The sequence below is a fragment of the Camellia sinensis genome, chromosome 8 (genome assembly GCF_055761805.1).
Source record: "Camellia sinensis isolate YWXY chromosome 8, ASM5576180v1, whole genome shotgun sequence".
NCBI lineage: Eukaryota > Viridiplantae > Streptophyta > Magnoliopsida > Ericales > Theaceae > Camellia > Camellia sinensis.
The window spans coordinates 89,351,767-89,423,855 of NC_138968.1; the positions used below are offsets into that span (position 1 = coordinate 89,351,767).

The 72,089-nt window shown below is 36.9% G+C and overlaps 1 protein-coding gene across 1 annotated transcript; it reads left to right on the plus strand.

Moving 5' to 3' along the window:
• Positions 1–33,804: 33,804 nt before the first annotated feature.
• LOC114258964 (uncharacterized) lies at positions 33,805–39,317 on the plus strand. The gene is made up of 11 exons (XM_082882991.1): positions 33,805–33,903; positions 34,002–34,081; positions 34,199–34,282; positions 35,678–35,749; positions 36,194–36,225; positions 36,336–36,377; positions 37,314–37,403; positions 37,514–37,617; positions 38,071–38,245; positions 38,353–38,471; positions 39,000–39,317. Coding segments are annotated over exons 3-11 (738 nt in total). The 5' UTR covers positions 33,805–33,903; positions 34,002–34,081; positions 34,199–34,280; the 3' UTR covers positions 39,102–39,317.
• The last annotated feature ends 32,772 nt before the right edge of the window (positions 39,318–72,089 follow it).

Genomic DNA, 72,089 nt, shown 5'->3' on the forward strand with positions numbered 1-72,089 from the left:
TTTGCGTGGTCCTGCGAAGACATGTATGGAATCGCTCTCCAGATCGTACAGCATAGGATTGCCCTCAGCCAAAAGACTCGACCCTTTTTGCTTTCAAACCTTGAACTTTGATTTAGAATGTTCAATGATCAATCACAATATAAGACTTGTATGGCCGGATCGGAAGCAACCCTTGAACTAGGGCCAACAAAGTCAGATCAAGAAGATCAGATGTTATTGCAAAGCTAGATTAGAAGTAGCCCTTGAACTAGGGGCAAAAATTTCAAATGTGCTCGAAGATTCAAATATGGGTCATTCCGCAAACCAATGAAGACTGGCAAGAAAGCCAAATCCGAGAAACGAAAAGAAGAAAATTTATTGTTGAAAGAAAATTTATTGTTGAAAGACAATCGAGTTCCTATCCATAACACTAGGGGCAAATTCAGACCCGATTAGATGGACTCCTACATCATTAGCGAACAACAGCCATTCTCCTAGATTCAGATGGTGTTGAGATCTCAAAACTGATCAATATGGATAGAGTTAAAATTTTCTATACTTGAGAGGCTCGTTGGGCTGAAAACCCAGAAGGGCGACCCAAGCAAAAGTTAGAGCAAGAAAAAAAGAAAAAGGAAAAAGAAAAAGAAAAAGAAAAGAATAAAAGAAGAATAAAAGAAAAGAAAAGAATAAAAGAAGAAGAAAAGAAAAGAAAAGAAAGAAAAAGAAGAGCAAGTGAAAAGAAAAGAAAAACAGAGTTCACAAGGTTCAAAACCAAGAAGGGCGGCCTTGGAAAAATTTAGAGCACAAAATGAGAGTGTCAACACTTGAGTGAACCTCAACTTGGAACTACGTATGGCCTGATTCCCATGTTTGGGATACGTAGGCAACTTCATCCTAAAGTTCAGCCCCAATCATTTTTAGCCTGCTTGGCTCATCCATGTTGATTGGTTTATCCTTGTTCAAACTCAGCTATCTTATCCATGTGCAAATTGGCTTGTCTTCATTCAAATTCGGGTGTCCTATTCCGTTAGAAGATTCAGCTACAAGATAATTCAAGTTCAAATCTGAGGTTGTGCATCTCAAGAGTAGATTCTATGTTCGTTGAGCAATGGCTATTTGCAAAAATAGTTTTTTTAGAATTTTTAATGAGGTTGACTAATTCTCTCGAAAATTATTCCATTTTTCCAAAACTGGACCATTTCTTGGACCCAAAAAAGAAAATTTTCAATGCTCACAACCTGACTTGCATGATTTCAAATCATAAAGTCGAACAAGCATGTTCATCTAAATCTCATGTTGATTAAAATTGTTTTAGCAGAAAGCCAAAAACAAAAAATGGTCAAAATAATGAACTAGGGGCACAGTTGAGTCAGGTTTTCTGTCTTTTCTCCCGTTGTCAACATACTTGCCAGAAAAGGCACCATACTTGCCGGAAAGGAGACCGTACTTGCCAGTAAAGGGCACAACTGAAGCTAACAGCAGAAGGCCAAAAGCTCTCACATCCTCCAAGCAGCGAGGTATCAAGCCAAGTACGAAGCACAAACTGGAAATGGAGCTGGATGTTCGACCCCCCTCATCTAGACGGATTTGATCTCGCTTAAATTGGTATTTGACCCGGAATGGGAGTGTAGAAAATGCAATGTGTGAGACCAATCAATTCCATACCTGGCCGGTGGGATGATCAAGCTAAACCAGTGGCGTTATTAACCGATGTTAGTTGCAGATCTGCTACGCACCCAGTTGTAGCGCAACCCCTCTGTGGGAGAAATTCAGGAGTTGTGAGCAGAAGAATGAGAATCTAGTAGAATGCTAGGGGCAAGAGCCCACAACTTCCTGTTTATCTATCAACCACCCAGGGAAGGGATAAAAAATAAGAGAGATTGAAGAATAGAGAGATGTGCATTGAGAGAAAAAGTAAGGAAAAGGCTTGTCAAAGAAAAAGAGATTGAGTGCCAAAGTGATGTGAGAATCACAAATGAGAAATGGTGGGAAACATTACCTGGAGAAGCTGTGGGCTCCTTGTCATACCCCAAACCCGCCCTTAGAAGTTTGGGCATGACCACTTCAGAAACGGACACTTAACCTGTTTTATATATATATATATATATATATATATATGGGGCCTGAACGGAAGCACTAAATATCAAAATTTGACAATAGAAACAAACTCCATCGAGCTACTACTATCATGCCAGGATCACAAACTTTTAACAGACAAATAAAATTTAAAACATATGCCTGAACATCGGTTATATACATACATATATACAGACCCAGCCCTATCATTGGGCATATACAAAAACATGAAAGCTATATATATCAATCTTAGATAGACATTCAAAAAGCAAGCCAACATCTTATCAGTTTAACAAAATCAATGGCTGTGTATAGTGCCTGGACACATGAAGGTTGACAAAAGAAAGCGGCGTCATGGCTAGGACTGACCACCTGATTGGTGACCTACAGAAACAGACATAACAGAGATGAGCTGGGCTCAGTGAATAGTAATACATAAATAAAACGATGCTTAACTTCAAACATAACACATAGCAATGCATATAAAGATGTAAAGTTCACATAGTTAGTCTGATTCTGTGCTAAGTACATAACGGCCTTAGGTTCAATCTTGCAACATAAACATGGTGGCTATAAGCCCTTGAAACATGGTGGCACAAGGCCCTTGAAGCACGTGGCATTAAAGCCCTTGAAACATGTGGCATAAAAGCCCTTGAAGCATATGGCATGAAAGCCCTTGAAACATATAGCATAAAAGCCCTTGAAACATATGGCATAAAGCCCTTGAAACATATGGCATAAAAGCCCTTGAAATATGCATGTATGAACCCAAGAGGTGTCTCACACGGATTCTAGAGGTGACCCACATTGTAGCACTTAGTTCCGTGTAGCACTTTGTTTCATTTCATGACAACTTATATAGATGGCCATAAGCCTCATAACTTTCATGGAATGGCTTTCAGCCTCATAATTTTCACATATGTATGGACTCAAGAAGTGGCTCATACAGATTCTTGACGTAACTCGCACTGCAACACTTAGTTCCGTATAGCACTTTGCTCCATACCAGGAATTAATAGTTTTTCCAGACCAAACCGTACATATCATGTCATATCATAAACGGAATCAAATCATACATATATTTTTTTTATACTTAAATCATAAGCAGAAATCAAAAGTCATATTCGTAACATACTTGAATTTGTAACATACATGAACTTGTACCATGTATAAACTTATAACATACTTGAACTTGTACCATACTTAAACTTAGAACATACGTAACTTGTAACATACCTATACTTGTAACATGCTTGAATCTGTAACCTACTTAAACTTGTAACGTACATAAACTTGTAACTTAATTACTTAAACCACGGTATTATTACCCCCGGGTAAGGGCCGTGTGTTGCGGATGTCATGAATACTTTACATTTATGGTCAACTGTTCATTAAGTCAAAACGTAACATATCAGAACATAGAGCATGCTTAGCAAGGACAGAACAGTTTACATTCTAACATGGGTTACATAATGATGTTAAACCTTTGTTTTCATATCATAGATTCTAAACGACCTCGAGTCCACACGTAACACAACAAAATAATCTTGGACTCATACAGGTATCATTATTCATGGATGAACATAAGCTCCATTTATTCTTAAGAAGTACATAATACACTGATAAATAACAGAGGTTTAATACTTGTTATTGACAGAACAAAAGGGTTCCAAAGTCATACCGATGTACGCAAATCTTTCCATATTCATAAAAATTCATATTGATTTCCACTTGTCATAAACGTTGATAACACTTACAAAGAATAGAGTGTTAGTAACAATAATTATCAACGATAAATAAGATGTACATTTCTGTACTACTACTCACAGTGTTTAGGTGCTTGATCCGCCCCTGTAGCTGACCCTACACAATTCACGTAATTCAAACATAATTCATCATAGTACAACACCATTCAATTCACTATGAGTCAACACAACATAATCCAACAAAGTCAATATCACTTGGTTCATCAACACCATTTGTAATTTAACATAATTCAAAATAAATCCTTGAATTCCATTTCAACATTCCAAAACCGAGTTCACATCATCCATATCATTAATAGATTATTTCCCCAATTTTCCCTTCACATTGCAGCATGAATTACAATGTTCATAACATAGTTCATTCGCAAATTTTAAACATAATTTTCAAATATTTCCAAATTCCAATTAAACTTGAACACATATAATTCAATACCTCAATTTCATTACTCTACTTTCAATTTGGGCCAATTCATTGGTTATCATCATTAATCAACCTAGGGTTTCAAGAAAATATTGAAATTTCAAGAAAAATTCAAACTTATTAACCCATTACTTTTTATTCCAGTTTTCCCAATAATTATACATCTAGGATTCACCATCCATCATTTTAACCCACCAATTTAACTTCCAACATCTCCAATTCTAAACCCCCAATTCTCATAATAAACACTACACTAGATGTTCAAAAAAAAATATGGGTTTTATATTTATATACTCCAAAGTATCACAAATCTATCTATCAATGAAAGCATGAAGGAGAACTAGGACCCTACCTCAAGAAACAAGCAAAGGGACGAAGCTTTAATGAGAATCCTTCGCAAATCCAAGTTCCAATCAGTTAAAAATGTTGATCCTTTCTTGTTCTCCATCCTTGATGCAAGAACCATGGTGGATTGTTGATCAAAGTAGAGGAAATCCAGGTTTGGAGAGCTAGGGTTTCGGACATGGAGGAGGGGAGAAGAAGAGAGGAAAAGAAAATGTAAGAAATGGTCCAAAAATCATGTTTTTGAGCTGCAGTCCCGCACGTGCGCCGCTATTCCCCGCACGTGCGGATCTGCTTCTAGCACAGATGTGAAAACTTCAAACGGGTATAACTCTCTCATCCGGACTCTGTTTTAGGTCATTCTTGTGGTCAAATTGAAGCCCCGGAGATAAGCTTTCCAATGGTTCTAACCTCACATCCAAATTCAAAATGTGAAAAAAGAAAAGGGCAAATGAATGACGGCTGATCGTAGATTAACTATCCGAATTATATTCGTTGGTCCAATCTTACTTTACCATCATACCACCGCCTCAAACAATACCCCAAATTAAGGTAAGAACATTCCAAAAATGAGCCCACGCTCGAACGGAGGGAAAAAAAAAATTTCAACCCAATACAGTAAAGGTCGCCATAACTCAGCAGATAATTCTTTAATTCTGATAGATATAGTTAAATTAAAACACATTAACCCCTAATTAAATAAGGATGACTTTTGGGGTCATTACACTCCCCATTAACCGAGAGGTCTCTTGCCTCTGGAACACATTTCAGTCTTGTGTTTGTTGTTTTTGTTTGTCTTGATTCTTGTTTTGAGTCGTTTCTGAGTGTCAATAGATGTGTTTATGTTGTTTTACCCTTGTTTTCCCTTTATTAAGTCATTTTGACTGTGGTCAGTCGTAGGCTCAATACCCAGTTAAGAACTCATTGTCAATTTCAAAATAAATCGTTTTGTGCTCAGAGTGTTGTGTCATTCTCCACATATGTGCAAAATAGGATTTGTTCTTTCATAAAACTGTAGGGTTCAACCCAGGTCATGTGAGAGCAATAAAACCAGGACCTATCTGAAGCTATCTGTGTTCCAAACTACAAGGCAAAAGAACAGAGGGAAATTCTGGAGCATCTTAGTGTGTTTCAACTGCGGCAAATTCCGAGACTGCATTTCAGGTGCACCTCTCAGGCCTCGCCCTTCTCTAGAGTATAAGTGTACCTTGACCCCAAGTTCAAGCCTGCTTCAGGTCAGAATGGCAATTAAAGCGGCATGCAAATGTTACCCCTCACCAATATGAACAGGGTGTGTCTTTTTTGAGTTAAGCACGTTGCAAAGTCCTTCGAGAGGTAAATCGGAGGCACCAAGGTACATATTTGCCTCCCTTCTATTGCATAGAACGTGCACTTTCATATACACTTCTGTTGCATGCGTGCCACAAATCGTTTGTGATTCATGCATAGAATATGCTTATGTTTCATGCATAGAACATGCTTTCATTCTCGCATAGAATGTGCCATTGCCTTTATATCTTGGTTGTTTGTCTTCCATGGAATATGCACTCTTACTATATCACACTTGTTAAGTGTCTTTCTTTACATACACGATATTGTATGTACAGTTCATTTAGAGGAATTCCAGGTAAAACCATTCCTTTCCCTTATCACCTTGCTTCGGTTTGAAACATTCGGGTACGCCCGGTGTTTATACCACCTTGCTTCGGTTAGAAACATTCGGATATGCCCAGTGTTTATACCACCTTTCCCTAATTAGAAACATTTGGGTATGCCTGGTGTTTATACCACCTTGCCCTAGTTAGAAACATTTGGGTATGCCCGGTGTTTATACCACCTTGCTTTGGTTAGAAACATCGGGCCGTGCTCCGATGTTTATACCTTCCTCCCGGTCAGAAGCATTTGGAACGCCTTCCGATGCTTATACCACCCTGTTTTGGTTAGAAACATTGGGGCGTGCTCCGATGTTTATACCAGCCTCCGGCATTTACACATGCGCTTTCTTGCGCATCGCACTTTCTTGTGCAATTTTACACTCGCGCTTTCTTGTGCATCACACTTTCTTGTGCAGTTGACACTCGCGCTTTCTTGTGCATCGCACTGTCTTGTGCACTTTGTGGTTGTGTGTCACTCGCACTGTCTTGTGCACCTTGTGGTTGTGTGCCACTCACACTGTCTTGTGCACTTTGTGGTTGTGTGCCACTCGCATTATCTTGTGCACTTTGTGGTTGTGTGCCACTCGCACTATCTTGTGCACTTTGTGGCTGTGTGCCATTCACACTGTCTTGTGCATTTCATTTTACATCGCACTTTCTTGCGCACCCTTTCTCCACTCGCGTGTGGCGCGTTTGGATGTATTCACACTGTCTTATGCATTTCATCTTACATCGTGCTTTCTTGTGCACCCTTTCTCCACTCGCGTGTGGCACGTTTGGATGTATTCGCACTGTCTTGTGCATTTCATCTTACATCGCGCTTTCTTGCGCACCCTTTCTCCACTCGCGTGTGGCGCGTTTGGATGTATTCACACTGTCTTATGCATTTCATCTTACATCGCGCTTTCTTGTGCACCCTTTCTCCACTCGTGTGTGGCGCGTTTGGATGTATTCGCACTGTCTTATGCATTTCATCTTACATCGCACTTTCTTGCGCACCCTTTCTCCACTCGCGTGTGGCGCATTTGCATGTATTCACACTGTCTTGTGCATTTCATTTTACATCGCGCTTCCTTGCGCAACCTTTCTCCAATCACACTCGCACTTTTTTCTTGTGCAATTTACACTCGCGCTTTCTTGCACATCACACTGTCTTGTGCACTTTGTGGTTGTGTGCCACTCGCACTGTCTTATGCACTCACCCAGTCTAGGAGACCTTAAATCCTGCATCTTTGCTCGTGCTTTCTTGCGTATCGCATTTCCTTGTACACCTACATAGCACTGTTTTGTGCATTCACTCTGCATCGCACTGTCTTGTGCGCCTGTATAGCACTGTTTTGTGCATTTACTCTGCATCGCACTGTCTTGTGCACCCGTATAGCACTGTTTTGTGCATTCACTTTGCATTGCACTGTCTTGTGCACCTGTATCGCACTGTTTTGTGCACCCCGCATCGCACTATCATGTGCACCTTGTATTATTGCACTATCTTATGCACTTGCATCGCATTGTTTTGTGCATTTAACCCATATCGCATTATCTTGTGCACTTGCATCGCACTGTCTTATGCACTTGTATAGCACTGTTTTGTGCATTCACTCTGCATCGCACTGTTTTGTGCACTTTCTGGTCTAGGAGACCTTAAATCCTCTAAAGGTGCAATTCTTTGGTGTTTGTTGTGCCCGAACAACTTCTAGTGGTCTGGTATTGCCACCTGCCTGTGTTTGCGGTGAGTTCCTCAGAGATCAACTGAGATGGTGGAGACTAGAGTTCGAATGGCTGATGCCTAGAACGTAAAGGTTCGGAATTTCTGAGACTAAAGTCTAGTTTAAATACCCAGGGGTGTATCCTCGGCTTGAAATCTGTATGGCAGCCCCATAGGTTGAGGTAGCGTGTATGCACCTCAATTCTAGATACTGACCTAACCTAGTCTGTTACCATGTTGGAGAATAGGGAAAGTTGCGACCATAGCAGGGAGAAAAGTAGTACCTATGGTTCGGAAACCTAAGATGAAGAAGAGAAAGATCCTCAACAGCATGAGGTGAGTCATCAGCAATTGCCCCTGTAAGGTACTTTCACTTCCTAGCAGTATCATCATATCTATCATCATCTATTACTTCTATTGCATTGCATATAGCATTTATTGCTTGCATCTACTGCATTGTTTTATCATACTGTCCTTTCCATGTTAAGCTTAGTCTAGCATCTGCTCATACATTTCCTTCGTTGAAGCATGGTTCTGTGATAATGTGTACGCACTTATTCCACTAAGAGAATTGTGGTTTGAGGGTTTCAGCACCTTTTCTATGTTAGACGTGGTCTGTTTTGTGTCCATACCTTTTCTAGGTAAAATGTTGTTTGGCCGCGCGCCTTATTCACTTCATCTATTGCATCTGTTGCCTTGTACTTTGTTTTGTTACATTCAGCATTTAGGATCACGATCTTTTCCCTGCAGATCATTCCTCACTTATATCATACCACCCAATTAGTTGTATTCTTTCTGTGAAACACACAGTTCTGCATGTGTGCACGCCTATTCCACTAAGAGAATTGTGGTTTGAGGGTTTTGGCACCTTTTCTATGTTAAACGTAGTTTGATTTTGCATCTCCATCCCTTTATGATATTTGTGTGGTTTTGCACTGCTTGTGGTTTGATGACTCAATTACATTGCATATCATTTGCATTGTTTTGTTGCACTGTATATCATTGCACTATTTTGTTGCATTGTTTATCATTTTGCATTCTGCCCCTGAACAACGTTGGTTTGATTCCTTACAAAGGGATACGTAGGCAGCCTGCGGGTGCAACCATTTGTTTCTGCATCTTCATTTTATTTGTTTGTCCAACTCTTTGGCCTTGTCAAAAATGGGTCATCTCTGGGCTTTAACATTCACTCACGTCATTTCATGACTCTAAGCTCTATCAAAGACAACTGAGCCTTGCTCACTTCGTGTTATGTATATCTATATAGGTAATCAGCTCGAAGGTCAGTGGTAGCCCAGCTCTAATGGCTATTTTTGTCGACCCGCTGTGTCCAATCAGTTCACAAAAGTTTAATTATTTTTGTGGAATTTCTTTCATAATCCATAGCGTTGGTCACAGACACTTTTGTTAAATATCAATAACCATGTATAACTTCCACCGTTGAATGTTTTACTCAGACCCCTAGTTATGGGGTTGGGTTTGTATATGTATATATGTATATCGTTATCACCTACGTATACGTTTCATTATGTGTTGGGTTACGTGATGGAATGTTTTATGATCCTGGCATTTAAACATTGGCTCAATGGATGTCATTTTAAGTTCATTATTGCTTTAGTTCAGGCCCCGTATTATGCTTTTGATTATTGTATTCTAGGACCCATTACCGGGTTGGTCATGCCCAAACTTTTAGGGGCGAGTTTGGGGTGTGACAAGTGGTATCAGAGCACGAGTTGCTATCTCACACAAAAATTCATTGAGCTTTAGGATGTCTAGAAAAGACTTAGACTTCAAGCATGATGTTTTGGTGTATATGAAGTAATCGATAGCAACGTGATTTGTACACGTAATATCTACTGACAAGGATTTTGAAATGATTATTATTCGAGCCTACTGTGTATTTCTTGTGTATATTGTAATTGATTGTTGTGTAGATTATGGTGAGGGCAAGGATGGATGACCCGGAGGATTCTACCTCCGCACTGTTAGACAGGATGGAAGGAATGATTATGGAAATGGCAGAAACTTTACGGCAACAACAACAACAATAGCAGCAACCGCCACTGCCACTGGTACCCCTACCTGTAGTACAAGATCATCATGCTGAGGATCTAACCATCACTCTCACAAAAGAATTCAAGAAGATGAAGCCGCCAATATTTAAAGGGGGAATTGATCAATGAAAGCAAAGGCCTAGGTGTTAGGTGTGGAGAACCTATTTGTGGTGTTCCCATGCACTGAAGCTTAGAAGGTACAATTGGCTACTTTTACTCTAGAAGACGAAGCACGTCGGTGGTGGATGCTTACAAGAATAGAACATCAATGGTTGACTTGGACCCGACTTCTGGAACTCTTTTATGATAAATATTTTCTGCAGTGTATGCGAGATAAGAAGGTGACTGAGTTTGTGACTCTAAGACAAGCGAATAAGACCGTTGCGGAGTATGAAGCCTAATTCGCAGAACTAGCCCGGTTTGCACCTCACATAGTGGATACGGATTACAAGAAGGCAAGGAAATTCGAGGGGGAATTACGGAATGCTATCCTTGATCGAATCAATGTGTTGAAATTACCTACATATGTGGATGTATTAGAGAGGGCTGTCATGGCCGAGGGTAATATCGCTGCTCAAAATCGGATTTCCGAGTGGAGGGGGAAGAGGCAGAATACTCAAACATCAAAGGGACCAACGACTCCACCAAAAAAGAAACTGAATTAGGGAACCTCTAGTGCTTCCACCCCTACTCGAGATTCGGCACCTACTTGTTTAGATTGTGGAAAGAAACATCCTGGGACTTGTTATAGGGTGATCGGGGCATGTTTTAAGTGTGGCAAGACGGGTCATATGGTAAAAGATTATCCTCAAAGAGATCGGCAAAATGGGAATAGAACTACTACAAGTTCGGCAGGTTCAACACTAGGGCCAAACACAAAAATCAGTTGCAAAATCTACCAACAATAAAGACACCGCTAGGCAAGGAAGGGTATTTGCGTTGGTTCCGGGTGATGTGCAAAATGCCGCAACAGTGGTGTTAGGTACATTTACTATTCACGGTCATTCTGCTCATGCGTTGTTTGATTCAGGCTCTACCCACTCCTTTGTGTCAAAAACATTTGTTCAAAATTTAAATAGACCTGTGGAATTGATACCTTATGTGTTGTGTGTGCCTTCACATTTGGGGGATTCTATGGTCTGTACCTCTATTTATTATGCTTGTGAACTCTTAATTGGGGATGTCCGGGTGTATGCCAACTTGCTACCTATTGACATCACTTACTTTGATATCATTTTGGGAATGGACTGGTTAAGTGAGTATCAAACGATTATTGATTGTACGACCAAGCAAATTAGTTTTCACCCTCCGGGACAGTCATAATTTATTTTCAAGGGGCATGGGGTGATTTCTCCACCTTGTTTAATTTTCGCGGTGACAGCATGCAAGTTATTACGGAAAGGGTGTCAAGGGTATTTATGGAGTGCTTTGAATGGGCAATCAATGAATGAGTGTGTTAATATGATCCTGATTGTTCGTGAATTCCTAGATGTTTTTTTGAATGATTTACCAGGAGAGTTAGTGGATCGTGAAATCGAATTCACAATTGAAGTGGTGCCACAAACTCAACCCATTTCTAAAACTCCTTATAAGATGGCACTGGTTGAGATGAAAGAGTTAAAGGTTCAATTACAAGACTTACTTGATAAAGGATTCATTCATCCGAGCATTTCTCCTTGGGGTGCACTAGTCCTTTTCGTGAAAAAGAAAGATGGGACTCTTCGATTATGTGTGGATTATAGGGAGCTTAACAAAGTAACAATCAAGAATAAGTACCCATTACCTAGGATCGATGATTTGTTTGACCAGCTACAAGGGGCACAAGTCTTCTGAAAAATTGATTTACGATCTGGATATCACCAATCAATGCTGATGATGTTGAGAAAACTGCCTTCCGAACCTGGTACGATGATTATGAATTCTTGGTTATGCCCTTTGGAGTTACCAACGCACCGACAACATTCATGGATTTAATGAATCGTGTCTTCAAGCCCTACCTAGATGAGTTTGTAGTGGTGCTTATCGACGACATCCTCATTTATTCAAAGAATGCAGAGGCTCACGAGAACCATCTTCGTTTAATTCTTCGGACGCTCCAAGACAAGAAATTGTATGCTAAGTTAAAGAAACGTGAGTTTTGCTTACATGAAGTAGGATTCTTAGGTCATGTGATAACAAAGGAGGGTGTTTCTGTTGACCCACACAAGATTGAAGCAATCATGAATTGGCCAATCCCTACGAATGTGACCGAGGTGCGTAATTTATTGGGATTAGCTGGGTACTACCGGAGGTTTGTTAAAGATTTCTCCAAAATTGCCGTGCCATTGACTCAATTGACCCAGAAGGGTGTTTTGTTTGAATGGTCAGAATAGCAGGAATTTGCCTTTCAAGAATTGAAAACGAAGTTAACTACAACACCGGTTCTTACTTTACCATCTGGCACTGAAGGATTCGTGATCTACAGTGATGCTTCTTATAAGGGACTAGGCTGTGTACTTATGCAAAATGGGAGGGTGATCGCTTATGCATCTCGACAACTTAAACCCCATGAAAAGAACTACCCCATACATGACCTTGAACTAGCAGCGGTGGTCTTTGCCTTGAAGATATGGCGACATTATTTGTATGGCACTACTTGTGAAGTCTACACTGATCATAAGAGCCTCAAGTACCTTTTTATCAAGAAAGAGTTGAATATGCGCCAGCGACGATGGTTGGAACTTATTAAGGACTATGATTTGCAGATTCATTACCATACCGGTAAAGCTAATACGGTTGCAGACGCCCTTAGTCGGAAAGGTATGGGAAATTTGGCAAATTTGGCCACGAGGTAGAAGGAATTATTACTTGAATTGGAAAGGATGAATATAGACATTGTGGCACATGAACAGGGTGCTATGGTAGCAGCAATAGTAGCCCAACGAACATTAATTGAGGAAATCAAGCAACGACAGATGGAAGATGAATTTTAAAAAGGATCTGCGAAGAGATAGGAACAAAACCAAGACCCTGATTTGATCTTGCAAATACAGTGCTCAGATTTCAAGGTAGATTATGTATTTCCAATGTACCAGGAATTAAAAGAAACTTGATGGAGGAAGCACATGTCTCGAGATTTTCAATACATCCCGGGAGTACCAAGATGTATCGAGATTTAAAGCAAAATTTTTGGTGGTCAAAAATGAAGGAAGAAATTGCAGAGTTTGTTTCGAGATGTTTGCAATGCCAGCAAGTAAAAGCAGAACACCAGAGACCGGCAGGGTTACTTCAACCCCTTCCAATCCCAGAGTGGAAGTGGGAACATTTGACTATGGGTTTTGTTGCAGGTTTACCACGAACTCCTCGGGGCATGAATTCTATATGGGTCATTGTAGACCAATTAACTAAATCCGCTCATTTCCTACCTATGAAAACTTAGTACAATGCGGATAAACTTGTTGTGCTTTACGTGAATGAAATTGTAAGACTCCATGGTGTTCTAGTCTCCATTGTGTCAGATAGGGATCCGAAATTTGTGTCGAGATTTTGGCAAAGTTTACAGAATGCTATGGGAATAGAGTCAAAGCTTAGCAAAGCTTTTCACCCTCAGATAGATGGACAATTTGAGAGAACAATACAAACCTTAGAAGATAATACGAATGTGCGTTTTAGACTTTCAGGGAAGTTGGGAGACTCATGTACCGTTAGCGAAATTCGCGTACAATAATAGTTACCATTCGAGCATTGGAATGGCACCTTATGAACCCTTATATGGAAGACTATGTCGTTCTCTTGTATGTTGGACCGAAGTTGGAGATAGATCACTATTAGGGCCTAAAATTGTATAGCTGAAGACCGAAAAGATTAAAACTATTTGAGAAAGATTGAAAACCGCTCAGAGTAAACAAAAGAGTTATACGGATCATCGACAAAGAGATTTGGAATTTGATATAGGTAACCATGTTTTTGTGAAAGTCACTTCGATGAAGGGGCATCCAAGATTTGGTAAAAAGGGTAAGTTAACACCTTGATATGTAGGTCCGTTCCAAATTCTTGAGAAAGTGGGTCTGGTAGCTTATCGAGTTGCACTTCCACCAAGTATGGGCCAAGTGCATAATGTATTTCATGTATCTGTGTTGCGAGGTTACCTCCTAGATCCGTCTCATGTCATAGATTACCACCGAATCACTTTGGATGATAAATTAACCTATGAAGAAAATCTAATTCGAATCTTAGACCGGCAAGTGAAGCAACTAATGGTAAAAGTTGAATGGCAAGAACATGATGGAACAGACGCTACTTGGGAAAAAGAAGAGGAAATGCAACACCAATATCCCGAATTATTCCTATCGTAAGGAAAAACAAGTTTGAGGGACCAAACTCATTTAAGGGGGGAGAGTGTAATAACCCGACCTTCCTATATGCTTTTTGATATACTTTTTGTCTTTTATTATGTGCACTTATATGGTTAATGTGAAATTCCATGTGAAATTAAGTTTAATTGAGTGAATTATATGACTATGGGTTTAGATCTGTCCATTATGATAAAAAAAAACCTATTTCAATCGCGACGTTTGGATTAGTAATTGAAATCCTTAGAGGCTCGATAACCTGAAATTGGCTTTATAATTGTGATGAGCATGATTTTTAGATCATAATATGAATTTTCATAAAAATTTGATTCGGAACGATTAAATTGATTAATTTATGACTAATCCTTAGATAAACCTTTTAAACTCTTTTGTTGGTCACTTGTTATATCACAAAAGAAAAATATCTCCTAAGAGAAGGGGAGAGTTAGAGAGGGAGAGCAAGAGGGAGAAAGCATCAACAAGAAAGAAGATTGGAAAAATTGAGAAGCATTGTAGAGATTTGAGCTCAAGGTAGGTACAATTCACCTAGAATAACCTCTCTAATTCATTTAAGCAAGAACTTCCCTATATATGTGCAAGTTAGGGTTTATAATTAAGACCAAGTGTGTGATAATTAATTTATTTGAAGAATACTTCTTGTATTTGGTTGATTTGGAGTTATGTTAAGCTATAAGGAGGGGAATTACAATTTATTCCTTAGTTTTACATGTTTGAATTCACCTATACATCTAGATGATGGTGATATATATATATTGTTCATACATTAATCTAACCACAAGAAAGAGTTAAGGTCTAATCAAGCTTGTAATTCATGTTTCTAGTGTTATTGTAAGTTGTAATTCACATTATGGTGATGTTATGTTATAATATTAAGATGATTTTTCCATTTCTCCCTTTATGATGTGTTAACCTTGTTGGATTTTGGCTTTGATTCGGACTGCTCAAAACAGGGGCTGCAACCACACATGCGAGGGTCATGACCACATGTGCAGGAAGCACCACCGCACGTGCGGAAAACAAGGGAATTCGAGGTTGAGGTACTGGAATAAATGCACGTGCGGGGCGCACGTGCGGCCTACTTTCCTGCATGTGTGGCGAGGGACTTCCGTACGTGCGGCCCAAGAGGAAAAATCCCGTGTGTTTTTTTTTTCTCTGTTTGACCCTCTGGGATTGCTAAAATGCATATTTGAAGCTTTTAAAAGGCTTGTAATTTAATGAAGGTTGAACGAATCAGATATTGATTAAAAAGGAAAAGACAAAGGAAGAGGGAGTAATTTATCAGTTGCATGTGTATGTAGGTCACATACAGGAAGGAACTATTGCTCTGCCACAGCACTGTGAGTAATAGTAGTGTGGTGATATGTTTTATTTACTGCTAATCGTTATCATTAGCATTTAGTTATTTGTAAGTAAGCTATGTCTTCATATGATGAATAATTGAAAAACTTATGTGTGATATTGAGCAATGATATCCTTATGGACCTGAGGTCGTTTTGCTTTATTATTGATGGGCCCGAGGCCGTTCAGTTATAAGCCACTGAATGTTGGTAGATCTAAGATTGAGGGAGGTGATGACATGCCGATGTCTCACCGACCCTAATATGACTTGAATTGATCATAACTCAGGGCCTAAGGCCGAGGGAGGTGGTGTACATGTTGATGTTCTACCTACCCTCTAATGTTCAAACAGTTGTTGATATGTGGGCCTGAGGCCGTTCTGTATCACATTGGGCCTGAGGCCGTTCTGTATTACATTGGGCCTGACACTGTTCTGTATGATATTGGGCCTGAGGCCGTTCTGTAAAAATATTGGGCCCAAGGCCGTTTTGAAAATGATTACAGAACCAATTCAAACATGCGAACTTATACTTATATGCGATGTGATTTGTGTTTATTCATTTGAGATACTTGCATACTATTATTCACTAAGCCCCGCTCATTTCGTGTTATGTATGTCTATGTAGGTAATCAGCTCGAAGGTCAGTTGTAGCCCAGGTCTAATGGCTATTTTTGTCGACCCACTATGTCCAATCAGTTCACTGAAGTTTAATTATTTTTGTGGAATTTCTTTCATAATCCATAGCGTTGGTCACAGGCACTTTTGTTAAATATCAATAACCATGTATAACTTCCACCCTTGAATGTTTTACTCAGACCCCTAGTTATGGGGTTGGGTTTGTATATGTATATATGTATATAGTTATCACCTACGTATACGTTTCATTATGTGTTGGGTTACGTGATGGAAGTTTTATGATCCTGGGATTTAAACACTGGCTCAATGGATGTCATTTTAAGTTCATTATTGCTTCCGTTCAGGCCCCGTATTATGCTTTTGATTATTGTATTCTAGGACCCATTATCGGGTTGGTCATGCCTAAACTCTTAGGGGCGAGTTTGGGGTGTGACATGTAATATGTAATTAGTTAGCTAAAGTAACTAGTTAATTTTGTGTTGTTGTGTTGTAACTATTTAATTAGTTAGAATAGTTACATAACTCTGGGTTGTAATAATTAGTTAAGTAGCTTAGCTAATTCATTCATTTGGACCCTCTTGCACGAGGGCAACAATGTAACAATGCGTCTATCTCTTCCAACCTTGCGTCTTTCTCCCTTTTATTTACCCACTTATGATGGATAGTTTAGAGTATCATATTTTGTTTAGCATTTTCCACGTATAAAGCATTTATTTGTCTTGCATGCATGAGGCTCGGTTCATCATGCTAACAAGCACTGCAGTTTAAATGCTTTTTTGAAAACGTGTTGAAAACTGTATGCTGTCAAGTTGATTCACACGCCATATTTATAGCTGAGCCTATTAATTGCATCTTATATGTGTCGCATTAGTCATGCTACATTAGTTAGGAGCATGCATGTTTTCTAATTATTTTGCTTTGTTTGGCTTACTTTGGAGTACTAGGTGAGCACTTATTGCTTTAGCATATCGCATGCGTGTGATTGTTGACTTGTCAAACAAAATACCATGAGGCTAAGTGCTTAAGTGATATAACTGTTTGAATGTTTGTGGATGAAGGCTAATTGCTTGAATTGGGATGATTTGAGCAATGTACATATGAGATCACTCTTTCAAGTAGTACATATTCGAAACAATTTTCAAACACACATGAAATCAAAATGTTCCAATTTTTGCAAATTAGTCTATACTTGTGTGCGTCACATAGTAATATAGCTTATAATCGGAACAAGAGCATATAATGTAAATAAGAATCACATCATGATTAGTAGAGGTCGATCTTTGATTGGGCGAGTGGGGTGCTCAATTCATGACCTTCCCCTCTCGTACCTAAGGTCCCGAGCTGAGACGCTTTGGTGATGATGGATAAGTGGCCTTTGGCACGAGTGTCAGTTTTCCTAAATTTTCCAAAAATATTTAGGTGGCGACTCTTTAATTTGGCAAAGCAGTCAATTTTTGGCATTTTGATTCAAAATCGATAATCCAAAAGATTTGTCGGATTTGGACTTATTTATGTTCATCTATTTCACATTGCACTTGTGAAATCAGATTCAGAACCATGGGAGTCCGAACTGTAGGGCTATCATATCTGAAAGGAGCATGAAAAGTCAAGCTACACATGGTCTCCTCAACAATGGAGTCTTCTTTATCACCTTTAATTCTAGCAAACTTGAGCATCTTGATCTAGAATCTTAATTCATTTGTTACAGTCAAGCTTGACTGTACAAACATCATAATCTGGAAGAATTAACTCCAGAACATTCTTCACGCTACTGATCTGTTGAAATTTCTTGATGGATCATATCCATGCCCTTGCCCTATGATACGAAATTCATCAGGTGTTCAAGTTCCGAATCCAGATTCGATCCTTTGGAGGACAATCGATGCTAATCTTCTGAGATGCCTTACAGCTACTCTATTTCTTTCAATCTTCACTTCAGTTCTTCATCTCAAATAAGTTCAGAGGTCTAGTCTTCACTGGATAAGTGTTTTATATCACTATCCAGGTCTCATATTCATCAATTGAAGAACAAACTAAGTTCTATTTCGAAGAAATCTGAATCAATGGAGTCTTATCTCAGTCGAATCAAGGAATTGGTTGATCAATTACTATATCATCTTCCACAATTGCTAAGACATTGTGCTTATCGTCTAAAATAGTCTTTCTACTGAGGTATGATGCTCTCAAGACTGCTATTAGGGCTCGATCTAAGACCATTTCTATGGAAGATCTTTCTTCTTTATTATGTTCAGAAGCCATTCATGTTGAAAGCAAGCTCAACAATCCCCAGACTCAACAGTTGCCTATGCTGCTATAAAGGATTCATTCTCATCATTTTCAAAAGGCTTCAATGCTTATCAATCTGGTAGAGGTTACTCTCGCAATGACTCTAGAAGTTATTACAAAGGAAATAGATTCTCTCGAGGTAGGTTTTGTTATACTTTTCTTGGCAGATTTCAGCCTCACAAAGCTAATTTTAGCATTATCTACCAAATTTGTGGTAAGCCTAATCACTCTGCATTAGAATGTTGGCATAGACTTGATACAAGTTTTCAACCTGTTCATCAGCCCTCTCAGTATGTATTTTCTTCAGTTGTGTCTTACTCGTCCAAGGCCTATGTTTCCTCCATTCCTGATGCTACCTCCTCTCAGTATTCAACCCTTGTGTAATAACCCTAATGTGCATATCATAATTATATTTATTTATATATTAATTATTAATTGTGATATGTGTCTTGTGATTTATTTGTGTATATCTGTCTGATTTGAAAACTACCTGTTGTGATTTCTACTTTGAATCTAAAAATGATGGCCTTAATGGTTTTAAAAACCAAAATTGAGTACATGGATAGACTAATTGGAATTTTTAGAACCATCTGATAAGTTTTGTTAAAAAATGATTCAGTTTAATAAAACTGCATGTGGTTAAATTGAGTCTTAATTAGAACTATTTTGGGGTTAATTGAGTTGTGTGCTAACCTTGATTAATTCAGGCTACTTGTGTTTAATTAAGATGATGCATGATTTATGCCTAATCTAATCCTATTTATGATTCAACATCTAATTAGTGTAGTATGAGTTGCGTATTTTGTGATGTTGAGTGTAGGGGATTACAACTCTTGTGGGTGTGTTGGATTAATGCATGTGTGTGCATGTGTTGTGTATTCAAGATGTGAGAGTGTGTTGTGCATATTCTGCTGAGATGTGAGGGAATGCAGGCAACGTTCCTTTGTTTCTTTGAGTTGAGAGTCATGCTAGAGAGAGAGAGAGAGAGAGAGAGAGAGCACATTCTAGAGAGAAAACTCAAGATTTGTGAGAGATTGAAGAAGCTAGGGAGGATCATCTCATATTTTTAGAAATCAAAGCTTTAGGTAAGAATCCTAAGTCTAATTTCTATAGTAAATCCTCCATGCATCATGATTTCATCAAGTTATTGAGCTACTTTCATGAAATTTGTAAGGAAATGGGTCTTTAAGCAAGATGATGAGTTGCATGTGCATCCATGGAGATTAATCTTTGGTTGCAATGTTTTGAGTTTGAGTTTTGAAGTCCTTGTATGTATGCGAGTTTAAATATTGCATAATGTTTCAGAAATTCATGAGTTTGTTGGTCACCATTTGCATGTTTTGAAAAACCATGAAAAGAGTTAAAAAATCTTGCATGCATGGATTTTGGTTCAAATCTTCGACAAATTGATGACGTTTTGAATGAATGATGTTTTAAGGTTCTTGTATTTGAGTTTTCTAAAGCTAATCCATGTATTTGAACAAGTCATGCAAGACCCTAAGTTTTGAAAAGTTGTTTGGAAGCCATTTTTGCAGATTTCAGGGCCTAGAATTTCACAGATGGCTCAAGTGACCAAATTGTGGCTCGAGCAACTGACTACATGTTTCAATACCACTCGAGCAACCAAGTGTTAGTTGGAGCGTACTTTATTGGGTCCTAGTACTTTTGCAGTCCTCATAGTTGGCTTGAGCGACCAAATGGTGCCTCAAGTGAACTAATTATATGTTTTGCACTTTGCTTAAGCGAACATTAGAAGGCTCGAGTGTACATTTGATCCATCTAGTAATTTTGCAGACTTCACAGTTGGCTTGAGCAACCAAATGCTGGCTCGAGCGAACTGCCTTTTTCAGCATGTTTTGGACATTTGCATTTTGTTCATATTTCTGTCCCCATGTCTTTTTTAGCATTCCTAGGCATGGATTATGACTTATTAAGGATTAATAAGCTAAGAAACAACATAAGTAAATGACTAGAAAAGAAAAGAAAGATTCATTCGGTTTGAATGTCGAGTTTCAATATGTGTATGGTTATGCGTAATGTGAAGGTTAGAACGTTGAAGGAGACCATCAAATTAATCAAGGCGAGTAATGTCTCTGCAACTATTTTGAAATGAATTTTTCTACGTGATGAATTATGAAACACTTTGTATAAGCTATGAAATATTACAACACTTTCGAATAAGTACTTTGAGACGTTACGTGTTGCCTTGAAACTTCGAATAGAGTAAAATGAGATAAGCTTTATGAAAATGTGATTTGCTAAGAATGAATGATTTCCCTTTTGAATAACGATATGAAAATGTGCTTTGATCATTCGGTAACTATTATTTTGTCTATGCTTTGTAAGTAACGTTCTTTATAAGTTATTGAACCGTTGTAAATTTTCTATATAATGTCAATCTTTGATGATTGTTTCGCATGACTTCGATAGTAATCATTTTGTACGGAATCTACACGCAATTAACGTTCTACATGAGGTCAATAAGTATAAGTCATTAAAGTGATGTTCTGCATTCTGAATCATCAAGTGAGATGTTCTGCATTCCGTATAAGTCATCCAAGTGATGTTCTGTATTCTGTAAAGTCATAAAAGTGATGTTCCACATTCTGTATAAAGCATCGTTGTGATGTTACGTATTCTGTATGATTCATCCAAGTGATGTTCCACTTTTTGTATAAGGCATCAATATGATGTTCCGCATTCTATATAAGTCATCAAATAAGATGTTCTGTATAAACCGTCAAAGCGTGATGTTCTGTATAAGACATCAATAAGGGCGTTTCGAATGAAGTCATTCTATATGAATGTTCTGCATGGCATTTCGAAGTAAAATAAGGCCTTTGGGCACTTTGCAATGTGATAAATTATGAATGTTTGGTAATTGTGTTTGTTGGTACATGTTTTCGAAACAAGCTTCAATTATGAGAAGAACCTTTTGAATTATTTTGATAAGTTATGGAACTCATTCATTTAACCCCTTAAATTGAGATTACTCATTGGGCTCCTAGCTCACTCCATTTATGTATATGTTTGTAAGTGAGCATCAGGAAGTTTTTGTTAGAGCCTGCTGTGGAGTCAGCCTTTTGTGAAGCCACTCGAGATATGACTCCGCGTTGAGGCCATAGTCTTTGTTTTGGCCAAGCTCAAGAAGCTTTGGTTTTGTACAATTTGCTGTGTTATAAATTTTGATCATGGGTTTTGTATCTATAAGATGATTGTTTGTAATTTTCTGGTATGTTGTAAGATATAACATGTATGTTTTATTCATGGTATGTATGCATAACTCAATGGACATATTTGTAAATTCTACTTCCGCTTGTGGTCCCGTATATTATATTATAAATTCTATTAATTCTGTCTTTGAGGTGCAGTAATCTGGGATTATTGGCCAATTATGTCCTAAACCTATATGGGCTGGCTTGGGTCGTGACACCTTGGATCTTGGATTCTGTTGCAATTGATCACATTATACATGATCTCCATCACTTGAACTTCTATCAGCCTTATACTGGCACTGATTAAGTCATGGGTAATGGTTCCTCTCTTCCTATTCAGCATATTGGTAAAGGTATCTTACCTACACTGCATCATTCTTTTCAATTGTCTCATGTCTTACATGTGCCATCTATCACTATTACAAAATCATAAATAGATCACACTTTTTTTTTATGTGATGTATATTATTTAATCACACCTTTTAAGTTTTGTCAAAGTGTTATTTAATCACACTTTTTAATCATAAATAGATCACACTTTTTTTGTGTGATGTTGTAAACCCGACTTTCTTTACGCGCCCCTCTTTCGGAGAGGGCGCGAATTGGTCTTACTACAGTTCGGACTCCTGTCACGATTCTAAATCTAATCTCACAAAGTGCAATGTAAGACTGATAAACACCAAAAAGTCCAAATCTAGCGATTGGTTTAGGAAAATAAATTTTGAATGAAAAAGAGCCAAACATGGACTGCTTTGCCAGATACAGAGTTGCCACCTAAATATTTTATTTTGGGAAATTTAGGGAACCCTGACTTGTGTCGAAGGCCACCTGTCCGTCATCACCAAAGTTGCCTCGGCTCGGGAACTTCGGTATGAGAGGGGAAGGTCCTGAAATGAGCACCCCCGCTCGCCCAATCAAAGAATCGGACTCTACTAAGTATGATATGTTGTTTTAAAAACCTCACGTGCTCTTATTTCGGTTATTAGCTAACATTACTATGTGACGTGCACAAGCAAGTGTAGACTAAAATTGCAAGAAGTGGAACAAAACAACTCATGTTTTTTTTTTCAAAACGGTTTGAAAGTGCTACTCGCAAGTAGGCTAAAGCGCAGATTTGCCACCCTCAAGGTGGGCCTGAAAACATGATTTTGCCACTTTGCAAAGTGGGTTTAAAACTCACATTTGATGAATTGTTCCAATTCAGGCATTCAGGTAGTTAAGCACTTAAGCAAATAGCCTCATGGCAAGCATGCTATCATGGAAACACTCACACTCATGCAAGGATGCTAAAGCGTAAACACTTACAGTGTACTCCGAGCCAAAACAGAAAACTAGTTAGAAATCATGCATGATCCTAACTATGTTAACAATGCCTAATGCAACACATGCAATAATGCAACTAAATAGGCTCGGCTATCTAAGATGGCATGTGAATGCAACAATTGATACACGTATTCAAATAAGTGTTGAAATACAATGTAGTTTGTATGATGCACCGAGACCGGTGCATGCAAGACAAATGAATGATGCAAACATGCAAGCATAAGGTATGCTAATTGAAAAATGCCCTAAAGTAACCATCAAAAGCTGATAAGTAAAAGGGAGAAAAAAGTGGGGTTGGAAGACATGCACACACACGTGCACCCTTATTATAACATTGTGCCCTCTCGAAGGAGGGGCCGAATAAATAAGCTAAGCTAATCTAAGCTAAGCTAACTAACTAATCTAATTAATCTAATTAGACTAATTATTACAAAACAAACGAATAACTAGTAAACTACTTACTAGTTATTATAACACTTTAACTAATCAACAAATCAATTAAACTACAAATCAAATGCTAGCTGCCAAGTAAAGCACTAAACTACGCTGCCTCAGCTTTGTTTGACGAAGATGCATGCATGCATTCGGTTTCTTGCCCCGAAACGCCTATCGGTTTGCTCTTGAGAGGCTCTGTTTACAGGGTGTCTCGAAGACTTTTCTGTTCCACCTTACCAAATCACTACTGGGGAGTGCACCAATGGCCTGTCAGCCATAAGGGGCTGCTGCCGGCCATCTACCGGCCAAGGATGTGCATTGCCGGCCAAAGATGAAGCAGTGCCAGCCATTAGTGAGGCACTGCCGGCCACTGGTGTGCTGTAACTCCATTCTGCAACAGAGCTCAAACAGAGAAAAGGAGAGGGTCTCCCAAGGATATGTTTGTACTGCACCCTCTCCTTATCATCCCAAAACATTAAAGGAAGGGGGCTATTGGATCAAAAACCATAAACTAAGCATTTTTGATGCATGATGGCCAAGGATCCAACTTGCACAAATTCAATAAATGCACAAAACAAAGACACAAGTTCATTACCTTATCATGAGAGATCAAAGGCAATGAAGACCAAGAAACGTGACACGTCTCATCACTATTAATATGAAACGTCTCACATTTCTCGTGTTTGGATTAACGTCCGATCCAAACACATGCAATGCAACACATGCTTATCTTACACAAGTTTTACTTTGCTCAATTCTTGTTTACACATTTTACATTACCTAGCCATTCATTAACCGGTTAAGTCCAAGTGATTGTCCTCTAATGAGAGAGGGATTAATCAAAGGATGGTTTAAGACATGAGAGAATCCATGCCTTTGGCTAGTAGAAACCCTCAAAAGAGAGTTAAAGCCATTGAGCAGGAACTCTACCTCAAGCTTAAACACAAGCATAAGGTTAACCAACCCTCAAAGCAAATTAAAGTGAAGAACAAAGAGAGGTTGCAGAATTTCAATACTGAAATGGCATGACAAATAATGCTACAACATACAAGCAACACATGCACAACATGTTAGGGGCCAAAGCATTAGAGCTAGTGAAGGACACAACACTAGAGACATGCAATACAATGCTTAAATGACCAAACCAGCTCAAAACAGAGCTACATCATGCCAAAACAGTGGCCTAATCATGCTGAAACTTAGGCACAAAAGGCAAGAAAAAGCATGCTCATTCATTGGCTCACAAGCAAGGCAAAGGCACAACTCTCAAACACAATGAAAGAGTGACATAAGTGAGAGTGTGACAGAGGTATATGCAATGAAATTACATGAATATATCATGCAAACATAACAAGCAAAGCATGCTAAGGGCCTCAAAACACAAGGCTAGTGAAGCTAACTACACTATAGCTATACAAAGCAAGTCTCAAAGGACCAAGACCACTCAAAACAAAGTTAAAGCATGACAAAATATGAGCAAAAGTATGCTGAGATGGAGCTAACACAAGCTACAATGATAGGCTAAGTCATTGAGCAAGTTAAGCTAGTAAGCATAATTACACTACAAGCGCAAAAAGCAAGCAACAAGTGACCTAACCAGCCAAAAACAGAGTTAAAGCAGGTCAAAATAGGGCCTAAAACATGATTGAACTAAGCTACAAAAAGGTAGAAATACATGCTCACAAGTTAGGCCATCTACACTTGCAAAGAAGACACAAGGAGGGGAGGCCACCCCCTCCTATTTTGGACCTCAAAACATGGTTTTCATCACTGAAATTCCCCTAGAATTTAGTGGTTAAAAGGCCAAAAAAGTTGGTTTGAAAGGTGATGAAAGATGGCACAAAAAGCTACGCAAGCTAAGGAACAAAAGGGAGAGACAACCCCCTAACACAAAATAGGCTCAAACTACCATTTTTAGGACTGAAAAATAGAGTTCTTACAGTTGAAAACCACCCCAAAAACAGCACAAAAGGATGGCAAAAACAAGTATGAAAACAAGCTTGAAGGGTGAGTCTTATACCTCTTGAAGGGAAGACAACACTTAAGCAACAAAACCAAGCAAAACCACCTTAAGGAGCTCCAAGGAGGCTCCAAGAGAACTTCAAGCAACCTCAACCCAAAGTTGAACCACTCTTGTTAAGGGTTGATAGGTTGAAGGTGGATGTATCCAAGCCTTTAAGTACAAATGCTCAAGAGAGAGAGAAATCTAGAGTGAGAGGATTTAGAGAGAGAGGCTCCCAAACCTTTGCTAAATTGTTATAACCTCTAAAATAATAGGGAAGCCTCTCCATATATAACAAAATGCAGCTTCAAGTCGAAAATATCCCAAAAGGGATAGCTGGAACAGTTGGAAGTAAAATATCTGCAGAAAACTGCCTTTCTGCATCAATGGCCGGCACTGGATCACTGATGGCTGGCACTACATCATTGTTGGCCGGCATGGGACACTCTTGGATGGCAGGTGGCCAGAATAGGCCATTGATGGCCGGCACATGGCCAAAAAATCCCATTTATGGCTAGCATTCTCCACCTCTAGTTGGCTAGGAAAATCTGCTTTTTGGACCCGATTTCAACCGAACATATCTCCTTCATATGGACTCCTTTGTAGGTCATTCTTGAGCCTAAATTGAATCTCTTGAAGTCTTGTTTTCAATGGTGGAAGCCTCACATCAAAATTCCATGTGTGAAAAAAAGTTATGCTCATTGGAGTGAGGACTGCTTAGTTTCAATCCTACCCGGATTCATGCCAAACTTCTTTTCAACTAGTTTTCTTCTTTCCTCTCCCATTTTCTTCAACTCCAAATCCCTAAATAAGGTTTTTTGAAGATTTTTTCAAAGATTTCACCTCTCTTTCATTCATTTCCACTTTGTCCTTGCTCGGTTTACCGAAAAGCGCAACATATAACAAAATGTGAGCGTCGGAACATCGTAGGAAGCTTCTTTCAAAAATGTTTTGAAAGAGAGGGTTTTAAAGTCTCAAAATTATTTTGGTCAAAATGGTTTTGGTCCAAAAGGGGTGTGAAGTTGGGATTTGAAGCTCCTCTTGCTAAAGAAATCGAACCTTTGCACTGCACAACTTTCATCACCAAGTAAACAATCGGTGGCACCTAAGTCTTAAGGGCGGTAAAAAATGGGATGTCTACAGATGTCTTCTAATCTCATTTTTGTTCAAAAGTTGGCTAAAGATATTAATTGTTCTGTTACTTGATGGCACTTCCTTCTTTATTTAAGACACTCACACCAAGGCTATTCTACATAGAGGTGTTCATGTTCATGGTCTTTATCAATTTTTGCATCATCCACTATTTACTTCACATGCTTGTCATCACTCTACCACTTCTATATATGCATCACTTTGCCACAACAGACTTGGCCATCCATCCTTTCATAAATTTCAAGTTCTTAAGAAGCATTTGCCTATTTTAATAAATAAATATTTCATTTCTTGTAATCATTTCTCTATTGCAAAATGTCATCATTTACCATTTAAACTTTCTTATTCTATTGTAAATGCCCATTTGAATTTAATCCACGATGTTTGGGGTGCCTTTTTCCTATTCTAATTCTTCTTATAGGTTTTATGTGTTGTTTGTGGATGATTTTAGTTGTTTTACTAGGCTTTGTCCTCTTGCTTATAAAGGTGAAGTTTGAGCTAAGTTTAAAGAATTCAAAACGTTTGTTGAAAGACAATTTAGTTTTCCTTTCAAAATTTTACGATCTGATGGTGGTGGTGAATTTGTTAATACTTCCATGCAACACTTTATGCACACTACTAGTATTCATTATTAATTTTCATGTCCCTATACTTCCTTTCAAAACGGAGTTGCTGAACGAAAACACTTGCTTATTGTTGAAAATGCTATTTCACTATTACACCATTCTTCTCTTCCTTTATCTTTTTTGTTTGAAGCTACTGCCACTACCACTTATCTTATCAATCGTTTGCCTAGTGTCTCTTTGTCCAACTCTTCCCCTTATGAGGTTCTTTATCATCATCCACCTAATTATACTCTTCTCAAAGTCTTTAGGTGTCTTTGCTTTCCTTGGCTTAAACCTCATGTTCCTCACAAGTTAGCTCCCGAATCTACCTTTTGTGTCTTCCCTGTGTATCACCCCTCAACCAAGGGTTACAGCTGTTTGAATCTTTTTACTGGCAAGGTTATTCTCTCCAAACATATTGGGTGTGTTCGATACGTATTTTGAGATTAATTTTCAAAAATAAAAATAAAAAATTTGGGAGAGAATTTAGAAATTTTTTTGGTTTGTATTGTTGTATATTTTGAAAATAGTTTGGGAGTTTGGGATGATTTGATATTTAGTTGTAATTGAGTATATGTCTGTGAGAGAAAAAGTAATTAAGAATGAGAGAGGAGAGAGAAAAAGTGATTGATTGATGTGTAATACAGAGATAAGTAATTTTGGAATTTTTTTGAGAAAATTTGTTCTAAAAACATGTTTCAAAACACAAACCAAACACACCCATTAAGTTCCATGAGACTTAATTCCTTTTTTCCTCTTGTTCTTTGCAGTCGCAGCCTGCTTCTCTTTCTCAACTTCAATATTTGTTTTTCCTCTTCTTCTCCTTAGTCTTCTTCATCCGTCTATCCTTTCTCTTCTGCTTCTATTATGTCCCTTACTTTGCAGTCTCCTACTATGGCTTAACTTTTCGTGCTCCTTTCGGAAGACAATGAGCCCTACAGTTCGGAATCCTGTGGTTCTCAATCGGATCTCACAATTGCAATGTGAAATAGATAAACACCAAAGAGTCCAAATTCGACAAATCTTTTGGAAAATCGATTTTGAATCAAAATGACAAAAATTGACTGCTTTGCCAGATACAGAGTCGCCAGCTAAATAGTTTTGGGAAATTTTGGAAACCCATGACTCATGCCAAAGGCCACATGTCCGTCGTCACCAAGATTGTCTCGGCTCGGGAACTTAGGTAGGAGAGGAGAAGGTAATGAATTGAGCACCTCTACCCGCCCGATCAAAGATCAGCCTCTACTAAGCATGATGTGATTCTTATTTACATTATATGCTCTTGTTCTAATTTATTAGGCTAACTTACTATGTGATGTGCACACAAGTATAGACTAATTTGCAAAAATTGGAACAATTTGATTCATGATTTTTTTTTTAAAAGAGTTTTTAATATGTACCACTTGAAAAAGTGATCGCATATATACATTACTCAAATTATTCCAATTCAAGCAACTAGCATTCATCCACAGGCATTTGAATAGTCTATCACTTAAGCACATAGCCTCATGGTGAACATGCTAGATATGGCAACAATCACACTTATGCATATGCTAAAGAACAAAAATGCTCACGTCGTACTCTAAGGCAAGCCAAAAGAAACAATAGAGTTAGAAAACATGCATGCTCCTAAGTAATGCAACATGACTAATAGAATACATACGATATGCAATTACTAGGCTCGGCTACTAATATGACATATGAATCAATTTGATAGCATGTAGTCTAAATATGCATTCAAAGAATGTTTAACTACAATGCAAGTTAGAATGATGCATCGAGCTCAATGCATACAAGACAATGGATGCAAGGCATCAGAGATGCTAAACTAAGCATGATGCCCTAAACTAACCATCATAACCAAGTAAATAAAAGGGAGAAAGACGTGGGGTTGGAGGACATACACATTTTTACAATTGTGCCCTCGCGCAGGAGGGTCCGAATAAACTAACTAGCTATTACAAAATAAATTGACTAATTATTACAAACCGAATAAACTAACTATGCTAGCTAGTTATTACAAAACCAATTAATTAATTAACTATTGTATGGAACTAACTAATTAATTACAACATGAAAGAAGTAACTAAGCTAACTAATCAACCCCAGGAAGTGAGGGATGTTCATGCATGCGTGGATTTCCACTCAAAAAGCCCACTATCCTGCTGCCAGAATGCCCTTGTTGCATAGTAGAACATCTTTTCACCTCAGCCTCTGCCCTATTCTATTTCAAAAGGTTGCTGCTCAATTTAACAAAAGTGGTCGGCAGACCAGAAGTAATGGCCGGCTGGCCACAAATGGTAGCCTACCATCCAGAAAAAGTGGCCTGCTGGCCACTTAAATCTGGTTCCTCCTACTGCAACAAAGGACAAATAGTGCACAAACAGGGTATTCTCAAGGTATGTTTGTGCACCTTATCATCAAAAAGCTCAAAGGAGTGGCAAGCTCAATTCACAAACCATCAATCGATGCAATTTCATTGCATGATGGCTTATGAACGAAGGTGTACAATTTCAATAAATGCAATCTAAAAGACTCTCAAACCTCCTCCCTACCATAGATTGATCAAGGGAAGTGGGTGACATTGGAAGCTTGAACCATTTGATCACTAGCAAGTATGAAATGCTTCAAGTTTCCGTGTGTTCAATTAACGTCCGATTAAACACCAAATTGCTTACTATCTTGCATCATTTTTAGTCCCAATTTTATTACTTCATTTTAATTACCAACCATTCTTTAACCAATTGAGTCCAAAAGAGGGCTTTAAGTCCTCTAATGGAAAGGAGCACCAAACTAAGTGTTGTTTTAGTCATCAGAGAAGTGTCATGTCGTTGGTAATAAACCCCCAAAGGGATTAAACCATTAAGCACAATGCCGTAATCTCAAGCTTTAAACAAACAACTAGTTTGAAACAACTTTCAAAGCAAATAAAAAGCCAAAAAAGGAGGAAGATCGCAGAGGTGATTAGAGATGCAAACATGTATGGAAAGCAAGAAATAAACACTATCAACTCAAATAGGTTGGTGGCTAAGACCTAAACCACCAAGCCTATGAGGACAATTACACTACAAGCATGCAATAAAAGGCTCAAATGCAATGAACAACTAAAAAAAGTCCTAAAATAGTTCTAAAGCATGCTGGAATTAAGCTAACAATAGCTAGAATAATAAGCTAAAAAATGGAGCAAGTTAAGCTAGTAAGCAACCCCAAGGAGGGGAGGCTAACCCTCCATTTTTGGGACTTCAAAAGATTGTTTTAGCTACTTAAAAAACTCTGAGATTCAGTATTAAAAAGCTCAAAAAAAAAAAAATTGACAAAAATATGGGAAACACAAGAGCAAAGGCTTGAGAAATAAGGTACAAAGAAGAGTGATCCACCCCTCCATCCCTAATGGCCTTAAACCACAAGTTTCAACCCAAAAATACGGAGCATAGATAGCTTAAAAAGAGTCCAAAAACAGTAGGCAAAATAGAAAATAAAGTAAGGAAATTAGCCAAGACTTATACCTCTTGAAGAGGAGAACCCTTTCCAAATGACAAACCAACACTTACACACCCTCAAGAGCTCAAAGTAAGCTCAAAAGTACCTCAGTTCCAATACCACAAGGTTTGGTTTAGAGTGTATAGGCAAAGGCTTAAGAATTTGCAAGAGAGAGAGGGAATTGTAGAGAGAGAGATTTAATTTTGCTCCAAAATTTCCAATCCTCAAAAATGGAAGGAGGTGTCCTCTATATATAGAAAAACATGAAACTCTCTTAGAAATATCCATACATACACATGTAGGCAAGTGCATGCATCTGTGGAAACAGCTGGCATAGCTGGCCAAAATACTTGGAAAAACACACAAGTGGCCGGCATGCCACATACATGGCTGGCAGCCCACAGGGTTTTTAGGCTTGAAAAACTGTGGTTTTGGTCCAAAACAAGGAAAAAAGGTGTGCAGGGTTTGAAGGCTCAAAGCTGTGGCATTTTACTGAGGACTTCGAGCACTTGACAAGCATATACAAATTCATCATTGGGTGCGCAAGCGGTGAAGCCCAAGTCGTAAGGGCGGTCAAAAATAGGGTGTCTACACCTGCCATTTAGTTTGGGTCTTTTCCATAGTCTAGTTCATTGTCTTCTCAGTCCAGATCACAGTCTATTCCATCTACTTCTACATCAGTACATCCTCCATCTACACTACTTCAGCATCTTTCTGCCTCACGGCACTCTACCTCTGATTCCCTGCAACCTACCTCTATGCCACTGCCACCTATCTCTACCAAACAGTAGCATATCTCTACAACACAGCAGTACATCTCTGCTGCACTATTTATCTTTGAGCCACTGTAGCACCCTTCTGCACCAATTCAGTACTTATCTCTTACTATGCAACCTATATCTGAGCTAGATCTAGTCCTTATTAATTCTATATCAGTTGTGTTGCCTTTGCCACCTCCGACTACCAACAAACATCCTATGCAAACTAGGTCTAAGTCTAGATTTGTTTGCCTGGCAACTTCACTTGCATGTGATGACAATTCTGAGCCTCTCTCTTATAAGTTAGTTTTGCAATCTCTAGTTTGGTTTCAAGCCATGCTTAATTAATACAATGCTCTTCAACAACAAGGGACTTGGTTGGTCTCTCTTCCTCCATCCAAGCAGGCTATAGATGCAAATGGGTTTTCAAACTTAAAAAGCTTCTAATGGGTCCATAACTAGGCATAAGGTTAGGTTGGTTGCCAAAGGCTTTCTTCAATAGCATGGCATTGACTTCCTAGACTTTTAGTCCTACAGCCAAACAACCCACCATTTGCATCTTCTTATGTCTAACCTTACATCATCTATGGCTCATCAAACAACTTGACATTTCTAATGCCTTTCTTCATGGCAAATAGAAAGAAGAGGTTTATATGGAGCAACACCTAGGTTTATTGATCCTTCTGACCTCCACCCTAGTTTGCAAATTACACAAAGCTCTCTATGGTTTGAAACAAGGTCCAAGAGCTTGGTATTCTACCACTACAAGAATTTACACAATTACCGACCACTTTTGCCGACCAAAAATTTTTTGGTCGCAAAAAAATGACATTTGGCGACCAAATATTAATTAGTCGCGAATGATCGTTATTTTTGGCGACCAAATATTATTGGTCGCAGAAGGTTATATTTTGGCGACCAAAAAATGAGTTGGTCGCAGAAAGTGGTATACTTTTGCCGACCAACTACAAATTTGGTCGCGGAAGGTCATATATTTTTTGGCGACCAAAAATTTGGTCGCCAAAAACTTATTTTCAGCAACCAAAAAAAATTAGTCGCCAAATTAGTACTTTTAGCGACTAATATTTTAGTCGTCGTTGATTGAGATTTGGCGACTAAAAAAGTTTGTCGGCGAAAGTACCTTTTCTGCGACTAATATGGTCTTTTGGTCGCCAAAAGTTTGGGGGGGAAATTTGAAACATGGAGGGGGGAAATGAATACCAATTCGTAAGAAATGAGATTATCCATTCCCGCCACTGCCATACGGGAATGGCTCTTTCGTTCCTCTTAGTCTCAGGTCGGCCATCGGCCTCTCTCATCAGTTGCCTCGCCGCCCCTCCAGCTCCGCCGCCACCAAACCCTAACACAACCGCCTTAACCTCCTTAACCTGCGCCCTCCAGTGCCCTCACTTCCAATCGTACGCACCACCACTGCACCTCTCTATTTCTCTACACTTGTCGACTCTCTCGGCATCTCATTACAATGACGACTATCGCTTTGTTTTTGCAGGTGTTCTGGTTGCACTCAAGAGTACAATCTCCACCGTCCGATCATCCTCGACGAGGCCACCGACTTCTTCAACAAACATGACGTATCTGACTTCACCTTCGATACTTGTAGACTCGTATGTCCTCCTACTTTTTTACTTTCTCAATTGGGTTTTTTTCGTAATTAGGGTTTTGATAACATTTTCGCCCTTTACAGTGGGGATGGAGGTGCCGCGCAAAACTCGCAGTTCAGGGCTCATCCACCGACCCTCTCATTGGGCTCTATCAAGAGGGTACTCATAATGTAGTTGATATTCCTGATTGTAAAGGTCCGATACTCGAGTTTTTATGTGATTGTGTACTGAAATTTTTTTGGTTTGTCTTTGAATTATATTCTAAGGTTCGTGTTCTTGGTTGTACAGCTCACAATCCAAACATTAGTGCTGCTGTTGAACTCCTAAAGCAAGGCTTGTTCTATGTCCTAAATCTTTCATTTTAATCTAGAATCGATTTTAAAAATGCCACAGGTACATCATAATGGATGTATTTCTGTCTAAAATTTCTATTGATTGTTTTCGATTTAATTTTATTTTTTTAGGTATTGTTGAGTTAAATGTAGAACCATATGATGAAGACCAGGGGACAGGTGAATTGCGTTATGTTTAGGTGAATAATTGCGTAATGCCAATACAATTTTCCTAGAATTTTATTATGGATAAAGTTGAGTGGTTGTGATTTGCAATTTTTGCTTTTGTAATGGAAGATGATTTTGTATACAGATGGCTGTGACCACATACAACACATCCCTTCCTTATGCTGAAAGATATAGAAATGGTCACTACCTGAGTACCTAAATTTAGAATGTGAAATTTTGTATTTGAACTGGTCTATCCAGGGCCTTTTAGATTATTAAGTCTATTGTTTAATTTCAGGAAAAGTACAGGTTGCCTTGGTTTGGAATATTAGAAAAGAGAACTCCCCTTCCTCGAAAAAGTTAAATGCTTTGGCCAATGTGTGCCCATTCTCTCTCTCTCTCTCTCTCTCTCTCTCTCTCTTTCATTTTTATATTTTCTTTGGACATGATAGTTTATTTTAATTCATTGACTGATGTTCAAACTGTTGTTTGTAGTTCTTATGCAGATATGGTGGGCCAAACAGGAAAGTCCATTTAATTCATTCTGTTTGGGTAAACTTCCAGACTTCAATTAACAATGTGAGTGTAAAGTGTGTGGGTTTTTGTGTCTGTGCACATGTGTTTACTTGTTGACGTGGGCATCCATACACTAAGTATGTTTAGTATGAAATGCTTCATTTGTTTGTTAAAGTGGATATAATTAGCTTGTAATTTTTTAGAATATTGGTCTCATTGCTAAGATGGTGTTATTTTGATGATCGTTTGTGTTGTCCTGAGACTATGGAGGTGGTTGAGAAAGCAACTGAACCTCTTTTATGAAATGCTCTTACCAAGAACACAAAAGATTCATAATTCTACTTTCATAGAAACAAAAGAAAAACTCAGTTCAAAGCTTTCTTTCTCTGTTTGGGTAAAAAGCCTCATTTCCAACCAAGTAACATAACCACTACCATCTTTAGGAACACTCAAGGCACCCAAAAAAGGGACACAACTCAAATATTTCAATCCATCCAACAGTATATAAGAAGATGATCCACAGACAGACCCACCCTCTTTGCACTTGCAACACCAATTAGGAATAGTTTTTCTGCTTTTGACCAGATTATCTACTACAAGAATTTTCACCTGGGATATCTCCCTGCAAAAAAGACCAACTGAGAAGGGCCCTTCAAATTTTCAAATCCCTTTCCAAGGAAAGTGAAGTGTGTCACCCTCCAACTTGTAATAAGACTTCACTTCTAATTTCCTCAATTTGGAGTACCAACCAATGTCATCTTCCTTCGAGCCTTGTACTAAGCTCCTGATACAACAGTTTCAAAAGAACTTGTATCCCCTGAACCTTCCTATCATGTAATGATCTTTGTAACCTACATTGCATGCCATCACCTCTCCCTCTTAGAAGTTTTTTCTTATATGCATAAATAAATATACATATCACGAAGGGAATAAATAATGATCTGAGCTGCTGCTCTCTAGTGTGCCCTGCATCAGTTGATGTTGTCTGTGTGCCCTATCTGCTATGCTGCTTGTTGCTATGTTCAAATACAGTCTTGACGCTGTTATGCTGCTATTGTTTGTGTGTATGGCCTATCTGCTGCTATCTTGAGGCTTAAATCATGAGGCATTACTAGCTCACAAAAACTTGCTTAAACTACTTTTACAACAACTTTATCTAAATGTCAGGAAATTATGGTCTTCATACAAAAGAGAGAAGGGAAAAATTGAACAAGAACAATTTCTTTATCATTTTTATTATGTTTCCATGTTGACATTATTTTTTGTGATCATGACTAACATGAATGAAAGCATCCACAAGCTGGGCTATTTATCCACCAATGAGAAGTAAACTCAGCTACTAATGTTAATCTGAGTAATTGCAAAGAACATAGTATTAAATCCTCAAGGTTTATTTGAGAAGAAACACCAAATGAAAAGGCCACTTAGACACTTATTAGATATTGTGTTCTCTTTCAGGTTAAGCGAGATTCAATGGGCTGCTTTCATTCTATTATGTGCAGGGTGCACCACAGCACAACTTAATTCTTCGTAAGAGTGATCCTGGCCATTTTTTAATTGTGTTTTTGATGGGTTTTCAAATTTGCTTTGTTTAGAGTTTGTTAAAACACATTGTTTTACTAGTCTATTTGGAGCATTGGCCTTGAAAATTTCTTTAAAACTGTTGTTGGATTGGTTCAGTTGGACTGGCATGAACGATGAGTATCCATGATATGCAGGCCCTGGCTCGTAACCAAGTGATGAATGAAAATCTTTGAATTACTGATGTTCTGCTTATACCTAAACGTATTTCTTAATGACTTTGAATTATATATCAGTTTCTTTATTCATGTTGCCATGGTTGAGAACAAAGGGACATTGTTCCTTTCTTTGTAGTTTTGGATATCATCTATAATTTATTTTGGATATCATCTATAATTTATTTATTTTTCTTTATTATTGGCTATTTCTTACAAAGTGAGATTGTTTGTGCAGTTCTGATAGAGTCCTTCAAACTCCTTATCAAGGTTGGGTGATGGCCATTGTGAATTGTTGATGTTTTTAAGCTTAATCTCCTCAATTAAAGGGAAAAGCCTGATTCTTATTATCACTTGATACTTCCTTTTAACAATTGCAGGTTATGGCACTTCTAAGTGGTTTTGCAGGAGTTTACACAGAGGTAAATTCTTTAAGCATCTATCTGCCTCTTTTGTTGTCTGGAACTGCAGTGCTTGTTCAAGGCATGATTAGTGCTCAAATGAATTGCACAGCCAATATGTGCCAAAAAAAGAATTGCTCAGCCAATAGGATATGATCAGAAATTTGGTTGATTTTGGTTGGCAAATAGTTAAGTTAGTAACTCCCTAAAGAGGATCTTGATTGATGCTATGCTGAAAAGAAAGTATTTGGAATTCTCAATTGAGTACTTTAATAGTCATTATAGTTACTAGGTTTGCTTCTCTATCTCTATTCATACCCTTTTAAATCTATAACTAGTAAGATTTTATTGTTTCGAGTGGATGCAATGAACACTTAAAATTTGTGATTTTCAATGTCTACCTTTTTTTTTTTTTTCTTTTTTGGTTGTATTAGATGGCCCTTCTATTCTGTAATTTAGGTGATCAGCATTAACCTTCTTGTTTAATAATAGCTTTTTTCACATGTTTTCTAACTTTTTGATGGTGCACACACCACATCTCTGACTTTGTAATTTTATAAAGACTCTTATTTTCATTAAACCATTTACACCCTATCTCATTTATCCTTTCTGAACAGAGCCTTCTGGACACTGTTTCGAATTGGCTATCTGACTGTACATTTCTAGGGCCACATGTTTTCTTAAGTCCTAAGTCAAGATTAACTTGTATCAATTTCACTATCCTCGCTATCACTACCCTCTGTCCTAGTAACAACTGAAGTTAATCACATTGATTTGTCTTGCTGCAACTACTCATTGTCTTTGTGCACCTGCTGCCAGATGAATTTACTTAATTTCATTGATGTTAAAAATTGCATGTATGCTATACTATTTCTCAAGTTACGATATGATCTTATCTTGTGAATTGATAAGTTTTAACTTAATTTCTTTTTGTCAATGCTCTTATTGACAACCCAGCTTTTGATTCTCAAACCAAAGAGACTTTGACAATTCGCCAACGCAGTTTTGGGTCAAAATGTGAACTTTCACAGGAGTTCCTGAAGAAAGGTTTGTTTTATTATTTTATTATTATTATTATTATAAATTTTAAAAAAGAAAAGCTGTTTACTCCTTTTGTGAGCGTAATTTTGATGCTTTTGTGGTCAATTCTCCTGCAGTGTCCAAGTCTGGAATAGTGAAAAGTCTCTTGTCATGGGCAGATTTTAAGATTTATGTCCAAATGCAGGCAGCAAAGAGAAGCCAAACACCTCTTCCTTCTCAGGTAAACAGGGGTAGCTATTGGGCTGAAACTTTTGCCTTCTAAGATTTAAATAGGGTATTTGGGGAATCACTGTCTTTCATTCTTTCTTGTAAACTTTGTACAAATCAATAGGCCTTGGAATCTAATCCATAACTTGCTAATGCATGAATCCCTTTTTTTCCCCTGTCTGGTGGTGGGAGGGTGGGGGTATAGGATTTTGGATATTGGACTCCTTGAAAATATTTATTAATGATAGTTTGATAACCGCAAACATGTCGCATTCTTTCTTATCCTCCACCTCCCCAAACAACTCTCCAATTCTCTCTCTCTTTCTCTCTCAGATGAATTATGTTGGAAGCTTATTGGAGGTTTGTTTACATTATTTTTTCTTTGTACTTGCCATAGTGGATGAACCATGCATAGGGATTACTATTTATTCCTTTTTTTCCCCCCCCTCTCTTTATATATCTGAAGGTGAATGATGACCGGATTATTCTTGACAAGACTCTTACTGATCAAGTGTCTATATGGAAAAGCCGCAGAGGCCTGACTGATAAGGTGGTCTTGGACCATGATTGCTCTGGAGAAACATGTACTTACTATCAAATTGGAGATGTATTTGTTTGTGAGAAGACTAGGCAGGTTCATGGTATGAAACACTAGTTGTGGTTATTGAATGTGGCAACCTTGTTTGTTTGTTTAATAAGTACAATTACATAGATTTTTATTAATGGTTTATGTTTTTTGTTCATGCAGTTTGTGATGATACATATAGAGAAGCTGTTTTCGACCCTACAAATGAGCTTTTGGTTTGTACAATATCTGGACATTGTTTTGATAGATTGCTGTCACCAGCTGAAATGGAACCAGACACTGTAAGAGAGATCTCCTCTAGCTTATACTTTTGGCTTTTTGTCATAAAACACACTTAGACCTGTTAAAAATATGAAAATGAAAAAAGAAGAGCTAGACCTTCACTGTGCATGTCTATGGCTATCATGTGATGCTGTTGGCTCGTATACTTCACAATACATATATGAACTTATGATTGTTGGACCATCATCTCTTCATAGTGTAATCCTTTTCATTTGGTTAATCATATATGCATGTGTTTCAAACTGCAATCAGGGTGAGAAATGTAATTGGCTAAAATCTTGTTATCTCTTTAAAATAATGGTTCCTTCTTTTACTCCTACGAAACTAGGAGCAACAGACTTTTAATTCAATAAAAGTCATCACCATCTGCTAAAGAACTAAATAAACTAAACTTCCTAGCGAAAGTTAGCACACGGAAGCTTCTCTTTTATGATTCAATGTTTTATTTTATAACTGTCCAGGAAATAAATATAACTGCTCAGTGCTTAGTGTTCACAAATAGTATATAATTTTTGATCATCATGCAGGTGGATTCTGTAGTTTACCTTGTTGACACGTACGACAAAGAGAGATTTGCAGAGGCCAAAAAGGAGCTGGATGCCCTACATAAAAAACAACAACAATACTGAACAATACTCAACCTTGTTAACACCAGATGTTCTTTTTTTTTTGAAATTGATGCTAATTATATTTAATTTTTGTTGGAATGAATTGTTTTTTATTTTTTGGGGTTTAGAATAGGGTTTTGTGAATTGTTCCTTGTTTTTGGAATCAATGTTGCTGCTGCAGAGTTATGTGTTGAAACTTGGATATAGAAAATTTTATAATAAGACCTGTTTTGATAATGAATTCGTCCTATTTTGATTATGAATTCGCTAAATATTACAGGTGTATTATTTTACTGCTTTGGCGACCAATTTATTAGTCGCGACAAATAAATTATTTTTTTTTCGCGAAAAATGACAATTGCTGACCAAGAGTTTTGGTCGCAAAAAATACATCTATTGCCGACCAAAAATTATGTTGGTCGTGGAAACTCACTTTTGCCGACCAACAGTTTTGGTCGCGAAAAGTAACAATTGGCGACCAATCTAATTTTGGTCGCACAATGTCACAGTTGGCGACCAAAATTTTTGGTCTCGAACTGTCACAATTGGCGACCAAACTTTTTGGTCATGACATGTGTCAATTGGCGACTAAGAAATTTGGTCGGCAAAAGGCGACTTTTCGCGACCAAAGTGTTTTAGCGACAAAATGAATTAGTCGCGGTAATTAAATATTTAGCGATCAAAAAATTAGTCGGCAAATCCAACTTTTGCCGACCAATGAAAATTTTGGTCGCGAATTACTTTTGCCGACCCTCAATTGGTGACCAAACTAGCGACCAAAAAAATTGGTCGCGAATAACTTTTGCCAACCAAAAATAGACTTTTAGCGACCAATTTTTTTGTTGCTAAAAGTGTTAATTGTTGTAGTGTACCTTCAGTTATTTTCTCCTTTCTTAAGGCTTTATCCAAAGTCTTTGTGATTCTTCTCTCTTTGTACATAAAACCTCTTCCTCCATTACTTATGTTCTCATTTATGTTGATTATATTCTCCTTACAGGTTCTGATTCTTGTTATCTTCACCAACTTCTATCTCATATGCACCAAGTTTTTCTATGAAAGAGCTTGGTGATATTTCCTACTTTCTTGGTATCTTAGTCCAATTAACGTTGAATGGTTTCTTTCTGTCTCAGCACAAGTATGTTGCAGACTTGCTTGCCAAATCAGGGATGATTGATTGTAAACCTCATGCTACCCCAGTATCTGTTAAACCTCCCTTGTCTCCTGCTTATTCTCTTCCTTGTCCTCAACCATTTCTCTATATAAGTATTGTTGGTACCCTTCAATACCTTACTATCACCAGGTCTGAGCTCTCTCTTGCAGTCAACAAAGCTTGTCAACACATGCACTCTCCAATTATGGACCATTTTGCAGCTGTCAAAAGCATCTTGCGATATGTTAAGGGCACCTTCACATACGGTCTTCATTTTACCTCTAGTACATTTCAACTTTGAGCTTACACTGACTCTGACTGGCTGGGAATTCTACTGATCGAAGATCAACTTTTGGTTATTGTGTTTATTTGGGATCTAACCTCATCTTTTGGTCCTCCAAGAAGCAATCTACTGTTAGTCGCTCATCCATAGAGGCTAAAGATCGATCTCTTGCTCACACTGCAATTGAGGTTACTTGGTTACAAATGCCACTCACTAATTTTTCAGCTCCTCAATCGTCTCCTACAGTTAGTTGGTGTGACAATCAATTTACTCTCTTTCTCTGGCTACTAATCATGTCTTTCACAGTCACTCAAAGCACATTGAGGTGGATTTCCATTTTGTTCGAGAGAAGGTTGCTGCCAATAGAGTTAAAAAACATTCCCACATCTGACTAGTTGGCTGATTTGTTCACCAAGCCCCTCTCTACTCACAGTTTTTTATTTCTTGCTTCCAAGCTAATGGTCTATCCTCCACCTCTTAGCTTGAGAGGGAATGATAAGAAAGATATTCTACAAGTTGCAAAGAAGAGAATTAGTGTAGCATATAACAACATACTCCAGAGATGTACTACAGTAATTCCCTTGTAACAAGATTATATTAGTTAGTTAGATGAGTGGTTAGGTTGTTAGGTTGTTAGTAAATAGTTAGTGAGACTTGTAATACAACTTATATATATATATATATAGTAGTTTACACAGGGCCATTCAAGGCACGGGCTATTAGTACTATATGTTTAAGTTTGTATTTTGATAATTGTTTTAAAATTTAAACATTATTTTTATGAAATTGAATAGAATAAATCATTACATATATGATAGAATTATGTGGTATGATATGTATCATTTTTTGATTTGTTATACACCTGATGATGTCGACTCCAATTCTATTACCATGCAATTTCGGGTAAATTTATGAATCTTTAACATTTCTTATAAATTAATCAAAAAAAAAACAAAAAATAAATAAAATTATGGTGTGTAACTTTTCTCAACAGATAAATATAAAACAAATACTAAGATAATTCTCCCATCTAAAAAAAACTACTAAGATAAGTCACTGAACTAATAAAGAAGCAGAACAAAATACACACACACACACACACATATATGACTTATGACTAATTTTGTTAATACATAAATCAAACTCGCATAATAAATGAACAATTTTATTCATAAGTAAATCATGAAATAAATTAATAATTTTTAATGATATGAAAAATATTTTTTCAGTTAACCATTTTGTTAATAAATAAATTATTAAGTCCATTAACAATTTTTCATGATATGAAAAATATTTTTCAATAAACAATTTGATAATTTATTATTGCATAGGAGAATAGTTGTTTTTTTTTTCTTCCTTGGGTATGGTATTAAATTAAAATTTATAACAAACGATAGTTGTAATTTATAATATTACAGGATCGATTCATAGTTTAAACAAATTTTATGAGCGTATTTGTAATTTGTTAATGAATAAAAGATTTAAGTTCATAATTGACTAAGAATATTTGCATAATTACGAAAAATTCTATTTCATAATTGACTAAGAATGTTTGCATAATTGAGCGAAAATGTTTACATAATTACGAAAAAAAACCTTTACTCAACATATAGGTCACCATTGGTAAATTATTCAAAATGAAAGGGCAAAATAGGCACAAAAAAAAAATGCACGGACTATTAGTACAATATGTTTAAGTTTTGTATTTTGATATTTTTTTTAAAACTTAAATATTATTTTTGTGAAATTGAATAGAATAAATCATTACAAATATGATAGAATTATGTGATATGATATGCATCATTTTTTGATATATTATACACCTGATGATGTCGACTCCAATTCTATTACTATATCATTTTGGGTGAATTTACGAATCTTTAACATTTCTTATGAATTTATCAAAAAAAACCAAATTATGGTGTGTAACTTTTCTTAACAAATAAATATAAAACAAATATTAAGATAATTCTCTCATCTAAAAAAAAAAAAAAAAACTGCTAAGTTAAGTCACTAAAAGAAGCAGAACAAAATACACACACACACGCGCGCGCGCGCACACACACACACACACACACACACATATATATATATATATATAAATGAGTAATTTTATTAATACATAAATCATACTCACATAATAAATAATCAATTTTATTCATAAGTAAATCATTAAGTAAATTAACTATTTTTAATGATATGAAAAATATTTTTCAGTTAACCATTTTGTTAATAAATAAACCATTAAGTCCATTAATAATTTTTCATGATATGAGAAATATTTTTCAATAAACAATCTTGATGATTTATTATTGCATAAGAGAATAGTTTTTTTTTTTTCTCCGCTTGGGTATGGTGTTAAATTAAAATTTATAACAAACGATAGTTGTAATTTCTAGTATTATAGGACTGATTCATAGTTTAAACAAATTTTATGGGTGTATTTGTAATTTGTTAATGAATAAAAGATTTATGTTTTATAATTGACCAAAAATATTTGCGTAATTACAAAAAATCTATTTCATAATTGACTAAGAATGTTTGCATAATTACAAAAAAATCTATTGCATAATTGACCAAAAATGTTTATATAATTACGAAAAAACCTTTACTCAATATATAGGTTACTATTAGTAAATTATCCAAAATAAAATGACAAAATAGGTAAAAAATGACAAGCCATAACAAGAAAGAGTTTCTTATATACATAGATATATATATATCAGTTGACTATGTATATAATATTCATTGAATAGATTCATTCCCTCATTTTCATCAAAAAGGTGCATAGCTGATTATGATTACAATCAAGAATATTCCATGTTGAGAGCAAATCTGTTGGCTACACATTTTGTGCTAACCAGTGACAATTCGACGCGTGGCAAAGTAAGGGTAATATGGGGAGACCAGGCAGGTCTTCGATCCTGATCATACACGTGGCAGTTAATATTGGTTGTTATAAGATCTGAGTAGTAGCGGTGACGTGGCTTCAACGGTTGCTCACATTCAAATTCGAATATAGGGGGGAAGCCTAACTGCAAGTGAAGGCGTAGTGGAACTACTTATAAGGTAGCATGATCAGCGATTACGGAGGAGTAGTTTGACGGTTTGAAGTACAATTCGATGGTTATCTTCGGAGAGTATAAATAGCAGGAAAGACTTCAGAGAAGAGGAGGAAGAAAGATCTAAAGAATTACTTTACATATTTCAGTGTTATTTCCTGTCCTTTATATTTCTGTACTTTAAGTTCCTGCGCTGCACTTCATTTGTAGGAGTAGTTTTCGAGTATATTGCCGCTGTAATTCTCTACGGAACTAAGATCATTGTAAGTTTTTCATACTAATGAAATGCTTCAGTTTATTTAACTGTTCTTATGCTCAAGTTCTCTGAAGTCAAATTACCAGTAAGCCATCAGTAAAAGTCCTCTTTATTGAGGCCAAAAGAACCATAACACAATCGTCTGAATAATTGTTTGGCAATTACAATTCTGTAAGGACTGATTGATCCTTGCTGGCACGCTCATAATTACAAAATTAACCTTCGAAAGCCAAAAAGCCAACATATATTTTTGGCACGCCCAGTGGGACACTTTAAAAAATGGCTAGACGTAGGAGACAAGGAGAGAACGAACGATTGGAAGAAGGCGCGGAAGGAGAAGTGGAGACATCCAATCCAGAGGATAATGTGATAACACATCCTGTGGGGACTCCTATTTTATTAGAACCCATGGTCGAACAGACCAATACTTCAGAGCAAATACCATTTGTTCGTAATAGTGGACGAGACCAAGGAATTGGACCATCTAGTGTCCCATCTACCCAGCCAGTCAATCCGTGGGGCAGCTTAGTAGATGCTATGGGACAGCAATTAATAAACACAATGGAAAGGTAGGCAGTATCCTTTTTGGATCGAATGAATAACCACCAACCAACAAATGTAAGACACATGGAGGAAGTAAATGTCCCTTAGCAAAGATTGGCTAGACAACCTATGCAAGCTAATGGACATTCCAATGGTCAAACCAGTAATCAGACTCATGAAAGATTACCACCTCAGTCTTGGTACGAACCCATTTCGAGGCCTGCGGCAGGCCAGAATGCCTCAACATTTAACAGTGAAGCCATGCAAATTGGTGGATCTGGCCCAGTACAGGAAAATGGCATAAGAATGGTTCCAAATCCAACATTCGAAGCCCTACCTGGCACTAGGGGGTACAATAATCCCTTATTCGAATTTATACACGGGGGGTTGGAAGGTTTCCCTACAAGTGGAAGGGATACAATACCTGTTCCAGCACCTTTCGTGGGTCCTTTCGTAGGACAGGCTCAAAGAGGTTACTTACACCCCCAACAGCAGCCTGTACCACAGGGACAGCCAGTCCCGAATGTACCACCTTATGGACCAAAGGGACCACAAGCACAAGTCTGTCCGCCAAATCCTGTGTTTGTTCCTCCAATAGTGGTTCAGCAGGCACAAAATATGGTCCCTAGGGACCAAATTACTGAGATAGTTAGGGAGTTGTGTGGGCCAATGGCTCGGGGGGTCCAAACTCCTGTGTATAGAAAACCATACCCAGAATGGGTCGATAGGGTACATGAATATCCAAGAGGTATCAGGGTGCCAGATTTTGTCCTCTTTCATGGGAACGGAAACCAATCAACAGTAGAGCATATTGCTAGGTTTGCCGCTCAATGTGGTGAATTTACCAATCATGACTATATGAAATTGAGACTATTCCTGAATTCTTTAACTGGGGGAGCGTTTGTATGGTACATTAATCTTCCACCTGGCTCCATCCAGACTTGGCAGCAAATGGAAGAGGCATTTCATGCCCAATTCTTCCAATCTGAGCCAGAAGTTTCCATGGCAGACTTGGCAAGATTGAGTCAAAGGCCTGAAGAGAAGGCTACTCAGTTTATTTCTAGATTTAAGAGGGCTCGAAATAAATGTAGAGTAATCTTGCCAGAAACGGAATTCGTAAGATTGGCTCAAAATGGCCTAGAGTTCAGGCTTCGAAAGAAGTTTGATTCAACAGAGTTTAGAGATTTAGTGGAACTGACTTATAAAGTATCTAGATATGAAGCATTACTAGAAGAGGAACAGGATCGAAATAATGCATCATATAGGACATACTACAAAGATCCTAATTATGAGATTGATGCAGCAGAGATTGTGGGAAAAGAGCCTATGATTTGTGAAGCATTAATTCATAAAGATACGACAATTGACCAGCAGTTTAAAAAGAAAGATCTCCATAGGAAATATTCTTTCGATTTAACTAAGGCAGATGACATTTTTGATCATTTGCTTGCGGCCAACTTCCTTAAGTTACCAAAAGGTGTTAAAATTCCACCTCTTGATGAACTTAAAGGAAAAATATATTGTAAATGGCATAATTCTTGGTCTCACTCGACTAAAAACTGTGTTGTTTTCGAGACAGGATCCAAGAACAAATTCGGAAAGGGAGTTTGAAGTTCCCAGCCAAAGCTGAAAAAGCCATGGGGATCGATAGCAATCCATTTCCAGAAATTGGAGAGGTGGCAGCCAATGTCATTATGTCAGACTTTCAGAACCTGTCTTTGAAAGAATTGGAGGAAGTCAATGTACAGATGCATGTGTCCAACCAGACAGCAACCAAAAAAGACCTTAGAAGTCCACCAGCTATGGGACGAGATTTCTCACATCAGAGGGAAGACTCTGATGAAGAAGCACTGGATGATGACTCCCTAGAGGCAGCCGTAATGCAACGAATGTGTCCCAGGTGCAGACTGAGTTATAAGTGGTTGAAAGGCCTTACAGTCAATGGGAAGCAGCATTACAGGGATGTGCAGAGGCATCCCAAACCAACCAATGCTTATAATAAAAGGTCGTATCCGGCTAATATTAGGCGACAACCATTAGTGGTTGAGCCTGCAGTTGATAGAATGCATGCTAAAGGCAAGAGGCCCTTATATGGGTCCAGATCACCTAACTATTACAGGTTGGAGAGTAGTCATTCTGAAAGAAGGCTGGAGAAGAGTTCAGGTTTTGGGATCAAAGCCAGGAATTGGCCCCTTGGGCCAGCTTCACGAAGGACAGAAAATGATCACCATCATCGAGAACCTGAATCGGGCTCAAAGCTTGGAGACAGGGCCAAACAATTGTCTTCACAGCCAGCCTCGAAGGTGACCTCGAAAGAAGAAAGAGACAGTTCAACGTCTGGGTCAGTAAGTTCGTGGGTACCAGGAGTCCCAGATTGGTTTGTGATGCAAAACAAACCTAGGGAAATGCCTACCCAAAGGAATTTTGGAAATCAAAGTAGGATAGTTAAGCCTCCTTTGGTGGCCCCCAACAACTGGGTATTGCTAAAACACCCAAGAACGAGGGAACCAGATATGGTCCCCGTTATTTCCAGATCACAAAGGAGGAAAATTCAGCGTAGGTACACCCAATACTAGAGAGACTTGAAAGAAAGTGGAGAGAGTTCTTCGATGATCCAGACTGGAGAAAAGAAGAATCGAAAGTCAGACCATAATTCAAAGCCAGTTACACAAAACGAGGTGAATCACAGCAGAGAACAGTTGGCCAAGGTTCATTCTGAACTAAAGGTCAGAGAGAAGGAAAGTCTAGCAGGGTTGGAGAAAGCTCTGATGGAGAGTGGTAGCAAAACGGAAGAAGATATTGGCGTAAGCGAGAAGAAAGAAATGGTGGAAGAAGAAATGTTCGAAGCTTTCATGGCCGAGCAAACATTTCTGGCTGGAAAACCAGCTAAGGAAAATCATTCGAAGGGACCCGTTAGCAATGAAATACCAGAATGCATCATGCAGGATGTTTCTGAGGTAATTGACCAAGGTGACCAAGAGGGGAAACAGGTACAGCCAGCCATCCAGTTTGGCTCGTTTCCCCCGGTATCAGTGAACATGGTACACATACTACCACAGGAATTCCAAGCTGGAGATGAGAATCAAGAGGGGCAGGAAGCTGATCCAATTCCGATCTCTAGTGAAGATTCACAAGCGAGTATGGTACAAGATAATTTTGAAATGGTTACCCCAATGGAAGCTGAATATGAGAGCGAGGAAGTGGTAAGCATTAACCTCTCGTATCCATTCGAATATCCCTCGAATTCCATGACGCAGCATGTTAAGCCTTTGTACATTAAGGCCTTCTTCGATGAGGTTCAGTTAAACCGAGTCTTGGTGGATAATGGAGCGGCGGTGAACTTATTACCGAAATCCTCCTTGAAGAAATTAGGGAAGAGGAATCCCAGGTTGATCACAACCAGTACAACCATCGCTGGTTTTGCTGGAGACAAGTAGATGGCCCAGGGAATTCTACCCATCAACCTGAGTGTGGGAACCAAGGACTGCATGACGGCGTTTTTCGTCATTGATAGCAATGCGAAGTACAATGCTTTACTTGGTAGAGATTGGATCCACACTAATAAATGTGTGCCTTCCTCTTTGCATCAGAAAATGATAATAGCTCTAGGCAATGGGAAGACGGAGGAAATTAATGCAAATCCTCAACCTTTCATAGCCTGTGCAGATTTCGCAGAAGCCAAGTTGTATATTGATGGCGTGGCACTGCTCAGTATACTGATGGAATTCGATGGCTCAGCCGAAGTAACGGCTGATAAGGAAGTAGCACACCTGAAGCATTTAGTCCAGGAGAGTGCTGGTGAAGAGCTAGTGGTTAAAGATGACAATGATGCCTGGTTATAGGCAGCAAGATGAAGCACCAGAAGCCAGGTCTTTGGCTTTAATCAAGTTTTCAATATTGGATATAAAGCTAATAGTCCAGAAAGTTTGAGAGCAGGAGAAAGAAGTCATGACGATTGGCTGCAAGCGGGAGCAGCAACAAGCCAGAGTTTTGACCCTTGATAAATACTGTGCATTGGATATAGAAACAAAAGTCCAAGAAATACAGGAAGAAGAAACCTTATGGACAGATTTTGTCTATGAGGAGGAGAATAAAGAGGAGGAATCAAAGAACCTAGAAGCAGAACACAGCAAGGAGATTTCTGCGAAGTCAGAGAAGATCAAAGAAGGAGTTCCAGTAAGTACTCAGATACAAGACCCCTTAGAAGAAATAAATTTAGGGGAAGATTCTGTACAACAACCCATTTATATAAGTGCTTGGTTGAGTTCTCTTGATAGGGACCAGTTATTGGTTATTCTGAGAAGATATAAAGATTGTTTTGCATGGTCATACAATGAACTACCAGGATTGGATAGGTCATTAGTGGAACATAGGCTTCCCATGAAGCATAACTTCAAGCCATACAAACAAAAACCAAAAAGAATGGGTTCAGAGGTGATCCAGAAAGTCAAGGAAGAAATTCTTAGACTACTCAAGGCAGGCTTTATCAGAACAGCCAGGTATGTTGAGTGGCTATCTAATATTGTACCTGTAGTCAAGAAAAATGGCAAAATGAGAGTATGCATTGATTTTAGAAACCTAAATCTGGCAACTCTAAAAGATGAATATCCTATGCCTATAGTAGATCTGTTGGTGGATAGCTCAGCAGGACATCACATTTTATCAATGATGGATGGACACTCAGGCTATAACCAAATCTGCATTGCGGAGGAAGATGTTCATAAGACAGCATTTAGATGCCCTGGGAATATTGGGACCTTCGAATGGGTTAAAATGCCGTTTGGCCTAAAGAATGCCGGGGCCACATATCAGAGGGCTATGAACACTATCTTTCATGACCTTATTGGTGGGTATTTAGAATGTTATATTGACGACATTGTGGTTAAATCCCAATCCATGGAGGAACATTTGTTTCACCTAGAGGCAGCCTTTGAAAGAATGAGAAGGTTCAAATTGAAGCTTAATCCTCTTAAGTGTGCTTTTGGCGTATCATCTGGAAACTTCTTGGGCTATGTAGTACACAAGAAAGGAATACAGATTGACCAGAATAAAGCCAAAGCCATCATTGAAGCCAGACCTCCATCAAGTAAGAAAAAATTACAAAAGTTCCTTGGTCAGGCTAATTTTCTTCGAAGATTCATTTCTAACACTGCAGGGAAAACTAAAATTTTTTCTTCTTTATTAAGGCTGAAAGATGAAGAGGAATTTGTGTGGACAACGGAGCATCAAAGTGCTTTCGATGGAATCAAAGCCTACTTGGCCAATCCTCTAGTACTGATGCCACCAAATGGCGTTAAGCCTTTGAAGTTGTACATAGCCGCAGCAGAAGATTCATTGGGAGCTTTCTTGGCCCAAGACAATGAGGAAGGCAAGGAGTAAGCTGTTTATTACCTTAGTAGGTTTTTAAATTCTTGCGAATGTAAATATTCAGCTGTAGAAAAGCTTTGAATTGCATTGTATTTTGCTGTAATGAAATTAAGATATTACCTTTTGCCTACAACTGTCTTGGTAATTGCAACCACAGATTTGGTTAAATACATGTTATCTAGACCTATGTTGAGGGGAAGAATTGGCAAATGGGTATTAGCCTTGTCAGAATTTCACTTAGAATATGTGCCCCAAAGGGCAGTGAAAGGACAAGTTTTAGCCAATTTTTTGGCAGACCATCCATCTCAAACAGAGAGTCAAGAAATAATGGAACTCAGTATGGCTAGTGTCGAGCCATGGCAAATGTGGTTCGATGGATCGAAAGCCAATGGCCTAATTGGAATTGGTATAGTAATCAAGTCACCACAAGGAATAGAAACCACACATGGTTTCAGAATAGATGAAACTGCTTGTTCTAATTATCAAGCTGAATATGAAACTTTGATAGTGGGATTGGAAATTCTTATTGGATTACAAGTACATGCAGTTGACATATTTGGAGATTCCCAATTGGTCGTTAACCAAGTAAAAGGGATTTTCAAGTGTCAAAGTATAAGCATGCTGCCATATTATGTCGTCGCATTACATTTGCCCTCTCAATTTGAAATAGTAAATGTAACTTATGTTCCGAGATTCTTGAATAATAGAGCTAACGATGTGGCGCAGAAAGCTTTGAATTTCAAGAGTAAAGATGGTACTCATTGGGATGTAAGCCAAACGACATACCAAAAACCTATACCACCTTTAACTAAGAGGAACATGGTCCTAGAAAATCAATTATAATGATCTGCAGGAACAGGATTGGAGACATCCAATAATACAATACTTGGTTGGCCCATCCTCGAAAGCTAGCAGAAGAGTTAAATTGCAATCTGTGCAATACAACATATACAACAATGATCTCTACAAAAGAGGGGGAGATGGTCTATTGTTAGAATGTTTAGGGCCAAAAGAAGCATTAATAGCTATGGCTGAAGTTCACGAAGGTATCTGTGGTGCACATCAGCCTGGTGTAAAAATGAGGTGGCTGCTTCGAAGACATTCCTATTATTGGCCGACTATCCTTAAAGATTGCATAGAATATGCAAAGGGCTGTCAGGCATGTCAAAAGCATGGTACAATAAGGCATGTGCCCATAACTGATCTACATGCAGTAGTAAAGCCTTGGCCGTTCAGAGGATGGGCCATGGATATGATGGGGAAAATACACCCTCCCTCTTCGAAGCATCATTGTTTTATTTTGGTAGCTACTGATTATTTCACCAAATGGGTCGAAGCCAAACCATATAAAGTTGTAGATCAGACGGAGGTTATTGGGTTCATTAAAGATTTGATCCATAGATTTGGCATCCCACAAACAATAACGGTCGATAATGGGACTGTTTTTTATGGGAAAATGGTAAAGTCTTCTGTGGCTGAGTTCGGGATTAGCCTTGTGAATTCCACTCCATATTACGCACAAGCCAATGGTCAAGCTGAGTCATCTAACAAGTCCTTAAAAAAGGGAATACAAAAGGTTGTGGAAGATAATCCGAGAGATTGGCACAACTTATTGTTAGATGTATTGTGGGCTTATAGAACTTCCCCAAGGTCAAGCACAGGAGTCACTCCTTATGCCTTAGTTTATGGGCATGATGCAGTGTTACCAGTGGAGATCAATGTTAAATCCTTAAGGGTAAGATGCCAAGACCAGTTGGATCCTGAGCAGTACTATCAGAGTATGTGCTTGGAGTTAGAAGATATAGATGAAGCTAGAATTTTGGCATTAAATAGCATTCTCTTTCAGAAGAAGAAAGCAGCCAAAAATTAAAACAAGAAAGTCAAACACATTGGCTTCGATGAAGGTGATTTGGTGTGGAAGACAATACTCCCAATAGGGATTAGAAGCCATAGATTTGGCAAATGGTCACCTAACTGGGAAGAACTATATCAAATTCATAGAGTTTTGCCTTTTTGGGGCATACCATTTGAAAGATTTGAGTGGTTATGTGCATCCCAAAAAGATTAATGGCAGATATTTAAAACCTTATTTTCCAACTATTTGGGAAACACAGGGAATAAAATAAACACTGAGTACAAGAACATAAAATAGTAAACAAGGAAATGCTTTATAAAGAGTCAAGTACATTGTGCCACAAGTTGGCCCAAAAATCATTACAATGTTTTAGCTGTTTTTGTACAACAGATTTCCTATTGGTAAACGACAAAAACAATTGAATAGCTGCAGCCATATCTTTCTTTTGATCAGCCAGTCCTTGATTGGTGATTTGCAGTTTGAGGTCAGTTCGGAGTAAGGCTTGATTCACTGCAGAAAACTCCTCTTCGAGTTGAGCTTTCCTCTCCAGCAGTTGAGTTCGGAAGTGAGAGGCAGAGGAGTGTTGTTCCTTAAGCGTCGATACTTCAGTATGCACTTGAGAAACAAAACTTTGATCTCTAACCAATTTCTCATCTGCGGCCTTGGCAGCATGACAGATGCTGATGTAAAAATCGATGGTAGCTGCTACCTGGGATAGGTGGTTAGAGACATCCATACCAGACTGCTCAGCAAGTTTGCAGCATTGAAGAAACCCGTTTTTAATTATAGGTCTTTGTAGAGCCTCGAAGGGAATCCTCGAAAAAGAAATTAGCAGGTCCAGACAGGTGTCCAAGTCTGTCAAAGGCACAGAAGGTTGGCTGCTGGAGGAAGGAGAGCTCCCAAAAATTTCCAGCAAAGAATCAGCTGAAACTAATGGCTCAGCCTCCTCATCGAATGTCGGAGAAGTAGAAGTGATGTCAAAAAGACTAGCTAATCTTGCTTCAAAAATATCAATCTCATCAGTAGACATGAGGGGCGCAGAGAGAGTTGCCATGGGAGACACAGAAGATTGCATAGCGATAGGAGAAATGGGTGGAGCATCTTTAATGGTCTCCATGGTCCTAGTCACCAATGAATCAAGAGAAGGAGGGCTGGAGCTAGGTAAAGGTGGTAAGTCACGAATTGGAGAGCTGTCAGCACCCATCAAAGACAAGGTAGCACTTGGAATCTCCTTGGAAGGAGAAAGAGGAGCAAGACTCGGTAAAGAAGTAAATTGAGGAAAGTCAAGAGTCAAGTAAGAAAGATAGGGAGTCAAACCAAGAGGAAAAGGTGCAGGAATGCTTGGCCTCAAGAAAAGTGTAGAAAATGTAGACCCTAAAAATGGAAGTATAGTCTGAGTAGTCCTTACATCCTGCATCCGATCTACCTCGAGTGAAACTGAGAGAGGTCTCATCGGAAAGATGAACTCAGAAGTTGCCGCTGCAAGAAGAAGAAATGTAAGGCAATGTTAAACCTCGATACCAAAGGCTAACAGAGGAAAAATCGCAGAAGCATAAAATTACCTGCTCCAGAAGTATCGGTGATAATGGGGGAACTACGAAGGGTGTAATCTCTGGCAATTTCCCTTTGTAGTATGTCAGCAGCAGCAGATTCATCTCTCAAAAATTGTTGCTGCCGTCCCTTCTCAGCTCTCTCGAAGGCAATCATGGCTTTAGGATGTTCTTGCTCTATTGTCTTGACGGCTGCTTCATGGATGGTATCTTCGACTGAGACAGGAGCGGAAGCAGACATTTTTTTTCTCTTCCCTATGGCTTTGGCAATTGTCTCAGAATCAGAGTCTTCGACCATATCGGAAGGAGAGACAGTCACCTTTCTTTTCCATTTCCTCTGTATTGGCAGGTTCTGCTCTTTCTCAATTTCTTTCTCAACTTTTCCCTCAAGTTCTTCAAGCTGCGATCTAGATTCCAAAGAGATGAATTCATCTTCTGACTCTCTGGCAGTTACTTCATCCCTAACCGAGTCGGATGAAAAGATGATCGCCTTCTTCTTTTTTTTCAAAAATAACTCTTCCTCTTCATCTGATTCTTCCTTTTCTTCCCCTTGAATATTGGATGTTCCCTTCTTGAGTTCAAAGAGCCTCCTTTTCTTTTGTGATTGACCACCTCCACAAAAGAAGAATTAAAGATAAGGCAAAATGCATTATGAAAGACAAAAGGAGAAGAGACAAGGGTATACCTTTCTTCGAGGCAGCCCGAGTGACTCTGGGAGAAATTGGAGCAACATGTGCTATATCTGAAACAGTGGAAGAAGTGACAACCCCAGTTTCTTTGGGCTTCGTCACATCTAACACCGTTAGTAGGCTTAAAGGTGAAATGGCCAAATAAATCTCCATGTTAGTCACCCACCAGTTTTGGTACCTCTTCAACACGGTACCTTGAGGAATGAAAGGGGTGTACTCAAAGTTGGCTAAGTCATCTACAAATTTCAAAGTTGCCTCTTCTAGCCTGGATTTCCGGACTTTCAGATCCCTTCTGGTAAGGCTGAGATTTGTGTTGCTACAGAAAGGTATTGGGACCCCTTGTGTGAGGCCAAATTGTCTAGCAAACTGAGCTGGACAGTAAGGTTCAGCAATGCATTTGTACGCCTTCGGGTTCAAAGTCCCGATAAATAACTCTCTAGGAATCAGAATGGAAGCCCATATATCCTTATGAATAAGAGAAGTACAGGACTGGTCACTTAGAAAATTCCTCAACCAAGATGGACCAATGGAAGGTTCGAAGGGACGAAAGCGGTAAGTAGGAAGGGAGGTTGGAAGCTGGTGAAAGAAAGAGAAGTAAAAAGCAAAGGTAGAAGGGTAAAGTGAAGCATTGGCCATCCTTATGCCATGAGTAAGAGGGTTTGGCTCGGAAAATTTAAGGCATTTGGATTGTAATTCAGTAAAATATGCGAAAAGCCAAAACTGAAGGATCCAGAATGGCCCCCCTTGATTAGCATCTAAGGGTTTCTCACAAAAAAGGGAGCAGACTCTGTATACGTGCCCTAGAACATGTGGGGCTAAGGCCACCTTTTTCTGTAAAACAAAGGCTTTGGCAAGAGGGGCAAATTCAGGCATAATTCTCTGAGAGGAAGTGCAAAAAAGGAATTTACAAAGCCAATACAATAAGAAAGAAAAGAATTCCCTATCAGTCACAGGGCCCTCTCTTTTATTCTCAGCCCTAGCGAAATCACTATAAGATGAGTTAAGGGAGGGGAGAGAGAAAGGGACTGCTAAATCAGGATAATCTGGTCCAAAAGGGGTGCCAATGGGAGATAGTCCCAGTAAATGGCAAATATCAAGAACAGTAGGGGCCATCATCCCACATCTAAATTGGAAAAAGTTAAAGACAGGATTCCAAAAACATAGGGCAGCAGGAACAAGGAAATGGTCCTCTGAAATAGTTACCCTAGATAGTCTGAGAGCATCGAGAAGACAGAGTTCTTGAAGGTCCAGGGTCCTAGCAGGAATAACACGATCATACCATTCTTGCCACTCTGGTCTCACCGTGGGCCAGCATCGGTGGGGGCGATTTATCCTCCAGTTCCTCCAGTCAAGACCACCTTCATAGAGAAGACATTGGTTTTCCAGTCGGGGATACAGGGCTGGGAGCTCAGTGAGGACCTCTTTGAATATGGGCCCAAGCACATAGTCTGACTGCACATGGCGACGAGGGACAAAGATGCGTCCATCAATAGCGCTTTTCTCCCCAGCTTTGTACTTTTCACATTCTGCATCAATAATCCTCTTCAGGGCCACAGATGGGCTCGTACGCTCTACGACTGATACTGAAGGAGAAGCCATTGACGGTATGCTTTTCTTGACAATGAAATCGGGAAAGGAAGTAGAGAGAAGCCGACGATCGGTAATAAGAGGGGTTTGTGTGATTAGAAGAGCAAGTGATTTCAGAACACGAAACAAAAGGGTTTTTAAAGCCCTCGTATTTGAAAATATATTACATGAGCTGTTAAGTATTAAAAGTACGAATACAAAAGCTTCCTTCAATATTGATGCTTTTGGAGGGAAAAACAAAGCCCAGTTGTTAAGGCTAGCTTCGAAGTAAGATATTTTGCTTCGAAGCCAAGTCAAACGGCTTCGAAACAGAGAAGCCAGCTTCGAAGTGGGTTGCCATACCCAAAATATAAAAATACTCGAGTGTTTATTTCACTTAAAAGAGTTTAAAGACCTGTTTTTAGGTTTTTTAACAAAGGTAATGTCCTTCGAAGCAAAACTTGAGATTCTTTAAGGATGGGATTTGGTGTTCGAAACATCAAAAGCAATAATGACAATGACTAGATGTTGACTATGGTCAAAACAGGCTTTAAGTGTAAGATTGCTAGATTCGAAGCACTGTTTCCAATTGAAAATCAGCCAAAACTTTATTCCACAAATTGGAAAGATTTACAATTGGCTCATTTAGTGTTTCATTTAAAACAATTAAGTCCAGATTCAAAGGATGAAATTGTTCGAAGTTCGAAGCTTTGAGTTGACTTTTAAAACACAAGTTAAAATACAAGTGAAGACAGGGTCAAACAAAGACAAATGAAGAAGAATTTTGTTTATATTAAGATCAAAGCGATTACATCAGCTGACCCTATCTCGGTATGAACTCGAGCTCATAAAAATAAGGAATGGAATAAATAACAAGATCATGGAATAAATAACAAGATCATGAAATTTAGTCCAACAATGATCAATGAACTTTTGTTCTTTCCTTATTTTATCTTCTAAATTTTCTAGCATTGGCTGCATAAGTTGATGTGCTCTCACATCATAGTAGAGCTCTTCAGCCTTTATTTCAAAAGCCACCTCTCTTAATCCTTGTTCCAATTCATCAATGTCTAAGTCATCCCAATACGCAGAATCTTTATTCTTGAAATCATTGAATTCTTCAATAAAGTTCTCTGCTTCGTACTGAGCATGAATTCGAAGGGACGAAAGTTGGTCTAAAGATTGTGTAGTAGCCACAGAATTTCGATGCCAGTAAAGGAGCAATGGAAGTTGGTCCAGAAACATATGAAGTTCTGCCTGAGCAAGGGGATTAAGGACATGGCCCCTAGTCAGAATATCACAAGCGCATCGAAGGTTCTTGAGAGGGACTTTGTCCTCGAGTACATTAAAAGGCAAGTGAGAGAAGGCTGCAAGCAGAAGTTGAGCCTGTTTCCGCTCAACTGGGGTAGGAGGAGGTAGAGGTTTATAAGGTGGAAAGACATTCTCCATGGATAGGGCAATCTTCAGTTTCTCTGTCCAGGAAAGAATTGGTGGGGGAGAAGGTATGCATACTTCAATTTCGGGAGACGAAGAAGAAGGTGTGGACGCTTCTGTTTTCGGGGATGATACGGGAACAGAAGGAACAAAGGCATTAATATAATCAAGCCAGTCAGAAGAACAGATCTTCGCCTTCTGGGCTAAGAATGATGGGTTATACCCTTGTGCTTCTTCTGGGCGAGGGGCAGCGTGCACTATCTTTGTAGGCATGGAAGATGTATACCATGCTACATGAAGATTCTCCTCCAGACTACGCCGATGGTCAATGGGCACATAGGGATAAACAATTGAACTTCGAGTATAGGAAGGAAACTCTAAAGGGTCAGTGAACTCAACAAAATGGTGGTTGATTCGCTTCTTCAAATCATAAGTCTCAGGTACTGACCAGCTTGTCCAGTCAGAACCCCCGAAAGAGGAAGAAGTTGCAGCTTTATCCCATACAGAAATTTGCGAAGAAGAGTTGCTCAAATCCATATTTGCAATTTTCCGAATCAAAGGTTTGAGAGCAGATTGTTCGAACTGTAAAGGTAGGTCAGAGGGGAAAATTCTTATGTCTATGTTTGTAGCCTTCTGAATCGAAGGATTAAGAGCAATGTGATCGTAATCCAAAGGTCGGTAATTTGCAAAGGCGTCCATGACCTGAATATAGAAAGGTGGGTAAAGGTGGCCAATAAATGCATGCTTTCGATGAGAAATAGCATCGACGTATGACTCTTCGTATGCTTCATCACTGGAGGAAAGAATTAATTTGGCCATGAAATGTATCAGTCTGTTCGAATAATAAAACAGTGAAAGTACTTAAAAGGATTAAGACGAGAGTATTAATACAGATGGTGAGTGACAGTTGCATTTCTGGGAAGATGCAAAACCCATGCACGTTCTAAGATGTGGGAAAAGGGACCCTGATCCACTAATATCACCAAGTCTTGGGTATATTAGTGCGGGGGGTAATGTTGGCTACACATTTTGTGCTAACCAGTGACAATTCGACGCGTGGCAAAGTAAGGGTAATATGGGGAGACCAGGCAGGTCTTCGATCCTGATCATACACGTGGCAGTTAATATTGGTTGTTATAAGATCTGAGTAGTAGCGGTGACGTGGCTTCAACGGTTGCTCACATTCAAATCAAATTCGAATATAGGGGGGAAGCCTAACTGCAAGTGAAGGCGTAGTGGAACTACTTATAAGGTAGCATGATCAGCGATTACGGAGGAGTAGTTCGACGGTTTGAAGTACAATTCGATGGTTATCTTCGGAGAGTATAAATAGCAGGAAGGACTTCAGAGAAGAGGAGGAAGAAAGATCTAAAGAATTACTTTACATATTCCAGTGTTATTTCCTGTCCTTTATATTTCTGTACTTTAAGTTCCTGCGCTGCACTTCATTTGTAGGAGTAGTTTTCGAGTATATTGCCGCTGTAATTCTCTACGGAACTAAGATCATTGTAAGTTTTTCATACTAATGAAATGCTTCAGTTTATTTAACTGTTCTTATGCTCAAGTTCTCTGAAGTCAAATTACCAGTAAGCCACCAGTAAAAATCCTCTTTATTAAGGCCAAAAGAACCATAACACAATCGTCTGAATAATTGTTTGGCAATTACAATTCTGTAAGGATTGATTGATCCTTGCTGGCACGCTCATAATTACAAAAGTAACCTTCGAAAGCCAAAAAGCCAACATATATTTTTGGCACGCCCAGTGGGACACTTTAAAAAATGGCTAGACGTAGGAGACAAGGACAAAACAGAGCAAGAAACAGAGTAGTCCTAACTTAGATCATTGTTGCCATGCCATAAACACTAGCAACCAGAAAACACCCAGAATAGTGCAGGCCTTCACACTTTCCAGCAGATTAAACACCAGAACGACCAGAACCAGTGCACATACATGAACCAAAAACATCACTACTACCATGAACTAGTGCACATACATCAAACCCTCATAATTGGCAATAGATCAGATTACCTCGTGTGAATAAAGGCAGTGCCTCACACCTCAATAGATCAGATTCCCATGCTATGAACATTATCAACCAAAAAATACCTCATGAACGAAGGCAATGCCTTACACCAGAAACATTCAAGAGAAGGTCATTAATGGAGAACGAAAAATCTTTAGTAGAGCACTTTAACCAAATAGCAAGCCTAATGATAATGAGATCCTGTAACACCTGAATGTTTAGTTGAGAGGCTTGAAAGCGACACTCATTTCTGATTTTCCAGATGGACTAGAGAGTGACCAATGGTATGGCACGCCAGATTCTCCTCTCCTTTTTCTTGCAGATGTACCCTACCGACCACTGCAGCAGATCCTCAACTGAACCAGGGACCACCCAAAGGATTCCCCACCATTGTAACAGCCCAGCCCAAGTCCTCCACACCAAAGGGCAGTGAATCAAAACATGATTGATTGTTTCCTGCTGTGATTTACAGATGAGACATGAGAAAGAAGCCGACCTATCCAATACACCGATCCGTTGCAAGAATACAGATGCTTTAACCTTGTGTTTCCATGCGAGCCAACCAAAAAATTGCACTTTGGGTGGCAAATAGTTGAACCAAATCAAACCACTAGAACTAACAGAGTTACCAAAGGCAAGGTTAGAATGTTTATAGAGAGTGGAAACAAGGGATTGACCAGGTTTTGGTGCTACCCAATCTACGTTGTCTTCTACACCCAAATTCAAAAAAAGAGGTGTTGCTAAGATGACAAGAAGTCCGTGAAGCTCTTCCTTTTCCCATTCAAAGAGGGATCTCCTAAAGGTAAGCAACTAATTTGCAGCTGAGTTTGTCACGAAATCCTTAAGCAGTCCCTCCTTGTTGTTGGATAGCTAGAAGAGTTTGGGAAAGCCATCTTTGAGGCAAAGAGCCCCACACCAGTGATCATACCAAAACTTGATTCTATAACCATTCCCAACTTTTAAATGAAGGTTACTAACATAGAAAATGAAGAGAGATTCTTGCTTGTTAGCTGCTGCCACAATGCCACCTCAGATTCTTGAATAATTGTTGCTTGAGCTGCGATTTGAAAGCCATGCCCTTCCTTGAAACTTGTATTTACTACATAAGACCCTCTTCCATATTGAAACATGATCAGAAGCAAACCTCCACTACCACTTGAGTAGTAAGCACACATTCACATCCCTTATTCTTTTGATGCCCAATCCTCCTTGCTTTATACTCTTTGTTACCTCTGACCATTTTACAAGATGAATTCTCCTCTTTAGATCTGGGGCCTCCCCATAAAAATGAAGCTTGAATTTTGTCTATCTCCTTAACTACTCCTTCAAGTAACTTAAACAGAGATAAATAAAGTACTGGCAGACATGATAGCACTACTTTCACCAAAGTCAACCTCCCAGCAAAGGAGAGAAACCTCCTTTTCCAACCAACAAGCCTCATTTTGAATCTATCAACAACTGGTTTCCACATTCTCTTTCTTTTGGGATTAGCGCCTAGAGGCAATCCAAGATATTTGAGTGGTAAACTTTGAGTCTTGCAATTTAGCAGATATGCAAACTCCTCAAGAACAATGACAAAAATACCAACCCCACACATATCGTCAAACAAGTGAGAGGGGTGGCCGAAATTGCTTATTAGAGCTGAGAGATGGTTTTCAATGATTAGAGATGGTATAGACAACCAATGCAGGTGGTTGATGTTGAATGTGAGGAGATGACCGAATGTGGTTTTTGGTAAGATATGATGGTTGAAGGTTGTTGGTCACTATCAGTGGAAGGTGGTTAGTGGCAGACCAATGGTTATTACTGAAGGAGGTCACTAGCGATGTTGGATGTGGGGGTTACCAATGGTGGTGATAAGTGGTAGGTGGTGGCCCAAAAAAGTTGGAGAAAGAAGAAATAAATTTTTTTTTTTTTTCTAAACATGTGAAACTATCTTTTTATGATTACAAGAAAATAAAAAAATTGTAAATTTTTTGAAAATAAAAATAAAAAACCAAACATTTTTTTATTACAATTTTCAATTTTGTTTTTTTTTTTGTTTGTAAATCTTTTTCCTCGAACCATTCTTTGAGTTGCAATTAGGGCTATGCAAAAGATCGCATAATTTACACCAATGTGTTCGCTAACCACGGATTGGTTTGATTCACGATTTAAAATTTATAATCTACCTTTAAAACCGTCTCATCCCGCTATAGATAATACTAGTATATGCCCGTGTCTAAAGGCACGGAATAAATATTGTTGGGATTAAAATATAATTGTAATTTATATGTATAATGTTAATATTTATGAAGTCTTTAATATTTTTTGATACAAATATTAAAAAAATATAAAGAAATATTATTTTGAGTATATTAAAATTGAGGTCAAATGAGTTTTATAATTAGAATTTGGTTGTATATTTTAAAAATAATTTTTATAAATTTGAAATTCAAAACTTATTTAGTTTTAGAGTTTTCGAAAAGAAGTTTTTAAATTTTAAATTTGTATTTTATTATTTTTTAGTAAATTTTTAAATATTTTAATAAGCATTTTTTATTTTGCAGATCTATTCAATCTGAATACACTTAAGAATTATAAAATTTAGAGTAATGCTATAAAATTTACACTTCAAATTTTAAAAATAATATTTACAATTTTAAAATAAAATTGTGTAAGTGGTTGTTTAAGGTGTGCTATATAAGTACACTTTTTAATTTTTTCTCTAAAAAAGTAGAGAAAAAAATATGTATGTTTAGGATAATTTTTTAATTTTTTACGAAAAGATGTGTAATAAAATATTGTAATAAAAGAAAAATGGCCATTCTGCCCTTTTGACTTTTTGACTTGATTTTTGAATTGTTGAATTCAAAGAGTAAAATAATAATTTTGTTGTCTAGGCTTTTCCAACAAACTTCTTCCAATTAGTATAATTTTTTTGACTTTTTAAATAATTTTTTAACTTTTATAATTTATGCTAAACCAATATTGAATAATACATTTTACCTGCAACCGTGATTGAGGCCTCGAAATTCTGCCTCGAAATTGCCTCGAATGCAATTTTTTTTTTTTTTTTTTTTGTTTTTTCTGGGCTAAATCATTACAGAAAAAAATAAATAAAAATAATAATAATAATAATAAGCAAAGCATCAACCCAGCAAAAAAAAAAAAAAAAAAAAAAAAAAAAAACAAATTCGAGGCAAATTTGAGCCAAAAAATTTGAGGCCTCAATCATTTTTGTCAACCAAAACACATTTTGCACCTAAGAGCCACGCACACATAAAATTATAAATAAATAAATAAATAAACCTAAAACTCTGCAACCTACCAGCCCACCCACCGTCCTTTCTCCACCCACCTCGCTTTTTCAAATTTTAAATTTCAAAACTCTCTCTCTCCTCAAAAGACACTTTGCTATCCCAAGAAAAGGAGTGCAGAATTTATTTCTTTAATTTTTAATTCAATTTAGATTTCTTCATCATTTATAATTATATAAGTGAGAATGATTATCTTAAATCTATCTAAAATATTATGTAGTTTAATCTCAATTAATTAAATTATATTCCATTCTTAAATTCAATTGTTATTAAATTCAATCGATTAAATTATTAAATTTCATTCCTTTTAAACTCAATTGATTAAATTCTATTCTTAATTACCTAATATTGTTATTATGAGAGAGTTATTTATTGTTATTATGAGAGAGTTACCACCCAACAAAATATATATTTGTAATGAAAACATATTATATGATTTTAATATTTATAATTTTAGAGTGATATTACAATATACTTTGAGTGGTTTTGAGAAATTGATTAAATATTAACTTTTAACTTTATTTGATTTTATTGAAAAAACATATAAAAAAAATAAAAAGATAATATCACTCAAAATAAATTTAAAAACTGATTTTTAAATTTTAACCAAATACCAACAGCCTCTGAAGAAGCAAATTCACGTAGAGTTGCCTCTTACTTTTTCCCTTATCTCATCAATATTCTCTTTCCTTTTCCTTTTCCTTTTTTATTTGTTTTTCTTGGGAAGAGATTTCCCCTCCCATGCCTCTCTGTCCGTCTCTCAAATTTAATCATTGTTGTTCAAGTTTGAGGTTAGAATAGGAAGGGATTTTGCAAAACTTTCTCTTCAAAACAAAACTCACAAAAAGAAAGGTACCAATATGGTATAAATAATATTGAGATTAAAATATAATCTTAATTTCTATATATCATATTGAAAAGAAAGTGAAGTGTGTATTTTTTTAATAAAAACACTAAAAAAATATTATTTTTCTTAAAGAATTTTTAATAATTTTATTTATATAACTCTCCTTAGCCTTGATATAAATTAAGAAATAAACATACAAAATTTATAATGTTTGCCAAAAAACAAAAAAAAAAATAAAATTGAAGGTGATAATTACTCCAGATAAAAAATAAAAGAAATACTCTAAATAATATTATTTTAATTTGAAGGTGATAATTACTAATTTTTCCTTCTTTTTTTTTTTTTGGATCTATCTTTGAAAGTCTCCGATTCTATTGCATGCTTGCATTGCTCTCTCCGATTCTTTTACACTCATAGAGTCATAAAGCCCTGTCAAGAAACTAAGAGATATAACAAATCATGTTTCCACATCTCTCTCTCTCTCTCAGATCAATGTATACCAAAGTCTACTCTGTTTTTTTTTTTTTTTTTTTTTTTATAGCTTTTTCACTACCAAAGAAGACTAACCTTGGTCTCCTTCGCTGCCAGTAGGTACAAACAAAACACACAAAAAAAAAAAAAGAAAAAAAAAAACTGAAACTCATTCTCTCTCCCCTCCATCTTCCACCACTAATTCTCTCTATCTATCCCTACTCTCTCTATCTCATTTCTCCTCTCTCCAGAAACGTTGGTCTCTATCTAAGAGATCAAATAACCAACCTTGGTCTCTCAGTCTCATTCCCGTTGGTCTCTATCTACTCTCTCCGTCTCACTTTCTTTTTTATTGGATACTACGCATGTCTTTAAATATGTTGGAAAAACAAACACTCATCTCTGATACATTTGCACAAACAAAACACCAAAAAAAAAAAAAAAAACCTATACACATCATCTGCCCAACCCTCTCTCTCTCTTTCTCTCTTCTGATCCTCTTTTAGATTAGATAAGCAGCAGCGGTATGCCGATCCATCAATGGCAACGACGATGATAAGCGGTGGCAGCGGTGATGAGCAACAGGGGTGCCCTATGAGATACATCTGCCCTACTCTCTCTCTCTCTCTCTCGTCTCTCCAGAAACATTGGTCTCTCTCCTCTCTTAGATCAAATAAGCAGCAACAGTATGTCGATCCATCCATGGCGACGACGATGATGAGCGGTGGCAATGGCGATGAGCAGCAGCGGTGGAGATGGCCGGAGGAAGTGGCGTTGTGCGTTGGTGATGAGCAGCACATGGCTGGGTCGCGAGAGAGTTGTCGAAAAGAGAAATTCGATGAGCGTGGGTGGGAAGTAAGGCTGAGAGAGAGAGAGAGAGAGAGAGAGTGCGTTTATAGACAGAATTTGAAGAGAGTGGGTCTCTCTTCTACAGAGAGTGGGTGTGTGGATAGGTGGGTGGGTGAGACATACGTGGGTGAGTTTAAAGTGTGGCTCTTGGGCGGGACTTTGAGGATGAATGAGAGAGAGAGTTTCATCTCCACCGTCCATCTTCAAATAGAAATGAATCGTCACCATTAAAATGTCCTAGTAGGACAATTATCCCTGAGATAAATTCAAAAACCCTCTTCCTATATTATATAGATATATATATATATATTATTTTTAATGAAATATCAAAGTAAAAACTAATGTGACAGATATCTTATATGTGAAATTTGGTACAAATTAGTATTATATATATATGAAAAATATTATGCTAATTAGTATTATGTATTATGTAAATGTTTCATAATTGTTTAAGGTTATTCTTTAACCAACAAATTAGGTTGCAACTGCTCAAACCATGGTTTGGTTCCACATTGTAAATTTGTCACTGCCATCAACCATTTGGTTTTAATTTTATTGTTAAATCACATCGCATCATGTCGTGCAAATCCCTAGTTGCAACCACACACCCCGTTATAAGTCTTTGAGAGATCAGTTAAGTCTAGGGATGACTATGGGTCGAGTTTTTTTGAATTTCACGTGCAAATTCTCCCAAAGATTTTTTTATTATATATTATCAAATTAGGACAAATACAATCGAGTCATATAATTTTACCATCTTAACTCTAAATATTTTCTTTGATTTCTTTGACCTCCTAGTTGTTCCAACGTCAATTCTCCTTTGACTAGGTTCTGCCTAGAGGTATGCAAAATATTGCTCTATCCGCTAAAATCATCAAATTCTTACTGGTCCATCCGCTAACCATGAATTAAAATTTGAAATTTAAAATCCATCTTTGAAATGTTCCACTCCTCTATAGTTAATATACATATATTTTTTTTAATCTTTAATGAAATATCAAAATAAAAATGAGTGTAAGAGAGATTTAAGATGTAATATTTGTTGCAAATTAGTAGTTATATATACGAAAAATGTTATGTAAAACAGGATTGTGTCATATATATGAAAAATATTGTGCATATTAATGTTATATATTATACAAATGTTTGATAATTGTTTAAAAATATTTTTCAATCAACCATTAAATTGAAACCGGCCCAAATCGCGATTTAATTATTTATCAATTCACCAGTCACAATTTGATTTATAATTTTACTAACGCCCAAATGAAACCACACACCCATCGTTTTGCCTTACATTCTTCAAAATAATGTTCAAAACCAAATGTCAGTATTTCACATTTAATTGAGAATAATTTTTTCATGAAAATCTTGTTTGGTTTTCTCTTATTATCTAAAAATCACTACAACAAAAAGCATTTTCGGCGACTAAAAAATCCCCTTTCATCGCAGAAAGTAGCATTTTCGGCGACTAAAAAAGCATCAGTAGCCAAAAGTGAAGACTTTTGGCGACTAAAAAAATTTAGTAGCCAAATGTATAGGTATTGGCGACTAAAAATCTATTTGGCCGCCAATATATGGCTATTACCGACAACAAAAATTTTAGTAGCCGAAAGTAAGGACCTTTGGCGATAAAAAAATTTAGTAGCCTAAAGTGAGACATTTGGCGGCTAAAAACATGTTTAGTAGCCAAAAGTGGGGCTTTTACCGACTACAAACATTTTGGTAGCCAAAAGTAAGGCTCTTTGGCGACTAAAAAAAATTTAGTAGCCTAAAGTGAGCTTTTCGGCGACTAAAAACATGTTTAGTAGCCAAAAGTGAGCTTTTTGGCGACTAAAATTAAGTTTAGTTGCCAAAAGTGGTAATTTTAGTGCGGGAAATTTATTTTTTAACGACTATAAAATAATTAGTAGCCAAAAGTATAGAATTGGCGACTAAAATTATGTTTAGTTGCCAAAAGTAGTCTCTTTTTTTTTTTCCTACTAAATAATTTATTTTTAAATAAATTATGTTTAATAAAAAATAATTATGTTTATATATATACTTTTATATTAATACGGGTTTATGTAGTATATAAATAATATATGTTGCATATATAATCATATGGTGTTATGGAGGCGTAGTGGAAAGAGTGTACCATATAAGATTTATGGTGTGGGAGGTTCATGGTTTGAAACTTCGGAAGAGCAAAGGGTAATTTTTCTTTTTCACAAATAAGCTTTTGGCGACTAAAATGTTTGGTCGCCAAAAGCTTGAGTATTGGCGACTAGAAAAGTTGTCTGTAAATGTATAATTTTAAAAAATATAATTGACTATTGGCGACTAAAAATTTAGTCGCCAAATGTATAATTTAAAAATATAATTAAGCTTTGGCGACCAAAGTTTTAGTCACTACAGACTTGGTTTTTGGCCACTAAAAGTTTTTTAGACGCCAATACCTTTCGCGACCGTTTTCCAGCAACCAAACCGGCGACTAAAAATTTAGTCGGGGAAACTTAAAAATCGACTTTTGGCGACTAAAAATTTAGTCGCCAAATGTGTTTTTTCTTGTAGTGAATTGAGTATTTTTTATTATTTTATTTTCCCTATTTTTTATTTTTAGTAAATATTTTAGACAAATATTATAGTTTTTAGATATACCTAATCTAGATACACTTAAAAAGTATAATATTTATGAAAAAAATCTTTGTAAGATTCACAAGAATGTAAAAAAATTAAGTATATTTTCGTATTATTGTATATTTATTAATTTTTTTACATATTGTTTCACAGATATTTTTTACTTTTTAGGTGTATGTAGGTTAGGTGCATTTAAAAAGTAAAATATTTGCTTAAAATATTAAAAAATTTACTAAAGATAAAAAGCACAATCAATTTTTAGAAAATCAATCAAAACCATGAAAAAGCTAGAAAAGAAAAATAAAATAAAATATGACTTTTTATGCATTTCTTTAGCATGAGAGCAAGGAAAAATGCGAAAAAAATAGTTTCTCATAAAACTCATATCAGTTTTTTTTGGTCAATAAATAAGAGAGTAATTATATTATGAGAAATATTTACATTATCAAATAGATTAGTAATCAATAATAGCTAAAAAGCCAACAAAATCTAATAATCAATCCACCAAGCTGAATCAAACCCAACAACCAATATTAATCACATACAACCTCATAATTGAGGAGAAATAAACCAATCATCACAAAGGGTATCAAGTTTCTCTCTATAGGATTTAAACCCGAGGTCTCACATCACAAATGGTGTTACACAACCACTAAGTTAAATACCTTGGTTAACTCATATCAGTTATCAATTGATAACTTGAATTTTCAATTTGTTATAAAATTACATTTTTTTTTTCTCATGAAAGTATTAAAATGTTATAATTTTATCACAAGAATAACCCAACCAAATGAATATTAAAATAAATTTTATTTCATTTTTTTTATTAGGTAAATTACATTTTGCCCCCATTAAATTTTACCCCTTTGGTGGTTAACATTATAATTTTTCTCAATTTGTTCTGGTAACTAACTTTTGTGTACTTTTGGACGGAAAATGCCATGTGGCATAAAATGAATAAATTACACTTTGCCCTTTCAAGTTTCATAGTTTTCCATTTTGACTATTAAAGTATTTTCTTTCTCAATTTACCCCTAATGTATGTAATTTTTCCAAATTTACTTAAAAAAATCAAAATTTTGTCCAATTTTAAGATTGAGAACCCAAATTTCAAAACTCAAACTGCGAATTCCAACTCCCGTCTCTCCTCTTCAAATTCATGTTCACCTGTTCCGATACCATGATCATTGTTCATAAACACCCAAGCACCACTATAATAAGTAAGAGTTTTAGGGATAAAATTTTTGTCCTTAAAAGTAAAAATTTTATTGTAAAAAATATATGGGGACTTAGTCCTATCATCATGAGAATAGTCACTAAAATGTTGTCACAAAAAGATTTTTTTTTTTAAAAAAAGAAGAATTTTAGAGATTTTTCTTTGAAAATGTTGCTAATAAATGCATTTTTAGGGGAAAAAAATTCTCTTTATTTTTTGAGACAATTTTTTCTCCCAAAATGATAGAAATTTATCACTAAATGTCTAGTAAGTTTTATCTCTAAAAATACAATAATGGCACATTTGGTAACAAAAATATTTTATCCCTATAAAAGCGATTTTGTTCCTAAATTTTTACCTCTAAAACTTTAATTTGTCGTAGTGTCTCTGTTTGGTTGAGTTTTATAATTTGTTTTAAAAATTTTCATTTGATTTTTCTTTTTTTTTTGTGGTGAAAATATATTTCGCATATCGAAAATTATATTTTTTGGTCTTTAATTTTTTCAAACTTGTTTATAATTATTCGCATTTATTATTTATTTATTTTTGGAGAAAACAAGTTCTGAAAATCCAATCAAATTTCAATATAATTTTGTTTTTGCAACCTGGATACCAAAGTAATAATTTTTCTTCAAAATTGGATATGTTACTTTGTTTTGAAAGCAAATTGAGAAATATTATATACATTAAAGTAAAATGTGAAAAGAAAAACGCTTTTAAGGATGAAAATTTAAATTAAAAAAAAAAAAATAGTGAAACTTACATGGGCAATTTATCCATTTGTATGCTACGTGCCATTTTCTTTCCAGAATTAGATGAAAGTTTGTTTTGGGAGTATATTGAAAAAAAATTCACAACATTAAGGGTCAAAATAAAACAAAATAAAATAAAACTTTAAAGAAGAAACTTACGGGAGCAAAGTGTAATTTATCCTTTTTTTATTTTTTTATTTTTTAAACCTGTTTTAGCTGTGATCATACTTTTTATTCTAATCAAACATGCCCCAGACTCTGAGTCACTTGTTGTATTGATACTCTGAAACACTATATGATACTCGAAAACTAATGAATACGTATCTCTTCTCTGTTATGTTGGAGCATGTGTAAATGTAGAACTTACATCAAATAAAGAGTAAAATGACATGAGGTTTAATACTTTTAGAGGGGTTTTTCTTCTTCCCATTTTTGCCTTCTCATTATGCTAAGTTAACAATGATTCAGTTTTTCCACCTTCGCTTATTGATATATTATTACTTCTTTGGAATCCTTTTACATCAATAAAATCTTAATTTTTAATAATTAAAAAAAAAAGAACAAGGAATAAAATAAAAATTTGAAAAATGTACAATGCATGCAAGGCAGAAATGGATGTAGTTAGGAGTGAGTAGTTCTTGTTTCTGGAGTTGTTTATTTATTTATTTGTTGGCTCCTTGCCAACTTGCACATTTAACCGTTGTGATTAAATTTTATATATTTAATTATTTTTTTCATTTGGTTTGGTTTCGTTTGTATCAGTTTAATTGGAATATTTATACCGGAATTAATGTTTTTTCTTTAATCCCCTTGATCTTGTTTTAATTTAGTGCATTTTTACTAACACAAAGGCAAAAACAATTAAGTCACGTGCCTAATACGATCATTATCAAAACCTCCAAGGTGTGGGACCTACTCAGGGCCACTTTTTTCATGTTTATTATGAGACAGAAGTATAAAATGAAAGGTGTGACTTTTTTGTTTTTTGGTTTTGCAAAGGCGTGAGTTCTAGCGCCCACTTTATGCGAACATGGTACGCTTTTCGTTACTTATATCGAATTTGGAAATTATAGACTTTTAAAATAGGAGGAGGGTCAGGATTTTGGATTGGGCAATACGTATGTCGTTTTTATAATTTAAATCGTTTATTTTATCAAGTATTTTGTATATTTTATTTATATAAAAATAAAAAATTAAGTTAAATCGATAATTGTAACTTGTTTAATTTTTTACTAAAAAAAATAGACAATGTGTGTGTTTTTAAAAATAAATTATACATTATTTTGGTGGTAAACTCAATATATTGAATAAGTTATAATTATCAAATCAATCTAATTTTTTTATGTGGATAAAATACACAAAATACTCCTTAAAATAAATAATATAAATCATGAAGACAAAATCTGTAATGGACCACACAGGCTCCAGTCCAAAATCTGGACTCCTTTTAAAATATATGAATCATGTGAGACAAAGATATGTGTGAAACATAATTCGAAAGGAAACTTGATCCGTAATCATTTACTATCTAACTCTGATATCATATTAATTTATAAATATCCAACATAAAAACAATTGATAATTTAATTATAATGTTTTGCTTAATCAATTTTTATTTTTATTTTTATTTTTATTTTTTTACCAATAAAGTAAATAAAATTCAATTGACCAAACTTTTCAAAAAATTAAATTTTTTACTTTTAGTCAAATTTTTCATATTTTAAATTTTTTTAAGGTGTACCTAAGTTAGATACATTTAAAAAGTATAATATTTATTGAAATAATCTTTAAAAAAATTCATGAAATACCAAAGATAAAAAAAAATTACAAAAATTCAATATATTTTTGTATTCTTGTGTATGCATTAAATTTTTTAAATTTTTTTCACAAATGATTTACTTTTTAAGTATATCTATGTTATGTGCATCTAGAAAGTAAAAAATTGTTTAAAATATTAAAAAAATTCACTAAAAACAAAAAAAATACAAAAAACAAAAACTCAATTTTCAGAAAATCAATCAAAATCAAACAAGTCAAAAAGTCCAAAAAAAAAAATAGAAAATCACTAAAAAAAGTCAAAAAGCAAAAGAACTACGCAAAAAAGGTCAAAATTTTATTTTTCTCTCTACTTCTTGTATTTTTTTTTTCATAAAAAATCAAAAAAATCATCTCAAATATATTAATTTTTTCATCTTATACTTTAGTCAAAAAGTTAAAAGATTACTGCAATAACTTATTCCCAAACCAACCAAACATTTTAGGAACTCGGAAAACAACCCAAAAGTGAAGTGTGTGAATAAGATTAAATTAATATAATGTAGAGCCTATAGTTAAAATGAACTCTCTCTCACTCCTCCGGTGGCGACAATCTCCACTCCGGCTGGGTATTTAATTTTGTGGTTCATTTTGTTGGTTTTAACACACACACTCACTCTCTCTCTCTCTCTCTCCCACATCTTTTCTTGCTTTTTATTTAATTTTTTTCAGATTTATAACCACGCCATATCACCAAAGGCTACATGTAGCACATTTAAATACAAAATAGAATTGTACTAAAAAGAATGACCTAAGGATTAATTTGTGACAAGTTGAAGGATGATATGCAATCTCAAAAAGCGTGTTTTAATCCCTGGAAACACTCGACCCCCTTGGAGCCACAAGAGGGCTTCTGCTCAGTAATTCTCTGATATGCAAGTGTGGAACTTAGGATTGTTTGCATCTGAGGACTAGTCTGGTCAAGGTCAGGGTGGTGGATATCGTCATTATCAAAAAAAATAAAATAATAATAACAATAAGAGTAAAATATGTAAGTGTTCCCTGTAGTTTATACGACGTGTCAATTTGATTCATATTGTTTCAATTTGTTCAATTTTGTCCCTTAATTTAACAGATTGTGTCAGTTTAGTCCAATAAATAACGGTTGTTAAGTTTGGTGGACGGAAACTCTACACAATGTGTCAATTTGGTCCCTGTAATTTACACAATGTATCAATTTAGTCTTTGTTATTTTAATTTGCTTGATTACACAATGTGTCAATTTGGTTTAATTTGCTCGATTACACAATGTGTCAATTTGGTCCCTATTATTTTAATTTGCTCGATTTTGATAGAGACCAAATCGACACATTGTGTAAACTACAGGGACCAAATTTACACATAGTTTGACTTTCCGTCCA

Excerpts from the sequence above, each read along its gene's own strand:
- LOC114258964 (XM_082882991.1), top strand. Across the intron at positions 37,404-37,513 it reads ACAGGAGTTCCTGAAGAAAG|TGTCCAAGTCTGGAATAGTG; the intron begins GTTTGTTTTATT and ends ATTCTCCTGCAG. Across the intron at positions 38,246-38,352 it reads GAAGACTAGGCAGGTTCATG|TTTGTGATGATACATATAGA; the intron begins GTATGAAACACT and ends TTGTTCATGCAG.